The following is a 72089-nucleotide window of genomic DNA, read 5'->3' as shown; positions in this document are numbered from 1 at the left end:
TAACATGTGAAATGAATCCAATTTTATGGTAGTTGAAATATTCTATTCCAATATTTCCAATAAAGAAATATTTTCTATTTCTTTGTGTTGTTCATTTAAGAAGGCCTTCTTACCTCTCCTTGCTATTCCCTGGAACTCTGCACTCAGTTGAGTATATTTTCCCTTTCTTTTGCTTTTTGCATCTCTTCTTTCCTCAGATATTTGTAAAGTCTCCTCAGCAACCACTTTGCCTTCTTGCATTTCTTTTTCTTGGGAATGATTTTGGTCACTGACTCCTGTACAATGTTACAAACCTCTGTCCATAGTTCTTCAGGCATTCTGTTTATCAGATCTAATCCCTTGAATCATCATCTCCACTGTATAATCATAGGGATTTGATTTAGGTCATACCTGAATGGCCTATTGGTTTCGTCTACTTTCTTCCATTTAAGCCTGAATTTTGCAATAAGGAGCTGATGAACTGAGCCACAGTCAACTTCAGGTCTTTTTTTCTATGACTGTATAGAGCTTCTCCATCTTTGACTGCAAAGAGTATAATCAATCTGATTTTGCTGCTGCTGCTGCTAAGTCACTTCAGTTGTGTCCGACTCTGTGCAACCCCATGGACTGCAGCCTACCAGGCTTCTCCGTCCATGGGATTCTCCAGGCAAGAACACTGGAGTGGGTTGCCATTTCCTTCTCCAATGCGTGTAAGTGGAAAGTGAAAGTGAAGTCGCTCATTCGTGTCCGACTCTTAGCGACCCCATGGACTGCAGCCTACCAGGCTCCTCCATCCATGGGATTTTCCAGGCAACAGTACTGGAGTATGGTGCCATTGCCTTCTCCCAATCTGATTTTAGTATTGACCATTTGGTGATAGATGGGGAAACAGTGGAAACAGTGGCTGACTTTATTTTTCTGGGCTCCAAAATCACTGCAAATTGTGATTGCAGCCATGAAATTAAAAGACGCTTACTCCTTGGAAGGAAAGTTATGATCAACCTAGACAGCATATTAAAAAGCAGACACATTACTTTGCCAACAAAGGTCTGTCTAGTCAAGGCTATGGTTTTTCCAGTGGTCATGTATGGATGTGAGAGTTGGACTGTGAAGAAAGCTGAGTGCCGAAGAATTGATGCTTTTGAACTGTGGTGTTGGAGAAGACTCTTCAGAGTCCCTTGGACTGCAAGGAGATCCAACCAGTCCATCCTAAAGGAGATCAGTCCTGGGTGTTCATTGGAAGGACTGATGTTGAAGCTGAAACTCCAATACTTTGGCCACCTGATGTGAAGAGCTGACTCATTTGAAAAGACCCTGATGCTGGGAAAGATTGAAGGTGGGAGGAGAAGGGGATGACAGAGGATGAGATGGTTGAATGGCATCACTGACACAATGGACATGGGTTTGAGTGGACTCCGGGAGTTGGTGATAGGCAGGGAGGCCTGGTGTGCTGTTGTTCATGGGGTTGCAAAGAGTTGGACATGACTGAGTGACTGAACTGAACTGATTTGGTGATATCCATGTGTAGAGTTTCCTCTTGTGTTTTTGGAAAATGGTGTTTGCTATGAACAGGTGTGTTCTCTTGACAAAACTGTTAGCTTTTGCCATGCCTGCTTCATTTTGTACTCCAAGGTCAAACTTGCCTGTTACTCCAGGTATCTCTTAACTTCCTACTCTTGCATTCCAGTCCACTATGATGAAAAGGACATCTTTCTTTGGTGTTAGTTATAGAACATCTTGTAAGTCATCATAGAGCTGTTCAACTTCAGTTTCTTCAGCATTAGTGTTTGGGGCAAAAACTGTGAATTACTGTGATGTTGAATGCTTTGCCTGGGAAATGAACCGAAATAATTCTGTCATTTTTGTGTGCTGCATTTCAGACTCTTCTGTTGACTATGAGGACTACTCCATTTCTTCTAAGGGATTCTTGCCCACCGTAGTATACATAACGATCATCTGAATTAAATTTGCCTATTCCCATCCACTTTAGTTCACTGATTCCTAAGATGTTGATGTTCCTGCCATCTCTTGCTTGACCATGTCCAGTTTACCTTGAATTATGGAAAGAGGAGAGTGAAAAAGTTGGCTTAAAGCTCAACATTCAGAAAACGAAGATCATGGCATCTGGTCCCATCACTTCATGGGAAATAGATGGGGAAACAGTAGAAACAGTGCCAGACTTTATTTTGGGGGGCTCCAAAATCACTGCAGATGGTGACTGCAGCCATGAACTTAAAAGATGATTACTCTTTGGAAGGAAAGTTATGACCAACCTAGATAGCATATTCAAAAGCAGAGACATTACTTTGCCAACAAAGGTCCGTCTAGTCAAGGCTATGGTTTTTCCTGTGGTCATGTATGGATATGAGAGTTGGGCTGTGAAAAAAGCTGAGTGCTGAAGAATTGATGCTTTTGAACTGTGGTGTTGGAGAAGACTGTTGAGAGTCCCTTGGACTGCAAGGAGATCCAACCAGTCCATTCTGAAGGAGATCAGTTCTGGGTGTTCTTTGGAAGGAATGATGCTAAAGCTGAAACTGCAGTACTTTGGCCACCTCATGCGAAGAGGAAGAGTTAACTCATTGGAAAAGACTCTGATGCTGGGAGGGATTGGGGGCAAGAGGAGAAGGGGACGACAGAGGATGAGATGGCTGGATGGCATCACCGACTCGATGGATGTGAGTTTGAGTGAACTCCAGGAATTGGTGATGGACAGGGAGGCCTGGCGTGCTGCAATTCGTGGGGTCGCAAAGAGTCGGACACGACTGAGCGACTGAACTGAACTGAACTGATGGACCTAACATTGCAGGTTCCTATGCAATATTGTTTTTTATAGCACCAGACTTTACTTTCACCACCAGACACAATCACAACTCAGCATTTTTTCTGCTTTGGACTTGCCACTTCTTTCTTTCTGGAGCTATTAGTAATTGCCTTCCACTATTCTCCAGTAGCATATCGGACACCTTCCAACCTGGGGAACTCTTCTTCTGGTGTCATATCTTTTTGCCTTTTTATACTGTTCATGGAGTTCTCAATGCAAGAATGCTGGAGTGGTTTGCCATTCCCTCCTTCAGTGAACCATGTTTTGTTCAGAACTCTCCACCATGACCCATTGATCTTGGGTGGTCTTTCATGGCATGGCTCATAGCTTCACTGAGTTATGCAAGCCCCTTCACCAGAACAAGGCTCTGATCCATGAAGGGGACCTCATTTAATACTCAAAATTTAAAACTCTGAAATTCTCTTAAACCACAAACTCTTATTCTTCTGTCTTTCTTATACCTATTAATATTTTCCTTACCCTCATCATGAACTCCAGACCTCTTGAATGCTCATACCCAAGTATTCAGCTCTGTCTTGGTTTTTCACTTGGCCTCTTTCCTAGCTTGGATCCCATGGACATCTGAAGTGACCAATGGCCACCAGGTGGCAGTAGAGTCTCAACTGTCCACCAAATTGGACACCAAGTAGGGTATGGTAACTGTTACTTATATTGGGACCCTCAAGTTTGATGGGGCAGTGGAATTAAACAAAGAATAGATCATGCCGAAGGTCAGTCAGCAGGGGACAAGAAGGACTTGAGCTTCATATAACTAAACCAGCGAAGTGCCCAGACCTGAGCTATGATGGAGATGGCAGGGTTCTCCCAGGTTCATTGTCTGTAATCATTTCATACCTGTATACATGGGTAGTCTCCTTCTGCTTTGAGACATCCCCTGCCCAATGGCTCTGAAGCTGCTTCTAGTTAAGAGTTAGTTACTTAATGCCAACAAGCCTCCGGAATTCTTTGTTCTTAACTGCCTTTCCAATTCCCATTGCTAGGTGGAATCAACCCTCTTGTCTCTCTCCTTTTGGACAGAAAGCAAACTTTCTGCTCCTGCAGAAATGTACAAAAGTCTACACATTGAATCAACACTAAATCCATGATATGTAACTTCGATGGCAACCTCAAGGCTGCTCAAGTTTGCTTCTTTCATCCTTTGTTAACTGCTTGGGGCATTGCTCATAGGAGCAATTGCAAGCCTTCGCCACTCCCGGAAATCCTGTTCTGCGTTTCGGCTCCTCAACCACAGCAGGTGATCTCACATCCTCCCTTGTCCGGAGAACTGGGACCATCCATCCCATCCTCTTGTGCAGGTCCTCTCCACAGCAGACTGAGCACAGGACCAACAGAGTTCTCTGTGTTACATTTCTTGAGTTGAATGGGAAAGATGTCAGAAATCCCATCTTCTCCAAGGCAAAGTAAGAAAACAGACCACCTACAACTCATCTCAGAATTAACTTACTCCTCTGAATGGTATGTTACTCTCTTAGTCAGCTCAGGCCGACAGAACAACACATCTGGGTGGCTGAATCAACAGAGTTATTCTCACAGTTTTGGAGGCTGGGAATTCCAAGATGTGGGCACGTTTGATTCTCAGTGAGCACTTTCTTCCTGGCTTGCAGAGCGCCACCTCCTCCCTACATCCTTATGTGGTCTTTCATTTATTTATTTTTGGTCTTTGTTACTGTGCTTGGGCTTCCTCTAGTTGCAGTGAGCTTGGGGCTACTCTTTGTCCACAGGCTTCTCATTGTGGTGGCTTCTCTTGTTGCAGAGCTCCGGCTCTAGAGCACCGGCTCAGTCGTTGCAGCTCAGGAGATTAGTTGCCCCACAGCATGTAGACTCTTCCCAGACCAGGGATCGAACCTGTGTCCCTCACATTGGCAGGCAGATTCTTAACCGCTGACTACCAGTGAAATCCCATGGTCTTTCCCTGAATGCATACAGAACACAAAAGGGATCCCTTTCTTCTTATAAAGCCACCAATCCCATTATTGCTTCAATGGCATGATCTAATCTGCTGGTGTGGTAGCTCTTTCAAATCTCATCTTCAAAGACAGTGTTTTTAAACTATTCGTTAAAAAATTCACAAACCAACATAAAATATATTCTATTCTCTCCAACTTTAATTTACTTTGTTCTTCTTATTCAATGATTTTTTTATTCATTTATTCAATCATTCAATTGACAAGTATTGACTTAGCCAAGACTCCTATCTGCTTCATACTGCCAAGTACAGACATGATGATGGAGCACATTTGAGGCAGATAAAGAATATTTAAAAGGAAGAGTCATCCAGAATTTGCCAGACTCTCCCTCCAGCATTATGGAAAGAGGATCCACCCAATGGCCAGCAGGCATAGGTCAGTATGCTCAGCTCGGGGCTCAGTCACTGACTAAGTAGCTGTGGCTCATGGGCTTAGCTGCCACGCAGCATGTGGGATCTTCCTGGATCAGGGATTGAACCTGTGTCCCCTGCATTGGCAAGTGGATTCTTAACCACTGGACCACCAGGGAAGCCCCTTACCCAGGTTTGGATACTAGTTTCTTTTATAGATTAAAGAGGGGAAGGTGAAGAAAGTAAAGTAAAAAAAAAAGGCAAAAACTATTTACAAATATTTCCTGGTTCTGGCCAGACTGCAGAGGCATTGCATTAATTTCTTTGTAGCCTGGGCCTGGTCAGGATGTTTCCCGTGAGCTAAACAATGGTATTTTAGCTTAATGCTCAGGCCTGGGAGGCAGGTGTCCCAGAGATGAGCCATTGTGTATACTATAAGCTATAGGCAACATTCCTCTGTGATTACCTTGCAGAAAAAGCAATAGAATACAAAGGTTAAAGTAAAAGAAACAGATTCAATATGGAGTCAGATTTGTTTTTCCCTATTACAAAAGGATCAGAATGTCATGTGATCACAATATGCCAAACTGAGACCTATAAGTAGAAGATATATACTGTTAGTCGTGTCGAGTCTTTGTGACCCCACGGACTGTAGCCCACTGACCGTGGAATTCTCCAGGCAAGAATCCTGGAGTGGGTAGCCATTCCCTTCTCCATGGTATCTTCTCGACCCAGGGATAGAACCTGGGTCTCCTGCGTTGCAGGCAGATTCTTTACCATCTGAATCACCAGGGAAGCCCTCAGAAGATATAGGAAGGCATATTACGCCTCAACATAAGAAAGACCTCTCTTAACACAAGATTTTCCTGAATACTAGTTGTCAGAAGTGAATTCCTGGCCACCAGAGGAGGCTGGGCATTAGCCAGACTGTGATGTTGAAGACCTGGAAAATGTCCAGTGCTTCTAAAGCCCCACCAGCCTCGATAGCCTGTGAGTCTAGTCTGGCTGGCACCAGGTGAATCTCTTAAATCAGTCCTATCATTTCCGCCACAGCCCAAAACACACAGATGCATGTTAGCCTTGGGGCTCCCTCGGCTGCTGTCTCTGGCCTACCTCATACAAAGAAGCAGAGCATAACTCCAGGGAGACAAACCTATTTGTTCAGCAGAACTTGTAGAGCGTACAGCTGTGAATAGACTGCTTAACGTCTGGTAGATTTGCAAACAGAGGAAGAGCAAAGAGCATTTGGGTCACCAGGTCACCAGCCAGTTCTACAAAGATTAACCCACTGCAGTGGCTGACCAACAGTGCATCCTATACTTCAGATAGAAGAGATCAACACAACAACAGGAGGACGCACTCTGTGCTCCAGACGGAGGAGACAAAGACCATAATAGGATGTCCTGTGCCTCCAACAAACGGGCCCCTTAGAGAGTTAGATGTATATCTCAGGAAGAACTTTGATGAATCCGGCTTCTTGCATGTTCCCGTACATAGTAAAGCACTAAAATCACTGACTTGAGATATCTGTTGTTTGGACTAGTGTTGCTGCCAAAATCTTGGCTTTCTCTGCCCACCGGAGCAGAATAAGAAAATATGGAGACAGAGTCTGAAGGAAGTAGGAAGATAGCCTTAATCCTCAAGCCAGCAGAGGAGAGAACACAGTAGCCTTCTGCCTCAAGAACTGTGTCTCCCCTCCTTGGGGAATCGAGGGGATCATGTAGTTAGGGCTCACAGTCAGGGGTTGGCAATAAAGAGCCAAGATGTAAGGATCCTGTATTCTTCTTTATTTTTGAATCGTATCAAAACGGTCAATAGGCTGGCATCAGTTAGCCTGGTAATTTGGCTCTGGCAGTTGGTCTGGTAGTAAGTCCATTGTCCTTTGTGGCTTGCACAGCAACTTTCTTTCTGTAATGCCAAAAGAGGGAAAAACAAACTACAAGCGGGGGCGTTGCAGGGAGAGTGCTGTAAAGTCGAGCATCGGGATGTGACTAGCATAAAGTTAGAAGATAATAGATGCAGAGTGCGGCTCATGCAGAGTTAGAGGGTGACAGGTGCATAAGTGCAGGATGTAGTTTACACAACAGATTAGTCTTCTGAAAAGAAGGGAACGTTGTTATCAATGCAGACAGTAGATCAGGAACAGTTAAAGTAGAGAAGGACTCAAAAGGCAAAAGAGAAAGAAAATTGTTTTCTTATTTCACTGCAACACTAGCAGCAATCTTTTACCAAGATGCGTACTTGACTGCATGGATTCCCCAGTCAAAAAAATATATATATATATGAACTATTATCCCTCCTACTTCTTAGAAGTAGTTTCTCAGACCTATGAAGAGGCCATAGTCTTCTGGGCTATAGCCCTCAGTAAGACACTGAATATAACTTAACTCACAACCCTCATGTTGCACAGTTATCTTTCAGTTGATAGATTTGCAAGGTTGATAATCAGAATGAAGCAAAGGTGGTTCAGTGGTAAAAGAATTTGCCTACCAATGCAGGAGTCCCAGGAGATACCAGTTGGACCCCTGGGTTGGGAAGATCCCTTGGAGAAGGAAATGACAACCCACTCTAGTATCTTTGCCTGGAGAATCACATGGACAGAGAAGCTTGGCTGGCTACAGTCCATGATGTCATAAAGAGCTAGACAAGTCTGAGTATGCACACAAAGCAAATATTTGGGCTTCCCAGGTGGCGCTAGTGGTAAAGAACCTGCCTACCAATGCAAGAGACATAAGGGACTTGAGTTTGATCCCTGGGTTGGAAAGATCCCCTAGAAAAGGGCATGGCAACCCACTCCAGTATTCTTGCCTGGAGAATCCCATGAACAGAGGAGCCTGGCGGGCTATAGTGCATAGGGTGGCAAAGAGCTGGACATGACTGAAGTGACTTGGCATACAGCACAGAAAGCAAATATTTAAGTTCCTGTCTGGGTGCTTGGCTTCTAGCTTATAGGCAGAAAAGCAATAAATTACAAAAAATTAGAAAACAGCAATTGCAGCAGTATTTTCCACTTTTGAATATCACCAGTTGGTTCAGAAATAAGTCAACCAAATCTGAAAGAAGAGGCACATTTAAAGTTCTGGAATCAAAGAAGAAAGGAGTAGAGACATGTATTTTCCTGACATAATGTTTTCCCTCTGCACTCTCAAGCAGAAATTAAGGAATTTGTTCAAGAGTTCAAGAGCCCTCAGGACTAGCTGGTTTTCAAATTGTTGCCAGGAAGTGGAAAGAGTGGGTCTAGGAAAAGCCATGTCTTCTGAGAGGCAGGCAGAAGGGAAGGAGCTTTATTTTGTCACTTGTGCAATTATTAATACTTTCAGAAGAGCTGTAGGTTCTAACTTCATTCTACTAACCTGTTTCTGGACTTACAAAAATACTTGGTGTTTGATTTATTCTGCAGAATATATTTAGGTGATGTGTGTGTCACTTTATTATGATAACTAACACCAGGAAAAAGAAAGGTTGTAAAGAGAAATAAATGAGCTGGGGTTTGTGGATAGTTTTGATTTTCAGAAGCCTGCCCCCTCTAACTCCACTGCCTTTGCCTTGGTGGGAGAGAAAGAGACAGTGATATGTCCTTTGTCAACAAAAGGCCAAAGCCCAGATCCAAAGACAGGATGAGGAGGATGCATATGCAAAGTCATGGTGCAGGGAACTTGGCCAACCATGTAACAATTGATAAGATTGTATTTGGACGTGGTAGTGCCAAGTGCAGAGAAACAAACACACAGAAGGCAGTGGGGCTGCTCAGAAAGTGGAAACTGCTGACCTTGTTTCTGGTTATGTCCAGAGACTGATGTTTGTAAGTTTGTTAAGACAACTGATTAAAAAAAAAAAAAAAAGTCCAGGGTGATTTTTTTTAAAAAAACAGAAACCAAAATGTAGGCCCTCTGTATTTACTGCTTGCTGAATTCTAGGAGAAATATGTAAAAATAATCAGCAAATATTAATTCTTTTTAAAATTAAAAGAAAACTATTAAAACCCCTGCTTATTGCTATATAAAGGAGTGGCCTGGGACCTTGACAAAAGCTTTGGCATTTCTGTGTGCTTTAAAAGACATTAATTACATTCTTAATACACTATCAAAAGGAACACTCTTTCTGTCCTTTTGAGCTTCAGCTTTACCATTTTGATACATGACCACTAATTTTGTCAAACAGCTCTTATGATGGGATTGTCTGATGTTTCCTCAAACAAACAACAAATAAATAAAATATGTAATATGTTAGATAAATAAATGCCATAGGGAAAAAAAGAAAACAGAGAAGAGAAAGAGGGAACACCAGAGAAGATGGATTAATTTTAAATAGTGTGGTGAAGGAAGGCCTTCAAAAAAGATGACAAACAAGCAAAGACCCCAAGAATCTGAGACAGACAATGGCTCGCACTGTCTGAGGGTAGATAGAACATCCGGGCAGTGAGAACCACCAGGACTGAGGCCCTGGAGCACACACTCAGTGGTAATCTCAAACCACCCCTCTTGTGTTATTTTTAAACAATGGTCAAAGTCTTCTTCTTGGTCCTTTCTGCCTATGTGGGCCCTGACCGTTTTGAACCAACAAAAGTGTTGAAAGCCAGCCCTAAAAGGTGAAAGGTGAAAAACTTCCCCAGAATTGCTGGGAAAACATTTACCCTGATGACGACAAAAGAGAAAATACAAACTGGATAGAATTTTAAACACGATGTAATCAAATTTATAAAGCATTTGCATTCATTATGTCAGCAAATCTGGAAGACCCAGCAGTGGCCTCAGGACTGGAAAAGGTCAATCCTCATCCCAATTCCCAAGAAGGGGAGTACCAAAGAATGCTAACCATTGGACAGTTGCACTCATTTCCCATGTTAGTAAGGGCATGCTTAAAATCTTGAATGCTAGGCTTCAGCATTATGAGAACCAAGAACTTCCAGATGTCCAAGCTGGGTTTAGCAAAGGAAGAGGAACTAGAGATCAAATTGCCAACACTTGCTGGATTATAGAGAAAGCAAGGGAATTCCAGAAAAACATCTCTCTGTTTCATCGACTACGACTGTGTGGATCATGACAAACTGGAAAACTCTTAGAGAGATGGGAATACCAGACCATCTCACCTGGCTCCTGAGAAACCTGTATGCGGGCCAAGAAGCAACACTTAGAACCCTGTATGGAACAACCGGTTGATTCAAGGATCGAGAAAGGAGTATGACAGGGCTATCTTCTGTCACCCTGTTTAACCAATACGTTGGGCACGTCATGAGAAATGCTGGGCTAGATGAGTTACAAGCTGGAATCAAGATAGGCAGGAGAAACATCAACAACCTCAGACATGGGGATGATACCACTCTAACAGCAGAAAGTGAAGAGGATTAAAGAGCCTCTTAATGAGAGTGAAGAGTTGAGTGAAAGAGTTGGCTTAAGACTAAATATTAAAAAAATTAAGATCATGGCCCAATTACTGCATGGCAAATAGAAGGGGAAAACGTGGAAGTAGTGACAGATTTCCTCTTCCTGGGCTCCAAAATCAATTCGGATGGTGATTGCAGCCATGAAATCAGAAGATGATTGCTTCTTGGCAGGAAAGCGATGACAAACCCAGACTGTGTGTTGAAAACCAGAGACATTGCTCTGCTGACAAAGGTCCGTATAGTCAAGGCTGTGGTCTTCCTAGTGGTCACTACAGTTGTGAGAGCTGGACCACAAAGAAAGCAGAACACCAAAGCATTGATGCCTTTGGACTGTGGTGCTGGAGAAGGCTCCTGAAAGTCCCTTGGACAGCAAGGACCTCAAACCAGTCAGTCTTAAGGGTGATCAGCCCTGAATACTCAGCTGAAGCTCCAGTATTTTGGCCATCTGATGTGCACAGATGACTGATTGGAAAAGTCCCTGATGTTGGAAAGATTGAGGGCAGAAGGAGAAGGGGACAACAGAGGATGAGATGGTTGGATGGCATCACCAATGCAATGAACATGAACTTGGGCAAACTTCGGGAGATGGTGAGGGACAGGGAGGCCTGGCCTGCTGCAGTCTATGGCATCGCAAAGAGTTGGACAAGACTGAGTGAATGAACGACAACAACAATCAAACTCCACCTGTAGTACATTAACTGTGTTTGTTTTCTGAAGTTGAAAGGCCAATTGAATGAAAATAATTTAAAGTATAAGTGTTTCTTTGATTTGACTTTCCCAATAAGTGTGTGAAATAACTGAGTTGGATGGTTGTTATTTTTTTAATACTTAATACATTTCTGATTATAAACATGAATTTTTTACTTTAGAAAATGTGAAAATTATGTAAGAGAATAACAAAAATGAAATTCACTGGTTACCACCTAGGAAAAAATCTTATATATATGTTTTTCTAGATAGACTTTACTTTGAAAGTGAGGTGAAAGTGTTAGTCTCTGAGTTATGTTCAACTCCTCGCGACCCCATGGACTGTAGACCACCAGACTCCTGTGTCAGAACACAGGAGTGGGTTGCCATCCCCCTCTCCAGGGGATCTTCCTGACCCACGGATTGAACCCACATCTTCTGCAGTTCCTGCATTGGCTGGCAAATTCTTTACCACTGAGCCACCTGGGAAGCCCTTATCAGACCCTGCTTAAATACTAATGGGTCCAGTCTGGTCCTGAGAGTCCCTGGGACTTGTTTGCAGATCTCCATATTGGCTGGTACCCATCTTCCCAGCTCAATGCCAAAAATATGGCTGGAGAGACATACTTGGGACATGAGGACCACTTCTTGTTCACCTACTTCCTGTGACAAGCTTCCTTCCTTTTCCATATCCTGCCTCAGCATCCTCCCCTTCCATTACTCCTCATCCTCTCTCCCCGTAAGAAAAGGAAAATTCACTACATAATGACATAATCATAGAGTAGACCGAGTTAACACACCTGTAGTGTATACATTGGACTGGATGCCGCATGCTCAGTCGTGTCTGACTCTTTGCAACCCCATGGACTGTAGCCCTCCATGGAATTTTCCAGGCAAGAATACTGAAGTGAGTTGCCATTTCCTCCTCTGGGCAATCTTCCCGACCCAAGGATCAAACATGAGTCTCCTGCCTTGGTAGGCAGACTCTTTACCACTGAGCCACCTAGTTGATGGCTGCTGCTGCTGCTGCTGCTGCTAAGTCGCTTCAGTCGTGTCCGACTCTTCGAGACCCCATGGACTGCAGCCCACCAGGCCCCTCTGTCCATGGGATTCTCCAGGCAAGAGTACTGGAGTGGGTTGCCATTGCCTAGTGTGGCTTTATTCCCAGCAATCCAAAATCAATGAAAAAATATTAAGATGGAATCATTGTATTGGTTAGAATTGTGAAATTGAAGAATCTAAGATGTGAAAAGTTCTCATTATTTGAGATATAAATGTGAAAAATAAAATCAGAAAAAACTAGGAAGTTGCTTTTTTAAAATATTTCTCCATATCCACATTTTAATTCACCTCTGGTTAAAATCAAATGAAACAAAAAATGTCATATAACTTGCTAATAGGAATATAATCTTTTTATCCTATACCTAAGATTTTAAATTAAGGAAATCATAATCACATGAAGGAAAAAATTTTTAATTTTTAAAAGCGCTCAAAACAATCTCATAGATTATGAATGTATAATAGCAAGAATGTAAAAATATGGATGGGACGTGTGATACCATACTCTGTAACTTACAAGCTTCATGAGGTAAAAACAGACCCCCAAGCTCTCTAGCAGAGTGCCAGGGAAACCACAGATACAGAAACAGTAGGCTCATTCCTCCTTCCACGGATGCCCCAGACTGTGGCCAAGAATGACAGGGCCTAGGGGGCTCCCCTAGGAACCACTGGCTCCTCTGATATTTTCCACCTGGAGCCCTGGGTAAAAATTACTGGGGGAAATAAGCTTGTTGATATTTTGATTGATATCAGAGCTAACTTCTCTGTGTTAAGTCTAAACTGGCCACACCTCCTCAGTGTTAATGACTGCCTCCTTCAGTTCAGTTCAGTTGCTCAGTCATGTCCGACTCTTTGCAACCCCATGAACCACAGCACACCAGGCCTCCCTGTCCATCACCAACTCCCGGAGTCCACCCAAACCCATGTCCATTGAGTCAGTGATGCCATCCAGCCATCTCATCCTCTGTCGTCCCCTTCTCCTCCTGCCCTCAATCTTTCCCAGCATCAGGGTCTTTTCAAATGAGTCAGCTCTTCATATCAGGTGGCCAAAGTATTGGAGTTTCAGCTTCAACATCAGTCCTTCCAATGAACACCCAGGACTGATATCCTTTAGAATGGACTGGTTGTATCTCCTTGCAGTCCAAGGGACTCTCAAGAGTCTTCTCCAACACCACACTTCAAAAGCATCAATTCTTCGGCACTCAGTCTTCTTCACAGTCCAACTCTCACATCCATACATGATCACTGGAAAAACCATAGCCTTGACTAGACAGACCTTTGTTGACAAAGTAATGTGTCTGCTTTTTAATATGCTGCCTAGGTTGGTCATAACTTTCCTTCCAAGGAATAAGCGTCTTTTCATTTCATGGCTGCAGTCACCATCTGCAGTGATTTTGGAGCCCAGAAAAATAAAGTCAGCCATTGTTTCCACTGTTTTCCCATCTATTTGCCATGAAGTGATGGGACCGGATGTGGTGGCTGCAAAAGCACAGCACCGCCCGAGAGGAGCTACCCCATGTCCAAGGTCAGGGGCAATGGCCGAGAGGAGCTACCCCACATCCAAGGTAAGGAGCAAGCGGCTGCACTTTGCTGGAGCAGCCGTGAAGAGATATCCCACATCCAAGGTAAGAGAAGCCCAAGTAAGACTGTCTCCTAAACCTCTCCAAAAGCCCTTTTGGAAACCACAGGAATGTCAGATGAGAGAGACTTATCTGAAGCAGTTTCCTGTACATGCCAGAGTGTCCAGTACGTCTGCTGGGACGAGAGACCTTTTGAGTAAACTAAATGCAAGAGGAACTTTTTCCCAAGAAAGGATAGACATGAAGGTGCTGCCAGGATAATCTTACTTGCTTCAAGCAGCATTACTATAGCTAGGAAATGCTGAGTGCCTGAAATTACCTGAAGAGATCCTGCAGAAGGTAAGATGGGATGTTTGGGCAGATGGGAACCCACAAAAAGAAAAGTTAGCAACACCCTGCATAGGCAGAACTCCATCCAAGGTCTAACATTCTGAACTTAAAACAATAGACCTTAAGGGAACATGTCAAAGAGGGAATCCAGCCAGTAATATGTGCCTTCATGGATATAACCTCATCTGTCCTTGCCAGTCACCACACAGCACTCCCATATTACCAGTCCAAAAGCCGGAGACCCAAGAATATCACTTTATACAGGACCTGAGAGCAATAAATCAGGTAGCTGAGGACATTCATCTGGTGGCACCCAACCCCTATACCTTACTTTCTTTGGAGATTTCTACTGGCTTACAGTTTGGGGCCTACATAGCTTCCCTGGTGGCTCCGATTGTAGAATCCACCTGCAAGGGAGGAGACCTGGGTTCCATCCCTAGGTCAGAAAGATCCCCTGGAGAAGTGAGTGGCTACGCACTCCAGTATTCTTGCCTGGAGAATCCCATGGAAGAGGAGCCTGGCGGGCTACAGTCCATGGGGTCACAAAGAGACCTTTTATTGCACATCCTAAAGTCCTGAATCACAGGGATTTTTTGCTTTTGAATAAGATGACCCAGAGACCAAATTGAAACAGCAGTTCTGCTGGATTGTGCCTCCCCAGAGATTCAAGAATGCTTCTCCCAGTTTTAGGGAAGCCCTAGCCAAAGATCTAAAGGACCTACAGTTATATGAGGGAGCCTTTCTTCAATACGTAGATGACATTTTGATTGCCAGTGAAACCGAAGATCTCCCAGAGCCTTTGAAACCTGGTTCTTCCACTTATAACCTGAGTAGCCCTGATCAAGTGCCTTGGCCTCCCCATTCCTGCATTTCATCTTCTGAGAAATGTAAGCATATCTCCCTCTAAGGGGCAGTTGCAGGATTCAGTGAATCACACACACAAAAAGCACCCAAATAGTGCTGGCACATAGTAAACTCTCAATACCTGTTGGTTATTATTATTCTTTATTATTTTCAGTCATCGTATCCTCAAGTTTAGTGGAGTCCCCGTGATCAGATCTAAGAAGCAGAAAAAAAATGTAAGTGGCTTATCTAAGTCTAATCTCCCTGTTGTAATCTATTCCTTTGGTTGAACAAACCAGTCCAGATACAGCAACTGCCTAACCCCTGGACTTCAGCAGGGCAGGCTCGGTGTGATTTCAGACAAGCTTGGCTACAACAGGACACTGGTGGAGAGAATTACACTTCAGTAAGATGAAGAAGGAGAATGTGCATCAGGAGATTCAGCTTCAATATTCTGCATAGAAGGGATACTCCTCCAGACTTTTCAGCCTGCAGAGAAAACAGTCGTAAAGAATATGCCAATGTTAAACTCTGGGTTAAACGGCATTCTTCCTCATGGATCCTATGAGCTTTGTGCCCTCTCAGCCTCTCCCCTTCCCCCAAGATTTTATAAGAACCCAAGTCTTCCTCCACCTTCCATCAAACAGATCTGAAGGGTGTACTAGGAGGGAGGGTGGGGGGACAGTGACCAGGATACCAGAAAGCTTCATGCTGCTGCTGCTAAGTCTCTTCAGTCGTGTCCGACTCTGTGCGACCCCATAGATGACAGCCCACCAGGCTTCCCCCGTCCCTGGGATTCTCCAGGCAAGAACCCTGGAGTGGGTTGCCATTTCCTTCTCCAATGCAGAAAAGTGAAAAGTGAAAGTGCAGTCGCTCAGTGGTGTCCGACTCTTAGCGACCCCATGGACTGCAGCCCACCAGGCTCCTCTGTCCATGGGGTTTTCCAAGCAAAAGTGTACTGGAGTGGGGTGCCATTGCCTTCTCCGAGAAAGCTTCATAATGGTAGCTAATAATAACCCTGGAAGGAACAACAATAGAATAACTTGGGCTTGTTATGATCATTGAATGAGTTAATGATACATGCACTGGGCTTAGGGTGCCTGGCACATTCTAAGCTAACACTCAAGAGATGTTAGCTGTATTTAATCCTATCATTCCAATTTTGTAAATAAAGAAACCAGCCTGGGAAATTTAACCAAGGTCACAAGTCTAATAACATTAAGTGTTAGAGCTGGGATTTGAACTGGGTGGATTCATTCCTTTTCCTATTTAAAAGGAATAGGAAAAGGAGTTCGTCAAGGCTGTATATTGTCACCCTGCTTATTTAACTTCTATGCAGAGTACATCACGAGAAACACTGGACTGGAAGAAACACAAGCTGGAATCAAGATTGCAGGGAGAAATATCAATAACCTCAGATATGCAGATGATACCACCCTTATGGCAGAAAGTGAAGAGGAACTCAAAAGCCTCTTGATGAAAGTGAAAGTGGAGAGTGAAAAAGTTGGCTTAAAGCTCAACATGCAGAAAACGAAGATCATGGCATCCGGTCCCATCACTTCATGGCAAATAGATGGGGAAACAGTGAAAACAGTGTCAGACTTTATTTTTGGGGGCTCCAAAATCACTGCAGATGGTGACTGCAGCCACGAAATTAAAAGACACTTACTCCTTGGAAGGAAAGTTATGACCAACCTAGATAGCATATTCAAAAGCAGAGACATTACTTTGCCAACAAAGGTCCGTCTAGTCAAGGCTATGGTTTTTCCTGTGGTCATGTATGGATGTGAGAGTTGGACTGTGAAGAAGGCTGAGCGCCAAAGAATTGATGCTTTTGAAGTGTGGTGTTGGAGAAGACTCTTGAGAGTCCCTTGGACTGCAAGGAGATCCAACCAGTCCATTCTGAAGGAGATCAGCCCTGGCTGTTCTTTGGAAGGAATGATGCTAAAGCTGAAACTGCAGTACTTTGGCCACCTCATGCGAAGAGCTGTCTCATTGGAAAAGACTCTGATGCTGGGAGGGATTGGGGGCAGGAGGAGAAGGGGATGACTGAGGATGAGATGGCTGGATGGCATCACTGACTCGATGGACGTGAGTTTGGGTGAACTCCGGGAGTTGGTGATGGACAGGGAGGCCTGGCGTGCTTCGATTCATGGGGTCGCAAAGAGTCAGACATGACTGAGTGACTGATCTGATCTGATCTGATCTGGATTCATTCCTGAGTCCTACCCTTCTAATGCCTCCGGGGGAGAAGCAGTTTCCTCTCCAGGAAGGTATTAATTTACTTTTAAAATTTTATTTTATTTAGTTGTTCTGGTCTTAGTTGCAACACATAGGATCTTCAAACTTCATTTTGGGATGTGGAATCTTTAATTGTGGCATGTGGGATTAACTAATAGTTGCCCAACCATGGATAGAACCCAGGCTTTCTGCATTGGGAACATGGAGTCCTAGCCACTGAACTACCAGGGAAGTCCCTCATTTTACTTTTTTTTGGCTGTTTTTACTTTTTTTTTTTTTTAATTGGAGGATGATTGCTTTACAATGTTGTGTTGGTTTCTGCCATACAACAAGGTGAATCAGTCATAAGTGTACATATATCCCCTTCCTCTTGAGCCTCCCTCCCACCTCCCTCATTTTACTTTCGACACTCCTTTTCATTCCAAGTAGCTGCTGCTTGTTGTTCTCCAACAAAAGTAAGGGCTTCCCAGGTGGCGCAGTGGTAAAAAACCCACCGGCCAATGCAGGAGACTCAAGAGACTCAGGTCCAATGCTTGGGTCAAGAAGATCCCCTGGAGTAGGAAACGGCGACCCACTCCAGTATTCTTGCCTGGAGAATTCCATGGACAAAGGAGCCTGGCAGGCCACAGTCCATGGGGTTGCAAAGAGTCAGACATGACTGAGTGACTAACACTTTCACTTTTCACACACTTAGAACTTTACTGGGTATTGTAAACATTTCCCAAGGCAAATTCCTGATTTCTTTCCCCCAAATGGCAATTCCATCTTGTGTGTGATTCAGGCAACACCAGAACCAAAGATCTGGAGCCTCCTTTGAATCCTAATGGCTCAGATCCGATTGGCTCTGCTTTCCCAATGTATTTAGAATAAGATGGTTCTCTCTACTTACCATTATCCAGGTCCAGCCACTGTCGTCTTTTCCCCTGGGTTATCACAACAGTCTCCTTGTAGTCTCTCAATTCAGAAGCCAGACTGGGGCTTTTAAAGCACAAGCCCCATCATGCCACTCTTCAGCTCAGAATCCTCAACTGGCTTCTCAGCACCCTCAGAGTCCGAACCAAAGGCCCTCCTCACAGTGTCTACCTGGCTCTGCTTGTTCTGAGCCCCTAACACTGCTGACCTCGCCTCTTCTCCCTCTGCCACTCACTCACTCTGCTGCAGCCCCACTCGCCCTCTTACTTAAGTGCTCTAAACACAATTCCACCTCAGGGCCCTTGCACATGCCGTCCTCACTGCCTAGAATGCTCTTCCCCAGGTATCCACACGGCTCATCCCTCACTTCCTTCAGGTTTCTGCTCAACTGTCACCGATCAGCAAAGCTTCCTCTGACTCCCCCTATTGTAAGGGATCACTCCCCCACCACCCTCCACTCCCTATTCCCTTACTACCCTACTTGATTTTTCTGCATAGCCTTTATTGCAGTCTGATATATATATATATATGTGTGTGTGTGTGTGTATATATATATGTATATATATGTATGTATGTATATATACATATATATAAAGAGAGAGTTTCTTTCTGTATTCTCTCAATAGAAAATAGAGAAGTTAGATAGAATAGGGAATGGAATGGAGTAGAGAAGGTAGACAATGCCTTCCTACAATTCACTTTCTTTGTCAGTTGTAGGATTCACACTTACTTAATATATTCATTTATGAGTTTGTTTCTGTACTCCCTTACTAGAATGTAAGACTGTGAAGGCAGGAACTTTGTCTAGATGATATCCCTAGCACTAGAGAGTGCCTGGCACATAGTAGATGCTCAATAAATACTTAGTGGATGAAAGGGTGAATGACTGCCTCTGCCTTCTACCTATTGACATGTTCTCTCTTAAGATTCCACTTCGACATCCAGGAGTTCCAACAATATGCAGCAGTTAAGGATATGTCTACCCCGGTGCCTCAGATAGTAAAGAATCTGCCTGCAATGCAGGAGACCCAGGTTTAGTCCCAGGGTCAGAAAGATCCCCAGGAAGAGGGCATGGCAACCCACTCCAGTATTCTTGCCTGGAGGATCCCCATGGGCAGAGGAGCCTGGTGGGCTGCAGCCTGTGGGGTCGCAAAGGGTCAGACGCAACTGAGTGACTGAGCACACACGCCCGCTCTTTTCTCCTAATGAGACTAGGTATTCCAGTTTTGATTTTCAACACGGCCAGAAAATGGCATTTGAAATAAAAGTAGTTCCAGTTATCTTTCAATCCTTCTAGCTAAACTTCTACCAGTTTAGACAGACTCCTGAGGGCAATCCTCTTAATTAACTCAGCCCGGCGCCACTCACGAGTTAAAGGTGTAGTATCGCCAGTTTCTGTCGAGGCTGAGTAGGGTTGCCATCTCCTCGTCGCTCAGTTTAAAGTCAAAGACCTGGAAAAGTGAGAGTTCCAGAACATCATCAGCAAGCCAGTGCAATTTGAGATCTCCAGCCACACTAGCAGGGAGCAAGCTCACATCCACAGCAGTAACTAGCCAAGGGAGTTTGTCCCATTATGTCCACCAGACACAAATGGCTCTAAATTGGGTGCTACACAGAGACTGCCGTGTTTCTGAGGTTTTGTATTCCAAAGCCTGTAAGCCTCCTTGCCTTACAGGCTCTGAACTGCACAGTGCGCATGCCCCCGATGGACACGTGGATTTCTCCAGAAGGGCAGGTCTTCTAATACAATGTATACCTCTCCTGCTGCTGGGAGGCAGAGGCTTAGGCAGGACAGTCTGCTGTTGTGTGTGGCCCACAACATAACTGCTTAGGGACAGCCAAGACCTTCTCGGTCAGTGGTGAGAGGTACAGCTGTGCTCAGACCTGACAGGACATCAGCGGCTGCTCCCCCAGCCCACCCTTGCTCATGGGTCATTCATCTCAGCCCTGAGGTCAGCTCCCTGGCCTGTGAGATGGCAAGGTGGTGGGAAGGTGGTGGAAGCCCACAGAAAACACAGGGACAGCATGAGAGACCTGGTGACGGAGTCTCTCCCATCCCCTCCTCCACTGAGAAAACCAGTTTGCTCCTTGGAAGAAAAGCTATGACCAACATAGCATATTAAAAAGCAGAGACATTACTTTTCTGACAAAGGTCCATCTAGTCAAAGCTGTGGTTTTTCCAGTAGTCATGTATGGATGTGAGAGTTGGACTATAAACACAGCTGAGCACCGAAGAACTGATGCTTTTGATCTGTGGTGTTGGAGAGGACTCTTGAGAGTCTCTTGGACTGCAAGAAAATCAAACCAGTCAATCCTAAAGGAAATCAGTCCTGAATATTTACTGGAAGGACTGATGCTGAAGCTGAAACTCCAATACTTTGGCCACCTGATGCAAAGAACTGACCCTTTTGAAAAGACCCTGATGCTGGGAAAGATTGAAGGCAAGAGGAAAAGGGGACGACAGAGGATGAGACGGTTGGATGGCATCCACTGACTTGATGGACAGGAATCTGAGCAAGCTCCGGGAGTTGGTGAAGGACAGGGAAGCCTGGTGTGCTGCAGTCCACGGGGTTGCAAAGAGTCGGACACGACTGAGCCACTGAACTGAACTGAACCAGCCAGAACCTTACCTGAAAGTTCTCGGCGATGCGTGCAAGCGTCACAGACTTGGGAATTACAATCACGTGCCTCTGGATGTGGAACCGGATCAGAACCTGTGCAGAAGGGGACTTCTTGTTTACACTCAACTGCAACGACCACACCCTCTACTTTTTCAGAAAATGAAACATCTCTGCCATTCACTGTGTCTTTATTAAGTTACAATAGCTAATATACACTGAGCACTTTATAGCTATCAGATAACTTCTCAGTCCTCTGCTCAATTCTCTCCCTTAATCCTCACAACAACCCTATATTCTTCCTTTTTTAAAGATAAAGTGACCTGGGATAGTGTTTGGGATCGTGAGGCTGATAAGTAGTGGAGCTGGGATCTGAACCCAAGTGTTTTGGCTGAAAAACCATGTTCTTGTTCTTGGTCCTCCAGTCTCAACAGAACTTGTTAGAGGCCATCCCTATTTCAGTGATAACCATGCTATTTCCTGGAGGTCCAAACAAACAGACTTTCAAGGAAAGGCCTTAGAGGGCTTCCTCTCTTGTTCCCTTTCCCTTCAAGGAGTAAAATGGGTGCTTTCCCAATGGTCCAGTGGTTAAGAATCCTCCTTGCCATGCCAGGAATACTGGTTCGATCCCTCATCTGGGCAGATCCCACATGCCTCAGAGCAACTAAGCCCATGCACCACAACTACTGAAGCCTGCAGCAAGAGAAGCCACTGCAGTGAGAAACCCACGCATGGCAACAAAGAGTGGCCCCCACTCACCCCAACTAGAGAAATCCCTCTCGCACCAATGAAGACCCAGCACAGCCAAAAAAATAAAATAAATACAGGAGTTAAATGAAGACAATATTAAGAATAACACAAGACCAGTTTGTGGCAGGTAAAGAAACTACACATTATACCTGGGCTGTGGATTTTTTGTGCTTTGCAGCAATCTCATTAATCTTGGGATCCTCCAGTAGAGAAGGGTCCTCTGGTTTAGCCCTAGGGAGAGAAAGATGGTTGGTGTGCATAATCACCATGGCTACCATATATAGATGAATATTACTCCGGTGATGGGCCCAAGGCTGATCTCAGTCTTCCTCATGGGGTAGATAAGGCAAAAGGATTTGAAAGCTTCATGTCTTACCCATGGGTCCATCCATGGGTTCTGAAGCCTCAGGAATTTTTGCAAAGGCTGGTCCAGTGCTGGGTGGCTAAACTGGAGTATTCCCAAAGGGTTGCCGTTTTTTTTTTTTTTTTCTTTAAGTTCCCATATTTTCCCCACTGTTTGAGTATGCCAGGCACATTGCCTTACATGCATTTTTCTTTCTGATGGCTTTCTTAAAAGAATGTCTAGAGAAAGATCAGATGCCTCACCCAGATCTATTTGGACAGCCCAGCGGGCTGTAAGCCGTGACTGATGCCCTTGGACTGACAGTACTGGATCAATTTCTCCTGCGTGAGGTATGGGTGACACTCAATCTGTAAAAGCAAGCAATTCTCATCACCGGGAAAATCCACCTGCTCTTTGAGCTGCTCATAGGGAATTCTACACAGAGAAAAAGGTCTATCAGCAAAGGCCAAATCCTGCCCCCTGCTAGGCTGGCTAAACCAGACCCCAAAACCCTTCTCCCATGACCCACAAAGTATGTGATGCCTGACCTTCAAGATGAGACTTAGTGCAAATCATTGAACTTGCCTCCAGACATCTAAGAAATAATAGAGCAGAACCCTTACCCTTTACTAAACAATTTACCTGGTTAATCACTGGTTTGTATTTCAATCCAGGTTTGTTCAAGAGTCTCTCGATCTGAAAGTGGTTGAAGTTGGAGATCCCAATGTTTTTCACCAGCCCCTCGTCCACCAGCTCCTCCATGGCCTGTCATAGAAAGGGACAACTTTGGCCACTGCTAGAGGGACCCTAGTTTGGCTTAGTCCTCTCTGGGACAGGAATATGTGTGTGGATTAGCAGAACTAATAAAAAGAATTTGACTTCTAACATAAACCCACAGAGATAAGAGAACAGACTCTGCATGATTACAAAAGGCCATGAAATTTTTGTACCTAGTTTTATGTCCCTGGATATGTTCCAGTGTCTCCTGGTTTATAGTCCGTGGGAACTTGAATAGAATCTGTATCCTGCTGTTGTGTGAAAATTGTATAAATCTTAATTACGTCGAATTGGTTGATAGTGCTTTTCAGGTCTACTATAGCCTTCTACTTTTCTGTCTATTCATTCTATTAATTTTTGAGAGCTTGTTATTGACATTCCAACTAAAAATCTTAATTTATCTACTAAAAAGATAACTGTAATATGTAGTGGAACTATATGTAACCTTGTTCTGTATTTTCCAACTCTCCTGTAAATGTGTTATCATACGTCCATAATTTAAAAAATAAGAAAGAAGGGGAAAAAAGGAATTTTCCATCCAGCCCATGAGTAGAGAGGAAAGTAGGAGCAAAGCCTCTGAGGTGAGGACAAGCATGAGGTGCTCGGGGGACAGTCGAGCCAGTGGTTCTCAAACGTGGCTGCAATTCGGAATCACCTGACAGCTTTAAAACATACTGATGCCTAGAGGGAAAACCGCTAGACCATACAGGTATGACCAAATCAAATCCCTTATGATTATAAGTGGAAGTGAGAAATAGATTTAAGGGCCTAGATCTGATAGACAGAGTGCCTGATGAGCTATGGAATGAGGTTCGTGACATTGTACAGGAGACAGGGACCAAGACCATCCCCATGGAAAAGAAATGCAAAAAAGCAAAATGGCTGTCTGGGGAGGCCTTACAAATAGCTGTGAAAAGAAGAGAAGCGAAAAGCAAAGGAGCAAAGGAAACATATAAGCATCTGAATGCAGAGTTCCAAAGAATAGCAAGAAGAGATAAGAAAGCCTTCCTCAGCGATCAATGCAAAGAAATAGAGGAAAACAACAGAATGGGAAAGACTAGAGATCTCTTCAAGAAAATTAGAGATACCAAGGAAACATTTCATGCGAAGATGGGCTCGATAAAGGACAGAAATGGTATGGACCTAACAGAAGCAGAAGATATTAAGAAGAGGTGGCAAGAATACGCAGAAGAACTGTAAAAAAGATCTTCATGACCCAGATAATCACGATGGTGTAATCACTGACCTAGAGCCAGACATCCTGGAATGTGAAGTCAAGTGGGCCTTAGAAAGCATCACTGCGAACAAAGCTAGTGGAGGTGATAGAATTCCAGTTGAGCTATTTCAAATCCTGAAAGATGATGCTATGAAAGTGCTGCACTCAATATGCCAGCAAATTTGGAAAACTCAACAGTGGCCACAGGACTGGACAAGGTCAGTTTTCATTCCAATCCCAAAGAAAGGCAATGCCAAAGAATGCTCAAACTACAGCACAATTGCACTCATCTCACATGCTAGTGAAGTAATGCTCAAAATTCTCCAAGCCAGGCTTCAGCAATATGTGAACCGTGAACTTCCTGATGTTCAAGCTGGTTTTAGAAAAGGCAGAGGAACCAGAGATCAAATTGCCAACATCCGCTGGATCATGGAAAAAGCAAGAGAGTTCCAGAAAAACATCTATTTCTGCTTTATTGACTATGCCAAAGCCTTTGACTGTGTGGATCACAATAAACTGTGGAAAATTCTGAAAGAGATGGGAATACCAGACCACCTGACCTGCCTCCTGAGAAATCTATATGCAGGTCAGGAAGCAACAGTTAGAACTGAACATGGAACAACAGACTGGTTCCAAATAGGAAAAGGAGTACGTCAAGGCTGTATATTGTCACCCTGCTTATTTAACTTATATGCAAAGTACATCATGAGAAACGCTGGACTGGAAGAAACACAAGCTGGAATCAAGATTGCTGGGAGAAGTATCAATAACCTCAGATATGCAGATGACACCACCCTTATGGCAGAAAGTGAAGAGGAACTCAAAAGCCTCTTGATGAAAGTGAAAGTGGAGAGTGAAAAAGTTGGCTTAAAGCTCAACATTCAGAAAACGAAGATCATGGCATCTGGTCCCGTCACTTGATGGGAAATAGATGGGGAAACAGTGGAAACAGTGTCAGACTTTATTTTTGGGGGTTCCAAAATCACTGAAGATGGTGACTGCAGCCATGAAATTAAAAGACACTTACTCCTTGGAAGGAAAGTTATGACCAACCTAGATAGCATATTCAAAAGCAGAGACATTACTTTGCCAACAAGGGTTCGTCTAGTGGGGGCTATGGTTTTTCCAGTGGTCATGTATGGATGTGAGAGTTGGACTGTGAAGAAGGCTGAGCGCTGAAGAATTGATGCTTTTGAACTGTGGTGTTGGAGGAGACTCTTGAGAGTCCCTTGGACTGCAAGGAGATCCAACCAGTCCATTCTGAAGGAGATCAGCCCTGGCTGTTCTTTGGAAGGAATGATGCTGAAGCTGAAACTCCAGTACTTTGGCCACCTGATGCGAAGAGTTGACTCATTGGAAAAGACTCTGATGCTGGGAGGGATTGGGGGCAGGAGGAGAAGGGCATGACAGAGGATGAGATGGCTGGATGGCATCACTGACTCGATGGACGTGAGTCTGGGTGAACTCCAGGAGTTGGTGATGGACAGGGGGGCCTGGCGTGCTGTGATTCATGGGGTTGCAAGGAGTCGGACATGACTGAGTGACTGAACTGAACTGAATTGATGCCTAGAGACTTCTCTGGTGGTCCAATGGTTGAGAATCCGCCTCCCAGTGCAGGGAGCATGGGTTGGATCCCTGGTCCGCGAAGATATCACATGCTGCATGTGGAGCAACTAAGCCTGTGGACCACAACTACTGAGCCCATGCACCTAGAGCCCGTGTCCCACGAGAGAAGCCGCAGCATCGAGAAGCTGGTGCACTGCAACTAGAGAGTAGCCCGTGCTCTCCACAACTAGGGGAAGCCCAAGGGCAACTATGAAGGCCCAGGGCAGCCAAAAATAAATAGTTTAAAAAAAAAAAATATATATATATATATATATACTGATGCCCAGATTCTACCCTTAGAGTTTCTTACCAAAGTTGTGTAGCATGTGGCCTCAGCACTGGGATCGTTCAAACTCCCCAGGTGATTTTAATGCATAGAGAGAACCACTAGGGTAGTTGATGTAGTCTTTAAATTGGACAAATAAAATTTAGAACTGCTGAGATTGCAAAGTCCCCACACCGCCTGAGTTGGGCCATGAACCAGTGTTGCTGTTTCTGTGTACCGTGGAGCAGGTACAGGTGGGTGCATGATACATCTTGACATTGTTTCACTCTTTGTCTCCCATCTGCTTCAGGGTGTTCAAGAAGGTTTCTGTTGAACTGGTTATGGGTCCACATAAACGTTGATTGCTTCAGTCCTGCCTTTTCTTTCTAGATTCTTTGAACTTGATCATCAAAATCTTTCATTTAGTAATCATTCTCAAATCCATTCTAAGGATACAGCAATGTGAAAATCAGGGTACTTTTTGCAGAGAACAATGATATAGTTGTCACAATGAAAACTATTAAGTATTCATTAAGAATGAGGGCAACATCATTTAAAAGTGGACATTTAATTTCCAAATACATGGAGTTTTAAAAGTACCTTTGATACTATCTCATTTAAATGATTTCTTCCCTGCACTTGCCCTCTGTGTTCTTTCTGTCTTCTAACCTTATTGAGGCTTTCAATGGAGAAGTCAAAGAGCTCTCTCCTGGTAAATGTCACACTGCACTTGAAAATATGTGGGTTATATTCATATATCTTGATTTCTAACATAAATCCACAGTGATGAAGAGAACAGACTCTGTATGATTTCAATACATTTATACCACAAAACGTTTGCAACTTGTTTTATATCCCTGGATATGTTCCAGTGTCTCCCAATTGATAGTCTATGAGAACTTGAATTTGTATCATATTGTTGTGTGAAAATTCTGTAAATCTTAATTATGTTGAATTGGTTCATGGTACTTTTCAGGTCTACTATTTCCTTCTACTTTTCTGTCTATTCATTCTATTAATTTTTGAGAGTTTGATATTGAAACTCCAACTAAAAATCTCAATTTATCTACTTAAAAACATCATAACATTTAGTGGAACTATATGTAACTTTGTCTTGTGTTTTCCAAGTCTCATGTAAATCTGTTCTCATAATTTCATAACTTAAAAAATTAAAAAAGAAATAGAAAATAAGAATAAGGTCAAAACTTTTGTGGAAACAACACTAGAGGTGTCTCAGACTCCATATCTCACAAAGAATAATCCCTAAGATATTTCAGAGGTCTTGTTTTACCAAGGTAATGTATATGACAGAGCCCTCTTGTCAAATTTAATGCAAAAGCTTAGTCTATTGAAATCTTAGGCTCTGTGGTAGGTCTTATCATAACTTCCATTCTCAGGAATAAAACATTCACTGAGTTGAGTCCATGCACATAAAACATTCAATTCAGTTCAGTCGCTCAGTCATGTCCAACTCTTTGCAACCCAATGAACTGTAGCACACCAGGCTTCCCTGTCCATAACCAACTCCCGAGCTTGCTCAAACTTATGTACATCAAGTTCGTGATGCCATCCAACCATCTCATCCTCTGTTGTCCCCTTCTCCTCCTGCCTTCAATCTTTCCCAGCATCAGGGTCTTTTCTAATGAGTCAGTTCTTTGCAATAGGTGGCCAAAGTATTGGAGCATCAGCTTCAGCATCAGTCCTTCCAATGAATATTCAGGATTGATTTCCCACCATTAGATGGTTCATTAAATCTTCATCCTGAAATATTTCTCTCACAGGAGGTTGTTTGTGGTAGGAAAATAAACATGTTGACTTTTTAAAAAACTAGCTAAGTACCAGAATTCATCTTTCTCTTTATGGCTACTCTTTTGGCACTCGCAGAAAGAAAGTAGTATATTTTCTTGAAAATTCAGGCTTCATAAATTTGTTTTATTGAGTATATCAAACAAGTGTTTAAGATTATGTAGTTGGATAAAGACTTGTGTGGTCGTTAGGTTAAACAGAATATGTAAATCTAAGAAAAACAGCATTTTTAAACTTGAAGTTTGAACCCACCTTCATGTATGTGGGCTCAACCAGCTTTTGGCTTGTACAGCAGTGATGTTCTGTCACATTTACTATGTGTTTATATTTAATTATATGCTCAAGATAGCAGAACGTTTGACAGAATGATGCCTTCATAAGATTTTCCCAAGAGAACTTGATTTATATATATATATATATACACACACACACACACATATACATATATACACACACATATATCCCTGGAGGAGGGCATGGCAACCCACTTCAGTATCCTTGCCTGGAGAATCTCATAGACAGAGGAGCCTGGTGGGCTGCAGACCATAGGGTCGAAAAGAGTCGGACACAACTGAAGCAACTGTGTGTGTGTGTGTGTGTGTGTGTGTGTGTGCGTATATGCTCTTACTCATGAGATATTGCCAATGGCTTATTATTTAGAATGGCTTTTAATCACATAATCACTGCTCTTTTATTATTGCTAACTTTTAAATGTCTTTCTGTTGTTTTTTGATGAATTTATTTTTATTTTTGGTCGCACTGGGTCTTCATTGCTGCATGAGGGCTTGCTCCAGTTGTGGTGAGCAGGGGCTGCTCTTTTTTGCAGAGCACGGGCTCTAGGGCACATGGCCTTCAGTAGTTGCTGCAGAGTACAGTCTAGAGTACAGTCTAGAGTACAGTCTAGAGTACAGTCTCAGTAGTTGCGGTGCACCAGCTTAGGTCCTCCCAGGCATGGGGGATCTTCCTCGATCAGGGATGAAATCCATGTCCCCTGCATTGGCAGGCAGATTCTTTACCACTGAGTCACCCAGGAAGCTTTATATTATTAGTATCTATTGGAAGATCTTTTTTTTAAGAAGCAGAAGAAACTGAGGTTTGGAGGAGTTAAATAACCTGCACTAAATTTGAAAAACTCAGCAGTGGCCACAGGACTGGAAAAGGTCAGTTTTCATTCCAATCCCAAAGAAAGGCAATGCCAAAGAATGCTCAAACTACCACACAATTGCACTCATCTCACATGCTAGGAAAGCAATGCTCAAAATTCTCCAAGCCAGGCTTCAGCAATACGTGAACCGTGAACTTCCTGATGTTCAAGCTGGTTTTGGAAAAGGCAGAGGAACCAGAGATCAAATTGCCAACATCTGCTGGATCATGGAAAAAGCAAGAGAGTTCCAGAAAAACATCTATTTCTGCTTTACTGACTATGCCAAAGCCTTTGACTGTGTGGATCACAATAAACTGTGGAAAATTCTGAAAGAGATGGGAATACCAGACCACCTGATCTGCCTCTTGAGAAATCTGTATGCAGGTCAGGAAGCAACAGTTAGAACTGGACATGGAACAACAGACTGGTTCCAAATAGGAAAAGGAGTACGTCAAGGCTGTATATTGTCACCCTGTTTATTTAACTTATATGCAGAGTACATCATGAGAAACGGTGGGCTGGAAGAAGCACAAGCTGGAATCAAGATTGCTGGGAAAAATATCAATAACCTCAGATATGCAGATGATACCACCCTTATGGCAGAAAGTGAAGAGGAACTAAAAAGCCTCTTGATGAAAGTGAAAGAAGAGGAGAGTGAAAAAGTTGGCTTAAAGCTCAACATTCAGAAAACTAAGCTCATGGCATCTGGTCCCATCACTTCATGGCAAATAGATGGGGAAACAGTGTCAGACTTTATTTTTGGGGGCTCCAAAATCATTGAAGATGGTGATTGCAGCCATGAAATTAAAAGATGCTTACTCCTTGGAAGGAAAGTTATGACCAACCTAGATAGCATATTCAAAAGCAGAGACATTACTTTGCCAACAAAGGTTCGTCTAGTCAAGGCTATGGTTTTTCCAGTGGTCATGTATGGATGTGAGAGTTGGACTGTGAAGAAAGCTGAGCCCCAAAGAATGGATGCTTTTCAACTGTGGTGTTGGAGAAGACTCTTGAGAGTCCCTTGGACTGCAAGGAGATCCAACCAGTCCATCCTAAAGGAAATCAGTCCTGGGTATTAATTGGAAGGACTGATGCTGAAACTGAAACTCCAATACTTTGGCCACCTCATGTGAAGAGTTGACTCATTGGAAAAGACTGTGATGCTGGGAAAGATTGGGGGCAGGAGGAGAAGGGCATGACAGAGGATGAGATGGCTAGATGGCATCACCAACTTGATGGACATGAGTTTGAGTGAACTCCAGGAGTTGGTGATGGACAGGGAGGCCTGGCATGCTGCGATTCATGGGGTCGCAAAGAGTTGGACATGACTGAGCGACTGAGCTGAACTGAACTGACTGAAGTTATTTTAATCAATACCTGCAATCCCAGGGCAACACTGTTTCAAACCCTGGTTTAAGAATAAACTGGGTATCCTCTGAAGTCAGGCATGTTGTATTCCCAGTCTCCTTTGAGGATTCGGTCTTAGTTTTCAAAAATATAAGAAGTGTCAGGTGTACCCCAAAAGTCTAAGGTGATTAGGAAGGAGTTCAAAGAATTAGAAAAGGATGATGAGGTAAAACCTCATTGAGCACCTGGGCTCCCTCACACTGGTGTAGACCCTTGTAGATGACTGAAGGCAAGTTTTCACTCCCAGCCCACTGAGAACAAGAGGGAACCTACCTCCCAAGTGTCCAAGAATGTTGCTTTACTGATGATGGTATTGCCTTTATCGTCTTTGGGAACAAGGTCCTCCCCAGGCTGTAAATGCAAAACAAGAAGCTTAGCGCAGTGTGCATCTCAATACTTGATTCTGTCAAGTGAGGTTTCAAGATCCTGACTCATCCTAAACACCCACATCTGCATACCACTTTTTTTCCAAGCTCCACAGTATAAATTTCAAGAAGCTGAGTTGAAATAAAATCTCTAGATCAATCTGCTAGAGTATAAAACGTAAGTTCTTATGTTTTAGAAATTACTGGGCTTTTTTTTTGGCCATGCCACACAGCTTCTGAGATCTTAGTTTCCTAATCAGGGATTGAACCCATGCCCTTGGCAGTGAAAGCATGGAGTCCTGACCATTGGACCCTCAGGGAATTCCCAGAAATTGCTGGACTGATTTTAAAATCTATCATAAACTCATTCCAGAAGCCACCATTAGCCCCGTGGACATGGACTTCTCGCAAGCAGTTGGGGACAAAGTTCAATTTCATGAGGTGAGAGAGCTGGGAATTCATGTCCCTCAGGCTCTCTGGCAGGAGCAGAGTCCTATTTCCTCACTGAGCAATGGCTACCTTTCAGCACGATCATACTTGGGCTCTTCTCCAAAATGGCATTCCCAGTGCATCAGTTAAGGAGAGGATTGAGCCCTGAAACAGCATTATGTAAGAGCTGCCCTGGGAGGAGAGCCCTTGGCATGGAATCAGGACCAAAGCAGAGTGGCAGTTGCAGCTTGCCTGGGCTGCTAGAAATCATGGTTTTCTCAAACGTAACAGAGAAAGCCAAGGTGTGGGGTCACCTCCACATTGGTCCATGGACTTGGACTCCTTTTCAGACCAGTGTCTTTCTGCTCCACCGTCTCATCCTGAAAACTTTCCTGTGGAGTCCTGAAGTGCAAGGCCTCTTGCTTCAGCTCCCCTTGGTCCCCAGCCTCCAGCCCCCAACCCTCCCCTCCCCACTCCTGACACAGCTGCTATCTTCCAACACGTGCCCAGGAACCAGAGATTGGGACGGGGAGGAACTTCAACCTGTAAAGCCTGTGGAAAGTGAATGAGGTAGAGGTCCAGATAGTCCAGTCTCAGATCCTTAAGGGTCTTCTGACAGGATTCCCTCACTAGATGCTTCTCCATGAAGGTGGGCCAGAACTGCAGAGAGCAGAGCAGGGAGAAATCAGCAATGGACAGAGAAGGGGCTACCTTTCCCTGCTTTCCCTGCTTTTTGACCCTCAGCTTGCGCTAACCCCAGGGGCAGGCCATTTACAGCACAGGTAGTTAAGATGTATCATCCAGGGATGCAAGGTCACCAGGTCGCTCTGGAAGTCACTGACATCTCTTAAGTGTCAAGGGCAAGTTATCTTTTTGACTCACCTGGTATTCTATGTATTTGTTACATCAGGTACCATATTTGGGCACAGATTCAGTGTTTGTTTACATGCACCATTCTCTTCCTCAGCAGTAGGGTTTCTGAAGTCGTGGATTGTGGCCAGCATTTAAGTTCCTAAGCCTTTGGAAACAGGTGGTCCTCTACTGTTCTCCTATGTCTCCAAGCCCATGGGCCACCAATGATAACTCTACAAGGAATTTATCCAGATGCAACCAGTGGGGTCTATTTGCCCCACTATATACATGCACTTTCCAAGTACCTGTAACTAGTCCCTTTTAGTAAATTGGGTATAATGCATATTCAGTGATTCTCAACCCTCTCTCACCCCACCCCTCCCTCTTTTTATAACATTCTGTAACTTGCCTTTTACTAGCCTGAACTGAAGTGAAATTCATATATGACAATAAGTATGTCCCACCATTTTCCAAAGTACCTGCCAGCTGAGAACCTCTGGGCTACAACCACTGAGACCACAGTGCTGAAAAGTGGAGCTTCAGGATCCAATTGTAGCCTTAGCTCTCGGCTGCCAGGGGGAAGATGGAGTCCACCAATAGGGAACAGGGATGCTCAAGACACCACCCTGGCTCCATGGAGACTACTTCTCTAGGGGGGAACCCACTCGAGAAGGGTGGGTAGCACCAGCATCCGTGCACCGACACTGGATGATAATGTGGATGTTTGTGTCCAGGGATGTTATAAAGACAGTGATGAAGACAGCTGGGGAAAATGACCTGAATTGTTCTTGTTGTTCAGTCACTCAGTCATGTCCAACTCTTTGTGACCCCATGGACTACAGAATGCCAGGCTTCCCTGTCCTTCACTGTCTCCCTGAGTTTGCTCCATTGAGTCAGGGATGCCATTCAACCATCTCATCCTCTGTAACCCTTTCTCCTCCTGCCCTCAATCTTTCCCAGCATTAGGGTCTTTTCCAATGGGTCAGATCTTTGCATCATGGCCAAAGTATTGGAGCTTCAGCTTCAGCCTCAGTCCTTCCAACGAATATTCAGGGTTGAATTCCTTTAGCATCAAATAGTTCGATCTCCTTGAAGTCCAAGGGACACTAAAAAGTCTTCTCCAGCACCACAATTTAAAGCATCAATTCTTCAGTCCTCAACCTTCTTTATAGTCCAACTGTCACATCTGTACATGACTACTGAAAAAACCACAGCTTTGATTATATGAACCCTTGTTGGCAAAGTGATATCTCTGCTTTTTAATATTCTGCCTAGGTTTGTCATAGCTTTCCTTCCAAAGAGCAAGTGTCTTTTAATTTCATGGCTGCAGTCACTGTCCATAGTGATTTTGGAGCTCAAGAAAATAAAGTCTGCCACTGTTTCCATTTTTTTCTTCATCTACTTGTCATGAAGTGATGGGACTAGATGCCATGATCTTTGTTTTTTGAATGTTGAGTTTTAAGCAAGTTTTTTCACTCTCCTCTTTCACTTTCATCAAGAGGCTTTTTAGTTTCTCTTCTCTTTCTGCCATTAGGGCTGTATCATCTGCATATCTTAGGCTGTTGATATTTCTCTTGGCAATCTTGATTCCAGCTTGTGATTCATCCAGTCTGGCATTTCACATGATGTACTCTGCATATAAGTTAAACAAGCAGGGTGACAATATACAACCTTATCATACTCCTCTCCCAATTTTGAAACAGTACTTTGTTCTATGTCTGGTTTTAACTGTTGCTTCTTGACCTGCATACAGTTTTCTCAGGAGGCAGGTAAGGTGGTCTGGCATTCCCATCTCTTTAATAATTTTCCACTGTTTGTTGTGGTCCACACAGTCAAAGGCTTTAGTGTAGTCAATAAAGCAGAAGTATATATATATTTTGGAATCCCCTTGCTTTTTCTATGACCCAACAGTTGTTGGCAATTTGATCTCTGGTTCCTCTGCCTTTTCTAAATCTAGCTTGCACATCTAGAAGTTCTCAGGTCACATACTGTTGAAGACCAGCTTGAAGGATTTTGAGCATTGTCCTGCTAGCATGTGAAATGAGCACAATTATATGGTAGCTTGAGCAATCTTTGGCATTGCCTTTCTTTGCGATTGCAATGAAAACTGACCTTTGCCAGTTTTGTGGCCACTGCTGAGTTTTCCAATTGTGTTGGCATATTTAGTGCAGCACTTTAACAGTATCATCTTCTAGGATTTGAAATAGCTAAGCTGCAATTCCATCACCCCCACTAGCTTGTTTGTAGTAATGCTTCATAAGTTCCACTTGACTTTGCATTCCAGGATGCCTGCCTGGCTCTAGGTGAGTGATCACACCATCATGGTTATCTGGGTTATTAAAATCATTTTTGTATAGTTCTTCTGTGTATTCTTGCCATTTCTTCTTAATTGCTTCTGCTTCTGTTAGTTCCTTGCCATTTATGTCCTTTACTGTGCCCATCTTTGCTTGAAATGTTCCCTTGGTATCTCCTCCTTTTTGAAGGTCTCCAGTAACCCTACCTACAAAGGTTCATCTAGTCAAAGCTGTGGTTTTTCCAGTGGTCATGTATGGATGTGAGACTTGGACTGTGAAGAAAGCTGAGTGCCGAAGAATTTATGCTTTTGAACTGTGGTGTTGGAGAAGACTCTTGAGAGTCTCTTGGGCTGCAAGGAGATCCAACCAGTCCATCCTAAAGGATATCAGTCCTGAATATTCATTGGAAGGACTGATACTGAAGCTGAAACTTTGGCCACCTGATGCGAAGAACTGACTCCTTGGAAAAGACCCTGATGCTAGGAAAGATTGAAGGAGGGAGGAGAAGGGGATGACAGAGGATGAGATGGTTGGATGGCATCACTGACTCAATAGACAGAAGTCTGAGCAAGCTCCGGGAGTTGGTGAAGGACAGGGAAGCCTGGCGTGCTGTAGTCCCTGGGGTCGCAAAGAGTTGGACACAACTAAGCTAAGCTGAGCTGAGTAGCCCTACCATAGAGCATGTAAACTCCAGGACTCGGTTGCCCCAGGCCAAACAACTAATAGGAAGGGAGCACAGTCCACCCACAGCAGACAACTGGATTAAAGATTAACTGAGCATGTCCCTGCCCACCTGAACAAGACCCAGTTTTCCCCACAGCCAGTCCCTCCCATAAGGAAGCTTGCCTCTTAATCTCATCCCTCAGAGGGCAGACAGAAGCAAGAACTATAATCCCAAAGCCTCCAGAATGAAAACCACAATCACAGAAAACTAACCAAAATGATCACATGGATCACAGCCTTGTGTAACAAAGCCATGCTGTGCAGGGCCACCCAAGATGGATGAATCATAGTGGAGAGTTCTGAGCCAACAGGGATACGCCATATAGTGAGATGAATTATATGTATTTGTGCTAGGGTCACTGAGAATCTAGATAGTAAATGTGATCCACTAGAGCAGGGAATGGCAAACCACTTCAGTATTCTTGCCTCCAGAACCCCTTGAACACTACAGAAAGACAGAATTCTGGGTGCTGACTAGATCCAACACTTCTGCCTGCTTTGAAGTGTAGTCTTCCCACCAGGTGAGCCCTGGGTACCTTGCTCACTATGAAGAGTTCTTCCCGCTTCACAGCCTTCTCTTGGATCTTCTCTTGGATGGCTTCGCCCACCTCATGCTCATTCTCATAGGCATATGCACAGTCCAAGTGGCGATATCCTATGTCAATGGCCCCCTTCACAGCCTCTCTGACTTCTCCGAGGCCAGACTGGAAGGAAAAAGAAAAAACCATCTCCCCAGACCACCTTCAACAGGCTGTCTTACTCAGTCCAGCTTCTCCAAACCAAGATTTCCCTGAGATCCCTTTTTCTAGAGGATACCTGGGAAGAAAGTATGCTTTGGAAAACTTTTCAAAAGAGAAGGAAGAAAAGTGAATTAACTTTATGATTATAGCATCATGTCCCATCCTAGCTCAAGCCTATTCCCTTCTGATTCAGGTTCATGCACCATCCCAGAAGTGTCTCCAGGTATACAGAAGTGAAGTGAAGTGAAGTCACTCAGTCATGTCCGACTCTCTGCGACCCAATGGACTGTAGCCTACCACGCTCCTCCATCCATGGGAATTTTCCAGGCAAGAGTACTTGAGTGGGTTGCCATTTCCTTCTCCAGGGGATCTTCCCAACCCAGGGATCAAACCCACGTCTCCCGCATTGCAGTCAGACCCTTTACCATCTGAGCCACCAGGGAAGTCAAGGTATGTAGAAGAGACTGAAAACTCTTTCTAATGACCAGGCTACACACTGGATTTTGAAATAAACTAAAGGAATTTTCAGAGAGAAAGTAGTTATTACCTCATAAATTCAGGCTCATCTCATGCTAGGTGTGTGACCTGAGAAGATTGCTTAATTTCTCTAACCCTTGTCTGCAAAATGGGAATAATGACAACAGAATATGCCTCGTGAAGCTATTGCTGCTTCCCAGGTGAAGCTAATAGTAAAGAATCCGCTTGCCAATGCAGGGAATGTAAGAGATGAGAGTTCGATTCCTGGATCAAGAAGGTCCCCTGGAGAAGGGCATGGCAACCCACTCCAGTGTTCTTGCCTGGAGAACCCCATGGACAAAGGAGCCTGGTGGGCTACAGTCCATAGGGTCACAAAGAGTTGGACAAGACTGAAGTGATTTAGCACGCACTCGCACGAATGTGCATGAGGTGACTGTGGTAAGTGCCATAGTGAGTGTCAAATTTGAAGTACAGCACCAGGCATACACCTAAGAGTCAGTGGATAAAAGACATTATATAATTATTGTTTCAGAAAAGGAGAAATAGAAAACCTTGTAAAAATAGAATGTCTCCCCTCACTCGAAGGCAGAAAGGTTTTCTTTCTTCGAAGAAAGGAGAGAAGGAAAGAGAGAGAGGGAGGGGGGAAGGAAGGGAGGAAGAAAAAAGAGAAAAGGAAGGAAGGAAGGGCATTAAAAATACCACATTCTGTCTAATCTAGCCAAGCCAAACAATGAAAGAAAAAGAAACATTTACTACTGATCTACCTATCCTTTCTTCTGGTGGGCTACAGTCCATGGGATCACAAAGAGTCAGACACGACTGAGCGACTAACACTTTGACTTAAACTGCTTAAAACTTGATACTTGCTAGGAAAGCTCTCACCACTGCTGGAAAAAGTCAGTCTTGGAGCATTACCACTGAATCAGCCCTGAGAAAGCAACCTCAGTCCTGCCTCCAGCGCCCAATATTTACTTCCCCAAAACCCTTGCCTCTGGGCTTTCCCTCAGGACAGGAGGAAATGCCCAAAGGCCCTCGAGGGAAGAAGGTGTCCAAATATTTGCACACTTACTTTCCAGGTGCCCAGGCCCAAGATGGGCACCTGAGCCTTGGTACTGAGCTCCACAAAGGAGGCCATGGTGCATGCAGAAACAGCCCCGAGGGAGCAAGTTAGATGTCTTCTGCCCCACTGAAATGTGCTGACTGCAGAGGAAGCACCCTGCCCTGGCACGAGCAGGCAAGTCCTTTCAGTCTTTTGTAAGATTCAAGTTAATGAGCACCAAACACTGTTACCTCGAGAGAGTTCTCCCTGATAAAAAAAAATGCATGAATTATTTTATGAGTGAAATTTTATCAACAAATTAAAATACATGCACATGGAAAATTAAAATGTGCATCTATTTTAATTGTTCCTATCTTATTACTCGACTGTTGTAAATTTTTTTTTTCCCCTCAGAGCATGGAAACTATCGAAGTATAAGAATATGTTTGTCTGTTAACCACCTGGACAGGATCCTTGTATGCTAATATTCATCATATATTAGTGATTCTTGTCACTTTCTTAAAAAACAAACTTTGTGATTGAGTAAAAATGCTATGTACTCAAGTCCTAAGAGGCCCTAAACTTTTAGGCTTCTTTTCCCTGAAGACAATGTTCATGTGAGATTCTTTTTTTTTTTTTTAATTTCAATATTTTTATTCACATGAAAAAATTGGAAATAATGTAAGTGTGCTATATAGAAAACTGATCAAGAAATTAATTTGGGTGAGCAAAATTGTTAAAGTAATTTCTTATTAAGAAAAAATGATTTATACTCATTTTAGTAAAACTGAAAAATATAGATTATAAACAAGGAAATATTAATCACCTATATTCTCACCACTCATGATAACATTACAAGAGTACTGTTTCCTCCAGACTTTCGTATATGTGTAAATGTGTGTTCACGTGTGTGTATACACATTCAAAATATATAGTTAATACATTGCATATGTTACCGAACTCAGGTTTAACTGCTAGTCACCTAAGTAACCAATACTGAGTAGTATTGGTTTGGTGGAAAGGAAAGATAGCTTTACTGCAGAAGCCCACAGTTCTGGGGAGAAGGTGGACTCATGTCCCAAAAAACCAACTCCTGACTCCCCAGGTTTTGCTCTGAGATAACAGAGGGAAAAGAGGAAGAGACCACATGCTTAGGAGAGGGTTATGGGGTGTGTGAGCTCAGGTCATGCACAGTCTTCTGATTGGTTGGTGGTGAGGTAATCAGAAGTCAACATCATCAGGCTTCTGGTTCCAACTAATCTAAGGTCTCTGTGCTTTTCTCCAGAAAGGGGAGCATGTAGTCAAAGGAAATCTGTTTTTGTTTATCATGTGAAATGTGGTTCAAAATTGAATTTTTTTAATAGTGGTTTTTTAAATTAATTAATTAATTTTTGACTATGCTGGGTCTTCATTGCTGTGGGTCGGCTTAGTCTAGTTGCAGTGAGCAGGGACTCCTCTTGCTAGGGAGCATGAGCTCTAGGCACTCAGGCTTCAGTAGTGTGCCACATGGACTCTAGAGCACTCAGGCTTCAGTAGTTGTGGTGCAAGGGCTTAGTTGTTCTGCCGCATGCAGGATCTTCCTGGACCCGGGATCGAATTTGTGTCCCCCTGCACCGGCAGGCAGGTTCTTAACCACTGGACCACCAGGAAAGTCCCAAAATTGAGGAGTATTTTTGCAACACCATTTATACAATAACACACTCCACCGTTTGTGATGTTTCAGTAATTATTTTCAACTTTTGGGTTTTTTTTAATATTATATTCTTTATAAAATATAAAAGAAAAATCAGTAGAGAACACTGAATAGATTAAGAAAATAAAACCCACACATAGTCCCACATTTAGAAATGATCACTGTTAATATTTTGGAGCATATCTATGGATACCCAGTTGGGTTCGGATTCCCCAAAGTGGAGGAGAACTGTGCCTCATTTCCCGGGGTGAGGCTGTGGAGAAGGCATCAAGTCTAGGATGGGATCTCTTGGTTCCCAAAACTGTAGGGTCTTCATGACCACAGGAGGTGTCTGGATGAGTGGCTAAATGTAGTCTCAGAGTGTCCCATGAGCCCCAGGGGCTGGGAGAGCAGCCCGATTACTCATGTCCACTGGCAAAGCTGGCTGAAAGGAAGTGAAACCAAACAAGTGAGACCGTTGCCCTGCACAAGACCAAAAGAGGCCAAGGTCTTTTGCAGAAGGAGAAAGCCTTTACTACAGGGCAGCCAAGCAAGGAGACAGGAAGCAAAGCTCAGATCTGTCTCCCCGATGGGCTTTTGTGTTGGGTATTTATTGTGGAAGTAGGGAGCAAGATGGGGAGGCGGCTCTGAAATATTTGGTGGAAATGAAGGAGAAGTTTCAGGAATTCTGTGCACAGGGATGACTGTCCTTCATGTCTCTTTACAGGTGGCATGTTCAGTATCAGGATAGTTCCACATGTTATACATGGTAGATTTTTGGCGAACGATGTACAAAGTTCACGATGGAGCATTTTAGTCCCTCAATGTGCCAGTGGAAAGTGCTGTTAGTTAGTAAGTGTTTCTGTACCTAGTTTCCCTGGTGCTCTGCGAAACAAGCTTAGGGGGAGGTCTCTGTTAATTGTCTTGTTTCTACCTTATGATCCTTGAGTGTATACATTACAGGGTAAGGTTTCAGAAGGAATCAGTGAGCCCCTGAACGTCTCAAGTCAGAGACTGTGAAAGTTGTGATGAACACAAGTTCGTCATGCATATGATATTCAGGAGAGCTGGATGGAGGTTGTAGAGTGGGCTGTATAACTAAGGATTCGATGGGAATAAGGACATCTCAGATAACTATACAAAAGGATGCATGATCACACCTAAGGACCAGATATACGAATCCCATTTCAGGGAAAGTCAATGTATAGATGGTGATTCACACCAGGTACTTTTCCCACACTGCTGAATTTTGCAAGTGTCTTCTAAACCCTGCTGATACCTACAGAGAAGGAATCCTAATTTCGTGGATTTTAATCCTGAAATACTAGAAAGTCAAAGTAAAGACTTTGGCAAAAAAGAAAGGCCGTGTAAGCTGAAAGTGTAACACAGAACATTTTCAGAAGCGGATATCATCAGCCAGAAGCAGTTGCTTGCAGCCCATTTTTTCATTCATGCCATCAAAAATTAATTTCATTCTCACTTATAAATAAAAGCAAGCTTTAGTCCCATGATGAACTGAGGAATATCTGGTTCAGAATTTATCTCACAGGAAGAATGATCCAGCCACAAGTCTTACTCAGCTTAAAACAAACAAAAAGCCTTCATTGTCAGATGAGAAGAGAGGTAATTCTGATTCTGATTTACTATTATTATTATTATTACTAGTAGTAGCCATGTGCAATGCATAATAGTGCATGTGTTAACACATTTTCTCACTTATTCTTCAAGTAGCCTCATGAGGTAGATACTATTACTATCCCCATTTCATAACAGAGGAACTGACACATTGAGATGTTCAGTAGTTTGTTCAAGGTAAATGGTAGAGCTAGGATATGAATACTGGTTATTGGGCTCTAAAGCCAAAGCCAGTGTGACAGAGGAGCCTGGCAGGCTACAGTCCATGGGGTCTCAAAAGAGTCGGATATGACTTAGCAACTAAACATAAGCAAACACCAGAGCAGGAGAGAGGCTGTAGCATCTGGTAGGGGATGGCAGTGGGGATTCCTGGGGACATTGACAACTAGTAGAGGTGGCTGACATGTCCAGAAATGATGCCAGTATCTGTAGGTCTTACACACTCATCGGAAGGGGTGGTGGTGCCAGCACATGGCAGACAATGGCCAACAGGGTGCGTCCATGAGCATGAGAAGGCCGTTCTCTGGTGCAGTGGTTACCTACTGCGGCATGATAAATTATTCCCAAAATAACAGTTTAAAACAACAAACATTTATTTTCTCATAGTTTGTGTGGATTGATGAGTCACAGTGATCCATGACCAGCAAACCCAGACATCCAGACTGATCAAGCATGTATTCAGCTATGTAAATTAAGGAAATATGAGTCATCTAGAGCATAAAAGAAAACATATTTTGAGGTAAGATTGCCAAAACAGGCAAAAGCTCTCAAGTTTCATTTCTGCTGCCCATAAAACCATGTTCTCACGAGAAAGGGTCCTCAGGTTCAGGGGTCCCTGGAATGTAGAAGGAAGTCAGATGGGGTTTTATGTCTTTGTTTCCATAAAAATACATTTCTAGATATCAATGTGTATGTTTTTTCACTCATGTACTTGGGGAGTGGTCAGATGCATGAACTGACTCCAGCCATGGCATATGAACATCATTGCTTCACCCAATGTTTGAGTATTGAAAAAATGTCATGTGTTAGTCACTCAATTGTGTCTGACTCTTTGCAACCCCATGGACTGTAGCCCACCAGGCTCCTCTGTCCATGGGATTCTCCAGGCAAGAATACTGGAGTGGGTTGCTATTCGCTTCTTCAGGGGATCTTCCTGACCCAGGGATCGAACCCAGGTCTCCCACATTGCAGGCAGATACTTTATCATCTGAGCCACCTGGGAAGCCCATGGATTTGTGTTCACCCTATTTTATTTCTGTTCCTCATGCTGAGGCCATATGCTAACATTTTGGTGAATTGCTTTCATGATACCGATGTGAAATCTGCCGGCATTTGGAGTTTGTATGAACAGTGTTGTGTTATGAGCATTTAGTCCATAGGCTCCACACAGTGCTCTGCGCTGTGCATTCTGCTTACAATCTCCGTCTTTATCCAGGTAAAGAGACCCTTCCTTCTCAAGGAGAAGGACAGCTCAGGAGTATAGGATTCCCTGAGACAGTCTGTCAGGCAAGGGAGAGATCAGGTAGAGGAGGAAACACCCTGGAAAAGGAGAGAGGGAAAGGAAGGATGCTGTCGCCACGAGGCCAAGTGCTTGTGGGCTATTTTCCCATTTCTCATCCCAGGTAACTTTACTGAGTGGACATCATTATCATCCTCCTATGGTAGAGGAAGAGCTTCAGAGAGGTTAGGTAAACTATTCAGGTCAGTTTATCTGCGGGAACATTGGTCACCTTAATGGTCACACATAGACCCAGATGAGGCTTTTCCTTGAGCAGTGGTTCTCAGCCTTACCTGTACACTAGCATCACCTGGGGAACTTTTAACCACTGACACTCAGGACCACCCACCTATACACACCCACACTCACTCAAGTTCAGATTTAGCTGGGCTCCAGGAGAACCCAGACACCAACTGAACTTAATTTTTAGTCTTAAGTATGGGGCTTCCCAGGTGGCGCTAGTGGTAAAGACCCTGCCTGCCAATGCAGGAGATGTAAGAAAATGGGGTTCGATCACTGGGGTCAGGAAGATCCCCTGGAGGAGGAAATGACGACCCACTCCAGTATTCTCACCTGGAGAATCCGTGGACAGGGGAGCCTGGTGGGCTACGGTCCATAGGGTTGCCCAGAGTTGGACACGACTGAAACGACTTGGCACACAGTTTTTTGGTCGCAGTTTAACAAGCCCCTCAAGACAAGTACTCTGAACCTGAGCAGAGGCTGGTGAGTTTCACACAGTGAACACACCCATGTAAACACACCCAGAACAAGAAACAACATTAGAGACACAGAAACTCCCTCACACCTTCTCCCAGTCACTCTCCAGATCCTCAAGGATGACCTTTCTCCTGACTTCTGACACCACAGAGCAGTTGTGGCTGGTTCTGCGCTAATTGTGTGGGCTTCCCTGGTGGCTCAGATGGTAAAGAATCCGCCTGCAAAACAGGAGACCTGTGTTTCGTCCCTGGGTTAGGAAGATCCCCTGGATAAGAGAATGGCTACCCACTCCAGTATTCTTGCCTGGAGAATCCCACGGACAGAGGAGCCTGATGGGCTACAGTCCATGGGGTCACAAAGAGTCGGACACGACTGAAGCAACTTAGCATGCATGCATACATTGCAGGCTAAAAGCCCATGGGGTCACAAAGAGTCAGACACAACTGAGCGACTTTTCTTTTTTCATACATTGCATATTCTTTTGTGCCTCGTCCCTTTCACTGAAAAGTATGCTTGTAAAGTTCATCTGTGTTGCTGAATGAAGCTGTAGTCTGTTTATTCCTATTGTGGTCTATGACATTTTGTTCAACTATTGATAAACATTAGGATCTTTCCAGTTTGGGGATATTATGAGCTAATGATGATATAAACAGTCTTGTATGTATGTTTTGGTGATTATATGTTCACATTTCCGGTGGGTATTTACATGGGAGTAGAACTGCTAAGTCTGAGGGTAAAACAGTGGCATTGTAAAAAGCTCCCTAGGGAGGTCCTTAAGGTGTTCCCAAGGTGGAGACACTCTTCTTTCCACTAGAGAGTATACCTGGAGCACTATGAAGGTGTTTCTCATAATACCATCGACCAATCACTGGCACCTAAACCAACTTAGATTTCTTTGTTAAAAAATGCAGATAACAGCATCCAGTGAACTAAAATGGGGAGCGGGGATGTGGTCCTTGGGAGTCTACTGTTTAAACAACCACCATCCAAGCGGTTCTTATGTACACCTAAGTTGAAGAACCACTGCATTATGCCATGCTGCAAAGAAGTCAATCCAGACTCGGTAATATATTTCTCCATCCAAGATCTTTTGAAACTGATGAACATACAACAACTAAAGGGAATGATGACTTTAATTGCCTTCAGGGAGGATTTATAGATAAGTACTACTCCTCTCAGGCATCGTTAATTTTGAAAGCTTGCTACAAGAATGGGGATAGTTTAAAGACATTTATATACTTCTGTAACTCGTGAAAGCACTCTTTGGTTGGATTGCTTATCCCTGGGGGTGATAGAATATGTTTCCTTTATTCACATCAAATGGGACTCATGAGATGGATCTAAGTCAAGGCCATAGCATTCTTATCTGTGACAGATGAAGACACACCAGTTTTCTGCCAGGAGAACAGGAATGATTTCCTGTTTTGTCTAGTTTCTTTTCTTTTTTTTTTTTTTTGTTAAACACAAGTAACAGAAGTGTTTTCCAGGCCTGTTTAGTCTCTGCCCAGCCAGAGTGGGGTCCCCACTCTGGTGTCCCCACACCCTGAGAACAGGACTCTTCTGTCTCACCTGGGCCCTGTCTCCAGGAACACAGCATCCACAGGCAGTTCCCCATGTAATTGGTACCTAATGCCGTAGTTCCAACCCACTCCAGTATTCCTGCCTGGAGAATCCCATGGAGAGAGGAGCCTGACGAGCTACAGTCCATAGGGTCGCAAAGAGTCAGACATGACTGAAGTGACTTAGTACACACGTATGCCTTTGTTCCTCAGGGCCCAGTTTCTTATCCCAAACACAAAATACTCTAGCTTCCCACCCCATACCCCACCACCAGCCTCATTCTGCTCCTGTTCATGCTGCTTCTAACTTGCTTTTAACTTTTTTTCCAGTAGGCTGGTTGCCCAAGCTTCTTCTGAAACTAGGCCCTAGGCCCCTTCTTTTCTTAACATCCCAGCTCTGTTTAAAGCTCTTAGCTCATTTCCAACTGAGCCCCAGCCATGGAACAGGCTCACAGCCAAGTTCACTGGGTGCTATACTTCACCCCCACACAGCAAGGGCCTCGTTACTACACTTGTGAGCGCATAAACCCTGCTTTCATAAAAATATTTTAAAGTGTATTTTATGAGTAAGCTGGTATAAAGGATGAATTTATGATTATATATATTGCATTATATTATACATATTGTGCCTGGTTGTTAAGTCACGACAGTGATATCTGACTCTTTTTGAACCTATGGACTGTAGCCTGGCAGGTTCCTCTATCCATTGGATTCCCCAGACAATAATACTTGAATGGGTTACCATTTCCTCCCCCAGGGGATCTTCCCAACCCACGGATTAAACCTGCATCTCTTTCATCTCCTGCATTGGCAGATAGGTTCTTTACCACTAGTACCACCTGGGAAGTCCACAAGAATACACAGAAGAACTATAGAAAAAAGCTCTTCATGACCCAGATAATCACGATGGTGTGATCACTCACCTAGAGCCAGACATCCTGAAATTCGAAGTCAAGTGGGCCTTAGGAAGTATCACTACAAACAAAGCTAGTGGAGTTGATGGAATTCCAGTTGAGCTATTTCAAATCCTAAAAGATGATGCCGTGAAAGTGCTGCACTCCATACGACAGCAAATTTGGAAAACTCAGCAGTGGCCACAGGACTGGACAAGGTCAGTTTTCATTCCAATCCCCAAAAAAGGCAATGCCAAAGAAAGCTCAAACTGCCGCACAATTGCACTCATCTCACACGCTAGTAAAGTAATGCTCAAAATTCTCCAAGCCAGGCTTCAGCAATATGTGAACTGTGAACTTCCAGATGTTCAAGCTGGATTTAGAAAAGGCAGAGGAACCAGAGATCAAATTGCCAACACCCATAGGATCATCGAAAAACCAATAGAGTTCCAGAAAAACATCTACTTCTGCTTTATTGAATATGTCAAAAGCCTTTGACTGGGTGGATCACAACAAACTGGAAAATTCTTCAAGAGATGGGAAATACTGGACCACCTGACCTGCCTCCTGAGAAATCTGTATGCAGGTCGAGAAGCAATAGTTAGAACTGGACATGGAACAACAGACTGGTTCCAAATAGGAAAAGGAGTACACCAAGGCTGTATATTATCACCCTGCTTATTCAACTTATATGCAGAGTACATCATGTGAAATGGTGGGCTGGGTGAAGCAATAAGCTGGAATCAAGATTGCTGGGAGAAATATCAATAAATTCAGATATGCAGATGACACCACCTTTATGGCAGAAAGCAAAGAACTAAAGAGCCTCTTGATGAAAGTGAAAGAGGAGAGTGAAAAAGTTGGCTTACAACTCAACATTCAGAAAACGAGGATCATGGCATCCAGTCCCATCACTTCATGGCAAATAGATGGGAAAACAGTGGAAACACTGACAGACTTTATTTGGGGGAGCTCCAAAATCACTGCAGATGGTGACTGCAGTCATGAAATTAAAAGATGCTTGCTCCTTGGAAGAAAAGTTATGACCAACTAGAGAGCATATTAAAAAGCAGAGACATTATTTTGTCAACGAAGGTCTGTCTAGTCAAAGCTATGTTTTTTTCTAGTAGTCATGTATGGATGTGAGAGTTGGACTATAAAGAAAGCTGAGCACCAAAGAATTGATGCTTTTGAACTGTGGTGTTGGAGAAGACTCTTGAGAGTCCCTTGGACTGCAAGGAGATCCAACCAGTCCATCCTAAAGGAAATCAGTCCTGGGTGTTCATTGGAAGGACTGATGTTGAAGCTGAAACTCCAATACTTTGGCCACCTGATGCGGAGAACTGACTCATTTGAAAAGACCCTGATGCTGGGAAAGATTGAGGGCAGGAGGAGAAGGGGACGGCTGATATAATTGGATGGCGTCACTGACTCAACGGATATGAGTTTGAGTAAACTCCAGGAGTTGGTGATGGACAGGGAGGACTGGCATGCTGTAGTCCATGGAATCACAAAGAGTCGGACACAACTAAGTGATTGAACTGAACTGAACTGATGTATTATTTTATGCAGTTTATTGTATTAGGGGCTTCCCAGAAAATCCCATGGGCGGAGGAGCCTGGTAGGCTGCAGTCCATGGGGTCGTGAAGAGTTCGACATGACTGAGCGACTTCACTTTCACTTTTCACTTTCATGCATTGGAGAAGGAAATGGCAGCCCATGCCAGTGCTCTTGCCTGGAGAATCCCAGGGATGGGGGGAGCCTGGTGGGCTGCCGTCTATGGGGTTGCACAGAGTCAGACACGACTGAAGCGACTTAGCAGCAGCAGCAGCAGGTGGCACAGTGGTAAAGAATCTGCCTGCCAATGCAGGAGATGCAGGTTCCATCCCTGTCAGGAAGAACCCCTGGAGGAGGAAATGGAAGTCCACTCCAGTATCCTTGCCTGGAAAATTCCATGGACAGAGGAGTCTTGTGGGCTACAGTCCGTGGCGTCGCTGAAGAGTCCAACAGGACTGAATGAGCACACATGCACATTATTATATTACATATTTTTCTTCTGAGTTTTAAAGATACGAAAATTAAAACATCTTTGCAGGTCCGTAAAAAATATCATAGACCCTAGACCCCATGCCTACTGGGTTTCATGGACCCATGGGCCCTGCACATAGCTCATTTTGAGATGGGACAGCCTCATCCTTTTTTGTGTGACTTTATTTTCATTAATAGGGTTCATTTTGAGGGTAGCTTTAGGTCTATTGGCAGAAACTAAACTATTTGATCAAGTGCCTGCTAATAGACCTGAATTAAGTTTCATAGCCCTAGATCACAAGTGCAATAGAAGTTTCTGTTTGTTCACAGTGAAGTAACAAAGTCAGCACCTGTGAAAGTTGGAAAAGTGCCCTTCTTTTGTGTAAAAGGATCTCAGCTAGAGGAGAGAGATGGGGGGGAAAGGCAAGGTGGGAGGGAGAGAGGAAAAGAAAGAAAGGAAGAGGATAAAGGGACTCTCTTACCTCGTAATTGTTTCCACTGTGAATGGGGTCTAGAAAAGGAGAGGGGAGCAGCAGTGACTCAGTGATGAGGGTTGCAATTCCAGGTTCAGTTGCAAGATGGCCAGATCCTGATCTTGTTCAAGTCAGTTGTGACTAGCTGGGTAGTCTGCAATACAGAGGACATGACAGAGTCGCGTGGCATGGCACAGCATAGATTTCAGCCTGCAGGTAGTGGGGTTTCTGTCTTTGTGGTCTCACTTGTTTGTGAGTTGGCTTTGATTGACCCTTTTTTAAAAAAAATTATTTATTTTTATTTGGCTGTGCCAGGTTGTAATTGCCGCATGAGGGATCTTTGATCCTCGTTGTGGCGTGCAGAATCTTCACTTGCAGCATGGGGGATCTAGTTCCCATTGAAGCTGAGCCTGCTGCATTGGGAGTACAAAGTCTTAGCCACTCCCAGTGGACCACCAGAGAAATCCTCTGATTGACTCTTGAAGTGAACATTAACCTCTAGACTGTGGATTATGATATAACTCATTGAGGCCAACTGACACGGCGTTTGCACCTATGAATAGAAAATCTTCAGACTCCAATAATGTTTGTTAAATGATCTACTTCAGTAACAGGTAACATACGCCTGTCTCATAACTGTGGCCACTAGGTCATAGTAGAAAGTCTCGTGAATCGCACGGGGCCATCTTATTGTCCCAGCACATACTGATGCCATGGCAGTGCAAGTATTGTTGAATTAGTAAGTTCTTTGTGACTCACAGAATACCGAAAGGTGTCTCACCTAGCCTTCACAATATTTCCTCTAGAACCACTTAACCGATGATTGGTGAGAAGGAAAAAGATCTTTATTGGATAACTGGGATTAGGAAGGTGTATCAGCTGTTTCTGTGTGAATGAGCTTGTCATAACAACTACCATTTATTTACTCATGAGTCTATGGGTTGGCAATTCGGGATGCAATTCCTCAGTGAACTTGTTTCTGCTCCACATGGTGTCAGCTGGGCTCACTCACACCTCCAGCTTCATTTGACTGAGGTGGCTGCCAGCCATGACAGCCAAGACCCCTCTCCACATGCCTATGCGTCATCCTCGCCAGGTTTCCAGAGGCATTTTACGACCTATTCTTAGAACGTCTGCAGTATTAATTCCACCACATTCTATTAGTCAAAGCAAGTCACAGGGCCAACACTGAGTCAAGATGTGGGAAAACAAACTCTACTTCTTGATGAGAGTTTTTACGAAGAATTTGTGGCTGCGTTTAATCAACCCCAGGAGGTTTAGTAAGAGCTTTGATTAGGTACCTTCCCGCTTCTTGGCTTTATACTTTAAGAAGCTGAATTTCTCTTTCATTTGGTCTGAGGAATATGTATGTACAATGTTTTACTTTGTGTAAAATAAAAGTTAAGAGAAAATGATCGGGTTAGCCAAAAAATTTCATTTGAGTTTTCGGTAAGAATAAGTGACAGGCAGCGATCATTTTTCACCTGTCCAATATTCCCACGTCAATATATCCAAGAGGGAGAGGAAGCAGCAACTCATGTATCTGATGGGAACAAGGAGGAAAAGAACAATTCCCAAAATGGTGAGACACAGAACAGAGTGGATGATCCAAGAACAGAGCTAAGGATGAAGCCAGAGAAGTATATGGAAACCAGATGGTGCAGAGCTACAAAGCCATGCCCACAAAGGTAGCTTTGTCATGAAACTTAAGTTTCAGTTGCCCTAATCTTTTTTCTCAGTAGAAGGCTTCCCTGGTGGCTCAGACGGTAAAGAATCTGCCTGCAATGCAGGAGACCTGGGTTCGATCCCTGGGTTGGAAGATCCCCTGGAGGAGGGCACAGCGGTGCTCTCCAGCTTTCTTGCCTGGAGAATCTCCATGGACAGAGGAGCCTGATGGTACAGTCCATGGGGTTACAAAGAGTTGGACAAGACTGAGCTACTAAACACAACACAGCCCAATAGGGTTTTACTTATTATATTTCAGCTTTATTGAGGTATAATGGACAAACACAATTATAAGATATTTAAAGTGCACAACATGATTTGATATATGTACACATTGTGAAAGTGGTCCCCCCCACTTTGACTTAGTGAACACATTCCTCATTTCACATATTTGCCCTTTGTATGTGTACATGTGTGTGTGTATGAGAAAGAAAGAACATTTAGGTTCTATTATCTTGGAAAATTTTAAGCATACAATACAGTTAACTATAGTTGCCATATTATACAATGATCTTCAGACTTATGCACCTTATAACTGAAGTTTTGTACCCTTTTAATAACTTCTCCCTATTTCCCTGGCAACCACCATTCTATTCTGTTTCTATGAGTCTGACTTTTCTTGTAGATTCCATGTGTAAGTGATGCCATGAAGTATTTGTCTTTCTCTGTCTTTTCACTTAGCCTAATGCCCTAAAGATCCACCCACGTTGTCACAAATGGCAGGATTTCCTTCTTTTAAAAGCTGAAAAGTACTCCATTGCATGTACATAGCACATCTTTATCCATCTGTTGACATATATTTCAGTTATTTACATATGTTGGCTATTATGAATACTGCTGCAATAAACATGCAAGTACAGATATATTCTTGAGATCCTGTTTCCATTTTCTTTGGCTATATGCCTAGAAGTGAGATTCCTGAATCATATGATAGTTCTGTTTTTAATTTTTGAGACACCTTCAGACCATTTTCTATTTGGATAACCAATTTACATTCCCATCAACAATGTGTCAGAGTTCTCTTTCTTCCACATCCTTGCCTTGTGTCCTGTCTTCCTGATGGCAGCCATGGTGTCTTTATCTTTTATTTTTGATAGGTTCATTATAATATATCTTGAGTGAGTGAGTGCTCAGTTGCTCAATCACGTCCAACTCTCTGCAACCTCATGAACTGCAGCCCACGAGGCTCCTTTGTCCATGGGATTTTTCCCTGCACAAATATTGGAGTGGGTTGCCATTTCCTTCTCCAGGTGATCTTCCCGACCCAGGAATTGAACTTGAGTCTTCTGTGTCTCCTGCATTGCAGGCAGATTCTTTACTGCTGACCACTAGGGTATGTCTGAGAGAAGGTCATTTTGCATTGAGATAAGGGGTAATAGCATTATGAACACAGATGTCCAAATCTCTCCTCAGGGTCAGGAAGTTCTCAGCTATTATTTCTTTTTTTCCTCCCTTTTAAAGTGTACATTGTTTAATCACTAAGTAATTGCAAACATCACCACTAATTCCAGAGCATTTTCATCATTTGAGTTCTTATTTCTTGATACAATCTTCCTGCCTCCTCTTTCTCTTCTTCTCCTGGAAACCTGTTTATTCTAATATTTGTATGTTTCATTGCATCCCATAGATCATGTATGATTTCTTTGCTCTTTTTCATTCACCCTTCTTTGTTCCCCTCTGATTGGGTTATTTCAAAGTTCCTGTCCTCTAGGTAACTTATTCTGTTTTCCCTTTGATCTACTCTGGTACAGATTTTCTCTATTGCATTTTTCATTTCACTCATTGAATTCTTCAGCTCCAGAAATTCTGTTTGGTTCTTTTTTGTGCTTTATATCTCTTAGTTAAATTTCTCACTTTGTTTACTTTTTTCCCTGATATCTTTGAATTGTCTGTCTGTTTCTTGTATCTCATTGACTTTGTCAGAACAGCCATTTTTAATTCTTCAGCAGCTAGATCAGAAGGGCTTATGCCTCTGAGCTCAGTTATTGGAGGATTATTGTTAATTTTTGGTGCCATTTCCTTGATTCTCTGTGTTCCTTATAGTTTTGCATTGATGCTTTTGCATTTGAAGTAGCAGTCTTCTCAAAAGATTACTAGTTGCCTTCAGATGGGGTATACTTTTTTATTGGTCCTATTATATCTGGGCTTTCCCCTCTGCCTTTGTATGGGTCTACCTGCTCCACACGTCTTTCTTTTATTGCCGGATTCTCAAGCTTTTAGGTTGTCTCTGGTTCTTTCAACTCCTTCGGCTGACTGCTGGAATCTCTTGTTTTCCAGAAGGTGGAGCTATAGCTCAAGTTTGTGGCTTCTCCCTCGTCCACAGATCCTGGTCTGTTTTTCTGATCGCACTGATTTTACCAGACTCTCTTGCCACTGCCCTCAGAGGCAAGCCAGCTAAAGAGTGCGGGGTGATGTGTCTTTAGTCCTGGGGCACTTGGGGTGCCTGCAGGCTGGTGGGGAGACCCTCAGGTGAGGTCCTCCCAGTGGCTTCTGGGCGAGCTTCCTGTTGGGAGTCCTGAGCTCAGTCCACAGGAACTGCATCCCTTTACTGTCCTTTGGTATTTTTAATCTGCCTCTTTCCTGATCTCCGCCCACCCACCCATCACGGAAGTCCTGTCTCAGTGCTAGGGACACTGCTGGAGAGAAATGGGTTTCTCCAGCTGTGTTCTGTACTCAGCCAGAGACTCACTTCCCTTTCCCCTTGGGCAGGGTGTCCGTGGAACAGCTCAGCCCCTCTTTGTCAGTGTGAAGAAGGGGCAGCACTGGCAGAGTTCCTCTTATTTTCTCCACTGTGTGCAAACTCATGTGTTTGTTTTCTAACAGCTTTCTGAATCTTTTTTTTCAGAAGGCCAGAATTCTCTTCCAACACTGGGTATTTGTCCAAGTTAGCACTTTCCACATCTTCCCTGGCCACAGCCAAGAGGGTCTGGGGCAGGTTTGCTGGCTCTTCTGGTCCCACAGCCTTTTCTGAAGTCTGTCTGCCTGTTAATAGATGCACAGGTAGGCAAGAGTCCTCTTGGGTCCCTTGGTGTATAGTCCTGGATCCCACAAGTTCCACAAGGCGTTTTTATTCATGGATGAAGGCCTAATTAGGTGTTTTTAAGAGGGACAAAAAGGAGGGACATCCTATGCTGCCATGATGCTGACATGAGGATTATCAGTTCAGTTCAGTTGCTCAGTCATATCTGACTCTTTGTGACCCCATGGACTATAGCACAACAGGCTTCCCTATCCATCACCAACTCCCAGAGTTTACTCAAACTCGTGTCCATTGAGCTGGTGATGCCATCCAACCATCTCATCCTCTGTTGTCCCCTTCTCCTCCCGCCTTCAATCTTTCCCAGCATCAAGGTCTTTTCCAATGAGTCAGTTCTTCACATCAGGTGGCCAAAGTATTGGAGTTTCAGCTTCAGCATCAGTCCTTCCAATGAATATTCAGGACTGATTTCCTTTAGGATGGACTGGTTGGATCTCCTTGCAGTCCAAGGGACTCTCAAGAGTCTTCTCCAACACCACAGTGGGACTGTACATTTTTCTAAATTTGCGTGTGTGTGTGTGTGTGTGTGTGTGTGTGTGTGCGTGCATGTGTGTGCTGTCACTTCAGTTGTCTGCAACTCTTTGCAACACTATGGACCATAGCCTGCCAAGCTCCTCTGCCCATGGGATTCTCCAAGCAAGAATACTGGAGTGGATTGCCATGCCATCCTCCAGGGGATCTTCTTGACCCAGGGATCAAACCTACCTTTCTTATGATTTATGCATTGGCAGGTAGGTTCTTTACCACCAGCACCACCTGGGAAGCCCTAATGATGCCCATACATGACCTAAGTCAGAGAAAACATTCAGTTCTCAGTTTCACCACTTTGTGTGGGTATGCTCAGTCACTCATTCATGTCTGACTCTCTGCTGAACATTTTTGTTTGTGACTTTAAAATACTTAAAAGAAAAATAGAATAATGTTGAAACAAGTTTGAGATAATTTCTTTGCAATCTTTACAAAAAATTTAGTGGAGAACTACATTAACTCTTCTTGCTTATATGATGGTAAATGCTTTTCACAGATGAGTTGACTGATTCCCTCTCACTTTCCTTTCCACTGAAGCTGTACCATGGTGTCCATGTTCACCCAGATCCCTGAAATAACTCCTAACTTGTTTCCATAGACCTATTCTTGTCTCTCTCTGAGCAGCAGTTCCCTGCCAAGTGACCCCAGCCCAGTATCAGCATCACCTAATATCTTAACTTGGCTGCCATAACAAAGTATCACAGCCTGGGTGGCTCAAACAACAGAAATTTACTTCTCATAATTCAAGAGGTTGGAAGGCCAAGATCAAGGTGCCAGCATGGTTGGGTTCTGATGAGAGCTTGCTTCCTGGATTGTAGACAGCTGCATCCTACCTGTGTCCTTACATAGCACAGAAAGTGAAGTCTCTCCTTCATATCAGATCAGATCACTTGCTCAGTCGTGTTTGACTCTTTGCGACCCCATGAATCACAGCACACCAGGCCTCCCTGTCCATCACCAACTCCCGGAGTTCACCCAGACTCACGTCCATCGAGTCAGTGATGCCATCCAGCCATCTCATCCTCTGTCGTCCCCTTCTCCTCCTGCCCCCAATCCCTCCCAGCATCAGAGTCTTTTCCAATGAGTCAATTCTTCGCATCAGGTGGCCAAAGTACTGGAGTTTCAGCTTTAGCATCATTCCTTCCAAAGAACACCCAGGGCTGATCTCCTTTAGGATGGACTGGTTGGATCTCCTTGCAGTCCAAGGGACTCTCAAGAGTCTTCTCCAACACCACACTTCAAAAGCATCAATTCTTCGGGGCTCAGCCTTCTTCACAGTCCAACTCTCACATCCATACATGACCACAGGAAAAACCATAGCCTTGACTAGACGAACCTTTGTTGGCAAAGTAATGTCTCTGCTTTTGAATATGCTATCTAGGTTGGTCATAACTTTCCTTCCAAGGAGTAAGCATCTTTTAATTTCATGGCTGCAGTCACCATCTGCAGTGATTTTGGAGCCCAGAAAAATAAAGGCTGACACTGTTTCCACTGGTTCCCCATCTATTTCCCATGAAGTGATGGGACCGGATGCCATGATCTTCGTTTTCTGAATTCTGGGCTTTAAGCCAACTTTTTCACTCTCCACTTTCACTTTCATCAAGAGGCTTTTGAGTTCCTCTTCACTTTCTGCCATAAGGGTGGTGTCATCTGCATATTTGAGGTTATTGATATTTCTCCCGGCAATCTTGATTCTAGCTTGTGCTTCTTCCAGCCCAGCGTTTCTCATGATGTACTCTGCATATAAGTTAAATAAACAGGATGACAATATACAGCCTTGACGTACTCCTTTTCCTATTTGGAACCAGACTGTTGTTCCATGTCCAGTTCTAACTGTTGCTTCCTGACCTGCATACAAATTTCTCAAGAGGCAGATCAGATGGTCTGGTATTCCCATCTCTTTCAGAATTTTCCAGTTTATTGTGATCCACACAGTCAAAGGCTTTGGCATAGTCAATAAAGCAGAAATAGGTTTTTTCTGGAACTCTCTTGCTTTTTTGATGATCCAGCAGATATTGGCAATTTGATCTCTGGTTCCTCTGCCTTTTCTAAAGCAAGCTTGAACATCAGGAAGTTCACGGTTCACATATTGCTGAAGCCTGGCTTGGAGAATTTTGAGCATTACTTTACTAGCATGTGAGATGAGTGCAATTGTGCGGTAGTTTGAAGACTAATCCCCTCATGGGGACCCCCAACTTCACGACCTCACTGAAACCTAATTACCTCCATAAAACTCCTCATCCAGATATCACCACATTGGGGGTTACGACTTCAACAGGTGAATTTGCCAGGGACACAATTCAGCCCATGGAGCTGCTACCAAAATTTTGGCTTTCTCTGCCTACCAGCATTGAATAAGAGAATACAGAGATAAGAGTCTGGAGGAAGTAGGAAGATAGCCTTAATCCTCAAGCCAGCAGAGGAGAGAGCGCAGTAGCCTCCTGCCTCAAGAATTGTATCTCCCCTCCTTGGGAAATCAAGGGGATCATATAGTTGGGGCTCACACTCAGGGGTTGGAGATAAAGAGCCAAGGTGTAAGGATCCTGTATTCTTCTTTCTTTTTGCATTGTTTCAAAACATTCAATAGACTGGCGTCAGTTAGCCCAGTAATTTGTGTCTGGCAGTCTGGTAGTTGGATCCATTGTCCTTTGTGGTTGCACTGCAACTTTCTTTCTGTAATGCAAAAAAAAGGAAAAACAAACTACAAATGGTGGTTTGAGGAAAGAGCTCTGTAAAGTTAAGCATCAGGATGTGACTTGCATACAGTTAGAAGATAATAGATGCAGAGTGTGGCTCATGCAGAGTTAGAGAGGACAGATGCATAGGTGCGGGATACAGTTTACATAACAAGTTCAGTTAGTCAGTTCAGTCACTCAATCATGTCCGTCGCTGTGCAACCTCATGGACTGCAGCACGCCAGGCTTCCCTGTCCATCACCAAACTCCCAGAGCTTGCTCAGACTCCTGTCCATTGAGTCAGTGATGCCATTCAACCATCTCATCCTCTGTCATCCCCCTTTCCTCCTGCCTTCAGTCTTCCCCAGCATCAGAGTCTTTCCCAATGAGTTAGTCCTTCACTTCAGGTGGCCAAAATATTGGAGTTTCAGCTTCAGCATCAGTCCTTCCAATGAATATTCAGGACTGATTTCCTTTAGGATGGACTGGTTGGATCTCCTTGCAGTCCAAGGGACTCTCAAGAGTCTTCTCCAACACCACAGTTCAAAAGCATCGATTCTTCAGTGCTCAGCTTTCATTATAGTCCAACGTTCACATCTATACATGACTACTAGAAAAAAACATAGCTTTGACTAGATGGACTTTTGTTGGCAAAGTAATGTTTCTGATTTTTAATATGCTGTCTAGATTGGTCATAACTTTTCTTCCAAGGAGCAAGCATCTTTTAATTTCATGGCTGCAATCACCATCTTCAGTGATTTTTGGAGCCCCCAAAAATAAAGTCTGTCACTGTTTCCACTGTTTTCCATCTATTTGCCATGAAGTGATGGGACTGGATGCCATGATCCTAGTTTTATGAATGTTGAGTTTTAAGCCAACTTTTTCACTCTTCTCTTTCACTTTCATCAAGAGGCTCTTTAGTTCTTTGCTTTCTGCCATAAAGGTGGTGTCATCTGCATATCTGAATTTACTGATATTTCTCCCAGCAATCTTGATTCCAGCTTATTGCTTCACCCAGCCCACCATTTCACATGATGTACTCTGCATATAAGTTAAATAAGCAGGGTGATAATATACAGCCTTGGTGTACTCCTTTTCCTATTTGGAACCAGTCTGTTGTTCCATGTCCAGTTCTAACTATTGCTTCTTGACCTGCATACAGATTTCTCAGGAGGCAGGTCAGGTGGTATGGTATTCCCATCTCTTTAAGAATTTTCCACAGTTTGTTGTGATCCACACAAAGACTTTGGCATAGCCAATAAAGCAGAAGCAGTTGTTTTTCTGGAACTCCCTTTTTTGATGATCAAACAGATGTTGGCAATTTGGTCTCTGGTTCCTTTCCCTTTTCTAAAACTAGCTTGAACATCTGGAAGTTCTCTAGTCTTTCAGAAGACTAACAGAAAAGAAGAAAACTTAGTTACCAATGCAGACTACAGATCAGGAACAATTAAAGTACAGAAGGACTCAAAAGGCAAAAGAGAAAAATAAAATTTTTTCTTATTTCACTGCAATAATATCCCTGTTATCCAACCCACATCTGGATGCTCACCATTCAAAAGCCAATACAGAGGCCATGTTGGTGGAAAGAAAAGTTTGCTTTATTTTGAACGACAGCAACCGCAGTGGGGAGTGTGAGGGGGCCAGATGTCTGTCCAAAGGCTGACTCTCCCAGTGACAATCAGTGGGTAAGAGCTTTTATAGGCTGAAGGAGGAACTACATGCAGAAACAGCATAATCAGCTCTGACAATCATCTTGAAACTGGTCATCAGTGGTCTAACCAGCATCAGGTCATCTTAATTGCTTTAAGTACAGTTAATCTTCAGAAGGGGACAACAGAGGATGAGATGGTTGGATGGCATCACCGACTCAATGGACTTGAGTTTGAGCAAACTCTAGGAGATAGTGAAGGACAGGGAAGCCTAGCATGCTGCAGTCCATGGGGTTGCAAAGAGTTGGACACAACTGAGTGACTGAACAACAACAGTTAATCTTCAGTTCCAGGGTCGGTTTGTTTTCATTTCTTGAAGCCAGTTCTCAGAATTGTGGCAGCTTATGTCTTGGCTGCAGTCTGGTCATCATGTAATTAACTTCTCATCCTGGTAGGAGTTTCAGTCTCTATAACACAGCTCACAGGATATGGCTCAGAATATTATCTCTAGCCCTTGAAAAAGGAACAAAAGGTCCTTGATTATGCTTAATGACTGGACTGTTATTATTTAGTCTCCTTTGACTATTTTCCTTTGTTTCTTCACGTTCTCACTTCTCTGATTAAACTTATTCTTTGGCTGAAGTTTTCCATAGACAAACGGAATGCCGAGGATATGCGGGGGCAAGGACATACAGTCCTGCTCCATTTCAGCACCTAGAACTTGTTTTCAGGCACAGTCTCAAGCCTTACCCCAAACCTACTGATTCAGACACCCTGGAGGTGGGGCCCAGCGATTTATATTTTACCTAGGTGGTACTGATTCGTGCTCAAGTATGAGAACCGCTGCTGCAAACCACTCTCTTCACCGTACCTTTTTAACAATGAAAATGGATCATATCATGGAGTTCCCACTGCACTCACAGGGAAACACAGGCTTGCATTAGAACCTTCAAGGCCTCTGCACTTTGTCCTTTTTCTACCTTTTTTTCCCTTCATATTGTGACTCCCTTGGCTTATCATGTGTCACACATGATAAGGCTTCCTTGAAAGTGAAAGTGAAAGTGAAGTCGCTCAGTCGTCTCCGACTCTTTGCTATCCCGTGGACTGTAGCCCACCAGGCTCCTCTGTCCATGGGATTTTCCAGGCAAGAATACTGGAGTTCCTTGCCATTCCTCAAAGATTCTAAGTTCTTTCCTGTCCCAGGGGTAAAGAAAAAAATGTTGCCTGCCATTCCACTGCTTTAAAGATGAAACCATTAGCCCCTGTAGTCACCTTCGGGGAATTCAGGATGGCTCCTAGATAGTTAAGATACATATCTAAGGAGAAATGTCAAATAACCCCAGAGTCTTGCATTTCCCCATGCAGAGAAAGGCACTAAAATCATTAACTTGACATGTTTGTTCCTTATGATTAGCAGTAATCTCTTGATGCTTGACTACATTTTTTTCCAAGCAAAAAAAGTTCAGAGACATCCTGGCTCCTCTTTTACCTCTTGGAGCAGTTTCTCAGAGGTATCTGACATTGTTTCCCAGGCCAAAGTCTTCAGTAAGGTCTGTGGATCAAGTTTAACGCACTACTTATACATGCTGCATTTTGCTTTTAGTCAACACAGGACATAGGCACTTGATTTGTTTTTTTAATTTTTAAGATATTTAATTTAAAATTGTTATATATTAATACTATTAATATGAATTTTTATTTAGTTCATTATGGATGCTGAGTTTTGTGCTCAGCATTTTAAGAAAAACATTTTAAGGTGTCCATTCTCAGGGAAATTCAGTTCAGCTCAGTCGCTCAGTTGTGTCCGATTCTGCGACCCCATGAATTGCAGCACCCCAGGCCTCCCTGTTCATCACCAACTACCAGAGTTCACTCAAACTCACGTCCATCGAGGCGGTGATGCCATCCAGCCATCTCATCCTCTGTCGTCCCCTTCTCCTCCTGCCCCCAATCCCTCCCAGCATCAGAGTCTTTTCCAATGAGTCAACTCTTCGCATCAGATGGCCAAAGTATTGGAGTTTCAGCTTTAGCATCATTCCTTCCAAAGAACACCCAGGACTCATCTCCTTTAGAATGGACTAGTTGGATCTCTTTGCAGTCCAAGGGACTCTCAAGAGTTTTCTCCAACACCACAGTTCAAAAGCATCAATTCTTTGGCACTCAGCTTTCTTCACAGTCCAACTCTCACATCCACACATGACCACTGGAAAAACCATAGCCTTGACTAGATGGACCTTTGTTGGCAAAGTAATGTCTCTGCTTTTGAATATGCTATCTAGGGTGGTCTTGAGAAACCTATATGCAGGTCAGGAAGCAACAGTTAGAACTGGACATGGAACAACAGACTGGTTCCAAATTGGAAAAGGAGTACGTCAGGACTGTATATTGTCACCCTGCTTATTTAACTTCTATGCAGAGTACATCATGAGAAACGCTGGGCTGGAAGAAGCACAAGCTGGAATCAAGATTGTCGGGAGAAATATCAATAACCTCAGATATGCAGATGACACCACCCTTATGGCAGAAAGTGAAGAGGAACTAAAAAGCCTCTTGATGAAAGTGAAAGAGGAGAGTGAAAAAGTTGGCTTAAAGCTCAACGTTCAGAAAACTAAGCTCATGGCATCTAGTCCCATCACTTCATGGCAAATAGATGGGGAAACAGTGGAAACAGTGTCAGACTTTATTTTTGAGGGCTCCAAAATCACTGCAGATGGTGATTGCAGCCATGAAATTAAAAGATGCTTACTCCTTGGAAGGAAAGTTATGACTGAGATTAGAATATAGGATAATGGTTGTCCGTTTTTTTTTTTTTTTTAAACTGGCATAATTAGGTTTTAATTTTGTTAAAAATTAGCACACAGACTCTTTAGTTGTACAGGTTTCTGATTACTAACATATGCATAAATTCATGTGCCCTCTGCCTGAAATCTTCTTGTTTGGCTGTTCGCAGAGCTGACTTATCTCTGCATGTCTCAGCAAATTGTCTCCTCTGAAATCAAGCTTCCTTCCTTGACCAACTTGTGTAAAGTGGTATGATTACCCACTCTCCCCCCCCCCACAACTGCTCTCTACCATCCAATTGATTTCTCATGCCAACTCATTACAGCCTGAATTAGTGTTTGTTTACTTGTTGTTTCTTTCTCCCATCTCAAGAATTTGAACTCCACATGGAAGAAATCTTACCTGTCTTGTTCACCACCATCGCTGCCTGGAGAGTACCTGGTACATAGCAGGTATTCAGCACAACTTTGTGTATGAATGAATGAATGAATGATTGTGGCTGGTAAACGCCTTCATCTTTAAGGGAGTGGGCTACGCAGCCTGTTACATTCCTTCAAAGTTTGAGTCAGTGCAAATTTTAAAAAGTTAACCAACAGCTCTGTCTTCCTGCTGCTCTACTCTGTATCTGTCATTTATCATTTTCTCCACAATCAGAGGGAACTGTTTACCCCCGGAAACTGGTGCTCCCATTTCTTCTCTGAGTTCGTGGCTGATAGTGGAAAGATCCTAGAGGAAAATTGGGGATAAAAGGTAAAGGAAGGATTAGCCAAGAAAGAGCAAATAATTGAATGAATGAGTGGATTGTAGAACACCCAAACCAATGGAAAGAGAAACAGTCAGAATTAAAGGAAACCTCTCAATCTGGAAAAAGTCGGGAAAGCATTCCAAAAACAAAATAAGGTTAGATAATAGAAATCTGAAAAGACTTATTACAATAATATGAATTTGTTGAATTTACCTATTAAAAATCAAAGAAAACTGTGATGTTTCTATGGACAGGGACACTGTCTTATTCATAACCTATTACTACATTGAATAACCTTGGTTGAGCACCTATGATTCTTCTGCAATTGTGCTAATGTTCATGAAACAATCTTTACAACAATCCTCTGGTATCTTTTGAGGATTATGCATAATAAATAGTTATTGAATCAATATGATTAATTCAGTTCATGATCAAAATTTATCAAATTGGGTAAAAAAGCTGAATCTATATAACATGTTTTTAAGAGATAAATAAAGATGAGCTACAATAACAAAAGAACAACACCTCCCACTAGATTGATGAGGAAAACAACAAGGAAGTCGCAAATACTTATCCCCAAAAATAGAAAAGCAAAAATCATCACAGATATAGGAGAAATTTTAAATTTTTTGCAATTCTCTTATATAATTCCATACAATTGCATTTTGAATTGTGGAACATTTGTGTGTTTAAGTTGCTAAAATGTACTTCAAAAGTAGAAGTATCTACTTACTAAATCCATAAGTATCTGTGGAGAAAGAGGAGAAATTTGTCAAAGAACAGTATCTCTTTCACTCCCACTCCCTAAAAAATTAAAGATCCAAACAGGTTTATAGATCAAGTTTCTTCAAACCTTTAATGAACAAATAATTACTCTATGTTTTGATTTTCTTTGATTTCCTTCCAAGTAAGAAAAGCTTCACAATTTCTCTTATGAATTCACTGTGGCACTGTTACCAAAACATCAAGATACTTCACCAAAAGAAAACTATAGGCTCTGTGACAACATGGATGGACCTTGAGGGTATTATGCTTAGTGAAATAAGCAGAGAAAGACAAATACTATATGATCTCACTTATATGTGGAATCTTAAAAAAAAAAAAAGAACACCCACAGAAAAGGAGATCAGATTTGTGGTCACTAGAGGCAGAGAGTGGGGGTGGGGGAACTGGTAAAGGTGGTCAAAAGGTACAAACTTTCAGTTATAAGATAAATAAATCCTGGGACATAACGTACAACACCATAACTCTAACATTGCTCTATGATATATTTGATAGTCACTAAGAGAGTAGATCCTAGAAGCTCTCAACATGGAAAATATTTTTTTGTATTTCGGTAACTATGAGAGGTGATGGATGTTAACTAAAGTAATCATGCCACAAGATATACATTATATCTCAATAAAACTGTCAGGGGGAAAAAGCTACAAACCAATACACGCATGGGTATTGGAGTAAAAATCTTAATAGTATCAAAACATAGAATTTAACAACACTTATTCAAAGAGCTACCTTATGATACAAAGGAGGTCCCATTCTTAGATCATGCATTTACGGGCTAAAGCAGAGAAAGCCAGTCTGATCTGGTGGCTGGAAGTGAAGGGGCCAGGACGAGCAACAGGACAAAGTGTCCAGAGCTCTCAGAGGACACCGCAGCATGGAATAGGGAAGAGGCAAAACCCATTCAGGCTGGCTGCAACCTGAAGAAGCAGGGAGCAGTTCCAGCCTGGGAGAAGCAAGGCACCTCCATGCCATGGTGCTGGGGGCCCACGGCTTTTGGTATATTCCACAGAAACCCTGCCACCTTGATAGTGCTAACATGGAAGCTGGCCAAGATGGCCAGAGGTCAGAGGTGACTTGATAGCCATTAGTATGATGACTGGAGAAGACCCAAGTGGGAGAAATGGAGCAGGCTGAGAAATAAGATACTTCTAACAGACTGCCCTCCTCTCAGCACTCTCGGTAATGAGTAAACATTTCCTGTGCTGAGTATCTGAGTTCAGTGAAGGAAAGTTTCCACTTTAGGAAGAGCACTTAGCACAAAGACCACCTCAACCAAGATGTCGGCCCCCTTGCCACCTTACAAAGAATTATCGCCTTGTAATAGTGTAAAAGCTCAGATGTCTTGGGGCTTCTCAGGAGGCTTAGTGGTAAAGAATCCACCTGCCAGTCAAGAGACACAAGAGAACTAGGTTCGCTCCCTGGGTGGGGAAGATCCCCTGGAGATGGAAATGGCAATCCCCTCCAGTACTCTTGCCTGGAAAATCCCATGGACAGAGGAGCCTGGCAGGCCACAGTCCTGGTGGTCTACAGTCCATGGGGCCACAAAGAGTGGGCCACGACCGAGGGACTGAGCACTACTAAGCCACTACGTGTCCGGCATGGGTCAGCCACTGAGCTCAAAGCCGGGCTACAGTCCCAGCCCTCCAGAAGGCCACAGTTGCCTGCACAGGTGGCGGAGAAGGAGGAAGATGGTCTCAGGCCCAGGGCCCATCCCCCACCGCAGGCCACACTGTGGCTTTGGCACCTCAAGTGTTGGGGGCCACCAAGAGCAGAGCTGTGAGGACAGGACAACATTCACACTGAACAGGGCCGCCTGGACAGGCCAGGGAGGCCAGGCAGGAGCCCGAGGGCCCACAGGTGCCTGAGCAGGCCCCGGGCTCAGCTGCTGAGGCCTTGAAGTTTAGTCTACGTGACTCAGTGCAGTTGAACTGAAAGCGTGACTTTAACTAAGCTGTTATTTTGTTAAGAATCTCAAAAACAAGTATTCTCATTAAATGGTTCAGGGGCAACCTCAAAGGTCAGAAGAAAATAAATGAAAAGGCTGTGCCTAGGAAGATTAGATGGTTCCATGGGACAGGGATAGGCTCTGGGGTTTTGACAGTGATTGTCCTGAGGCCTGGACCCGAGGCTGATAAGGGTATTTCCCAGGGCTGTCCCCATGACCTCTTACCTCCTCTCCACTTCTCATTTGGCCAGGATCAAAACAGCCAGAAGCACTCTTTTCTTTGTTGTTGTGCTTTCTTTCTTCTCTCACCATTTTGTCCTTACTTCACTCCTGCCTGACTTTGCTCAGAGTTTCTGGCCCACTTGATATGTCAAGGCTAAAGCCCAACAAATGAAGAATCTGCCCTCCCTTCCACCATTCTGCTCAGAAACCAAGTACAAACAGCAGCTGATGCAAAGCCCTCTTACAACATTTTGCAAAAATACCAACACTGACCCTGGCTCAGGCCACAGTACATGAGCACATTGAAGGGAAACTCACAGGCTGCCCTGTTCTGAAATAACAGACAATAACTGAAACTGTTGTGAACCAAAGCAAAGGGTGCTTGCTGACAAGTTTCTTGAAGAACTTATCAACAGAGCCAATTAGCTTTGCCCTCCCTCCTGTGAGAAGAGAATGGAGGTGGTTTTATCCTGCAGTAATCTCACACTTTACTAGCATGTGAGATGAGTGCAATTGTGCGGTAGTTTGAGCATTCTTTGGCATTGCCTTTCTTTGGGATTGGAATGAAAACTGACCTTTTTCAGTCCTGTGGCCACTGCTGAGTTTTCCAAATTTGCTGGCATATTGAGTGCAGCACTTTCACAGCATCATCTTTCAGGATTTGAAAGAGCTCAACTAGAATTCCATCACCTCCACTAGCTTTGTTCGTAGTGATGCTTTCTAAGGCCCACTTGACTTCCCATTCCAGGATGTCTGGCTCTAGGTCAGTGATCACACCATTGTGATTATCTGGGTCGTGAAGATCTTTTTGTACAGTTCTTCTGTGTATTCTTGCCACCTCTTCTTAATATCTTCTGCTTCTGTTAGGTCCAGACCATTTCTGTCCTTTATCGAGCCCATCTTTACGTGAAATGTCCCCTTGGTATCTCTAATTTTCTTGAAGAGATCTCTAGTCTTTCCCATTCTGTTGTTCTCCTCTATTTCTTTGCATTGATCACTGAGGAAGACTTTCTTATCTCTCCTTACTATTCTTTGGAACTCTGCATTCAGATGGTTATATCTTTCCTTTTCTCCTTTGCTTTTCACTTCTCTTCTTTTCACAGTTATTTGTAAGGCCTCCCCAGACAGCCATTTTGCTTTTTTGCATTTCTTTTCCATGGGGATGGTCTTGATCCCTGTCTCCTGTACAATGTCACAAACCTCATTCCATAGTTCATCAGGCACTCTGTCTATCAGATCTAGGCCCTTAAATCTATTTCTCACTTCCCCTGTATAATCATAAGGGATTTGATTTAGGTCATACCTGAATGGTCTAGTGGTTTTCCCTACTTTCTTCAATTTCGGTCTGAATTTGGCAATAAGGAGTTCATGATCTGAGCCACTGTCAGCTCCCGGTCTTGTTTTTGCTAACTGTATAGAGCTTTTCCATCTTTGGCTGCAAATAATATAATCAATCTGATTTTGGTGTTGACCATCTGGTGATATCCATGTGTAGAGTCTTCTCTTGTGTTGTTGTTACATGCTAGTAAAGTAATGCTCAAAATTCTCCAAGCCAGGCTTCAGCAGTACATGAACCGTGAACTTCCAGATGTTCAAGCTGGTTTTAGAAAAGGCAGAGGAACCAGAGATCAAATTGCCAACATCTACTGGATCATGGAAAAAGCAAGAGAGTTCCAGAAAAACATCTATTTCTGCTTTATTGACTAGGCCAAAGCCTTTGACTGTGTGGATCACAATAAACTGTGGAAAATTCTGAAAGAGATGGGAATACCAGACCACCTGACCTGCCTCTTGAGAAATCTATATGCAGGTCAGAAAGCAACAGTTAGAACTGGACATAGAACAACAGACTGGTTCCAAATAGGAAAAGGAGTATGTCAAGGCTGTATATTATCACCCTGTTTATTTAACTTATATGCAGAGTACATCATGAGAAATTCTGGGCTGGAAGAAGCACAAGCTGGAATCAAGATTGCTGGGAGAAATATCAATAACCTCAGATATGCAGATGACACCACCCTTATGGCAGAAAGTGAAGAGGAACTAAAAAGCCTCTTGATGAAAGTGAAAGTGGAGAGTGAAAAAGTTGGCTTAAAGCTCAACATTCAGAAAACAAAGATCATGGCATCTGGTCCCATCACTTCATGGGAAATAGATGGGGAAACAGTGGAAACAGCGTCAGACTTTATTTTTTTGGGCTCCAAAATCACTGCAGATGGTGATTGCAGCCATGAAATCAAAAGATGCTTACTCCTTGGAAGGAAAGTTATGACCAACCTAGATAGCATATTCAAAAGCAGAGACATTATTTTGCCAACAAAGGTCCGTCTAGTCAAGGCTATGGTTTTTCCAGTGTTCATATATAGATGTGAGAGTTGGACTATGAAGAAAGTTGAGCACCAAAGAATTGATGCTTTTGAACTGTGGTGTTGGAGAAGACTCTTGAGAGTCCCTTGGACTGCAAGGAGATCCAACCAGTCCATCCTAAAGGAGATCAGTCCTGGGTATTCTTTGGAAGGACTGATGCTGAAGCTGAAACTCCAGTACTTTGGCCACCTGATGAGAAGAGTTGACTCATTGGAAAAGACTGTGATGCTGGGAGGGATTGGGGGCAGGAGGAGAAGGGGACGACAGAGGACGAGATGGCTGGATGGCATCACTGACTCGATGGACGTGAGTCTGAGTGAACTCTGGGAGTTGGTGATGGACAGGGAGTCCTGGCGTGCTGCGATTCATGGGGTCGCAAAGAGTTGGACATGACTAAGCGACTGAACTGAACTGAACTGTATCTCACACTGATCTACTGGAGTTCTTGTCCAGCTCCCTCTCTGCCTTTCCTTGACTGTCAGGAACACAGGCAGCAGCCTCATCAAATGCAGCAACAGGCATTTAGTCTGCCCCATGGACGCACTGGCCCAGCCTCTATCACCAATATCTTCTCCCCTTCAGGTGTTCCCAGCCACTCCGATATGAATGGGCTTCCCTAGTGGCTCAGACAATAAAGAATCTGTCTGCAATGCAGAATACCCGGGTTCAATCCCTGGGTTGGGAAGACCCCCTGGAGAAGGGAATGGCAACTCACTCCAGTATTCTTGCCTGGAGAATTCCATGGACAGAGGAGCATAGCAGACTATAGATCATGGGATTGCAAAGAGTCAGACACAACTGAGTGACTAACACACATCCCATTATGAAGATGTGTAGAATGGTCATGCTCTATCTCCCTGTCTTCTTCCTCATATTCAAATAGAGTTTTAGCATTACTGATTCTTTAAAGTGTTTTCTGTTTCAATCCATACTTTTCTGTTCCACAGTCCCAACTTTAGTTCAAAACCATATAGAATCACCCCCAAATCAATGTCATGGCCCTTTGCTTCCCTTTGGCCCCCTCCTCCTCCTCCCCACTGCCGGTAGATTGTTAGAAAGCTGCCAAAAGTGTGTTCCAGGGAATAGATATCATATGGGGTAGGGGGGGAATGGATGTATTCAAAACAGCTTGGAAAATTCTGGGTTAAGCAAACGTAAGCAGGCCACTTTCTGTGCAGGACTTGTCAGGGCCTTTAATACACTAACCATATGTATTGTGAATCTTAAAGTGGACGTATAGTTGTGATTTTTCTAAACTTTTTCAGTCCTGGAAGACCATCCTCCTACTCTGATGTACTTTTGTTAGTAGATCATCCTTGACACGAGTGAACTGCAGAGTATACAATGAGAAACAATACTAAAGAAAACTTATTCCTCAAAAACTATGCGTTAATAGTCTAGGGTGTTTTTCCTACCTACTTAGAATTTTGTGTTGCATGGAAATGAAAAATATTCTTAGATATTTTATATTAAATTAAAATTTATGCCATATTTCATACCTATAAAAGAATAAACATAATGTATGAATAACTTATAAAGAATGAAATAGATAACCAAAAAGGCCTATTGTACAGCACAGGGAACTATACTCAGTATTTTGTAAATAAATCCATACAAATCTGAAAAAGGGTATCTATATAATTGAACTGCTGTGCTGTACATCTGAAATGAACATGACATTGTAAATAAACTGCATTTCAATTTTGTACAGAATATTATAAAGGATAGTTGTGCTCCCCACCCTGCCCCCAGCCCCAGCTTGATGAACTAAACCAGTGGTCAGAAAACTTTTTCTGTAAAAAGCCAAAACTTCTCAAATGAGCAAATTAGCTTGGCCTTCTTTCCTGTGAGAAGAGAATGAAGGGTTGCCAACCATGTGGTGTCCAGATAGTCAACCCTGCTGTGCAGCATGAATTCACACGTTCCAATAAAGTGCTATTTACAAACCAGGTGACAGACTAAATCTGGTGCGGGGGCTGTAGTCCTCGGGCCGCTGCACTGGCCCAGTTCCACTGGAGCACCTGTGTATGCCTCCTCTCTGGCATATTCTGCTCATTTGTTGTTGCTGCTGTTCAGTCGCTAAGTCATGTCCTACTCTTTGCCACCCCACGAACTGCAGCATGCCAGGCTCTTCTGTCCTTCACTATCTCCCAGCATTTGCTCAAACTTAAGTCCTTTGAGTTGATGATGCCATCCAACCATTTCATCCTCTGCCACCCTCTTCTCCTGCCCTCAGTCTTTCCCAGCATCAGGATCTTTTCCATTAATGCTCTTCGTATCAGTTGGCCAAAATACTGGAGTTTCAGCTTCAGAGTCGATTTCCTTTCGTTCATGCCGAGGGTTAACCCTCTTAATGGACATTTGGTTTGTTACACAAATAAAAAATTTTTATTTGCTATTTTGAAAATGCTACTGTGAAAAATTTCGACAGTTCTTCTACTAGACCTAAATAAATTTCTTTAAGGCAATGTCTTCTAATTTTTTGCACTTTTCCTAAAAGGGTTTGAAAAAAAAATATGAACCTTCTTACATAAACCTTACTCTTTATGTTGAAATCTAATATTTTTGTCCAAATAAATTTTGCAAAATATTTACTTTTTGAAAGAGCTTCTTGATTATCAATATTGCCATTTAAAAATAAAACATCACTCCTGAGATTTTTCTTTGACATTTAAAAACTTTACATCTTGCCTTTTGCTCCTTTAACTCATAACTCCAGGCTCCACTCTCACAGAATTTTATCCTATAGTATCTTCTTATGCTCAAAATATTTTTCTTGTTCACTAGACCTTGTTTCTCTCCAACAAAAATTGAGTTTTAAACTTTAAATGTTTTATTGTCTGTGACCACTTCCCTGGAGGCTCAGTTGGTATAAAGAATCTTCCTGCAATGGAGGAGACCCAGGTTAGATCCCTGAGTAGGGAAGATCCCCTGGAGGAGGAAATGGAAACCCACTTCAGTATTCTTGCCTGGAAAATCCCATGGACAGAGGAACCTGGTGGGCTACAGTCCATGGGGTTGCAAAGAGTCGGACATGACTGAGTATCTGAGCATATTGTCTATGACCATAAGGTTGCCAAAGATGGAGAAGCTCTATACAGTCAGCAAAAACAAGACCAGGAGCTGACTGTGGCTCAGATCATGAACTCCTTATTGCCAAATTCAGACCGAAATTGAAGAAAGTAGGGAAAACCACTAGACCATTCAGGTATGACCTAAATCAAATCCCTTATGATTATACAGGGGAAGTGAGAAATAGATTTAAGGGCCTAGATCTGATAGACAGAGTGCCTGATGAACTATGGAATGAGGTTTGTGACATTGTACAGGAGACAGGGATCAAGACCATCCCCATGGAAAAGAAATGCAAAAAAGCAAAATGGCTGTCTGGGGAGGCCTTACAAATAGCTATGAAAAGAAGAGAAGCAAAAAGCAAAGGAGAAAAGGAAAGATATAAGCATCTGAATGCAGAGTTCCAAAGAATAGCAAGAAGAGATAAGAAAGCCTTCCTCAGTGATCAATGCAAAGAAACAGAGGAGAACAACAGAATGGGAAAGACTAGAGATCTCTTCAAGAAAATCAGAGATACCAAGGGGATATTTCACATAAAGATGGGCTCGATAAAGGACAGAAATGGTCTGGACCTAACAGAAGCAGAAGATATTAAGAAGAGGTGGCAAGAATACACAGAAGAACTGTACAAAAAAGATCTTCACGACCCAGATAATCACGATGGTATGATCACTGACCTAGAGCCAGACATCCTGGAATGGGAAGTCAAGTGGGCCTTAGAAAGCATCACTACGAACAAAGCTAGTGGAGGTGATGGAATTCTAGTTGAGCTCTTTCAAATCCTGAAAGATGATGCTGTGAAAGTGCTGCACTCAATATGCCAGCAAATTTGGAAAACTCAGCAGTGGCCACAGGACTGAAAAAGGTCAGTTTTCATTCCAATCCCAAAGAAAGGCAATGCCAAAGAATGCTCAAACTACAGCACAATTGCACTCATCTCACATGCTAGGAAAGCAATGCTCAAAATTCTCCAAGCCAGGCTTCAGCAATACGTGAACCGTGAACTTCCTGATGTTCAAGCTGGTTTTGGAAAAGGCAGAGGAACCAGAGATCAAATTGCCAACATCCGCTGGATCATGGAAAAAAGCAAGAGAGTTCCAGAAAAACATCTATTTCTGCTTTATTGACTATGCCAAAGCCTTTGACTGTGTGGATCACAATAAACTGTGGAAAATTCTGAAAGAGATGGGAATACCAGACCACCTGACCTGCCTCCTAAGAAATCTGTATGCAGGTCAGGAAGCAACAGTTAGAACTGGACATGGAACAACAGACTGGTTCCAAATAGGAAAAGGAGTACGTCAAGGCTGTATGTTGTCACCCTGCTTATTTAACTTACATGCAGAGAACATCACGAGAAACGCTGGACTGGAAGAAACACAAGCTGGAATCAAGATTGCTGGGAGAAATATCAATAATCTCAGATATGCAGATGACACCACCCTTATGGCAGAAAGTGAAGAGGAACTCAAAAGCCTCTTGATGAAAGTGAAAGTGGAGAGTGAAAAAAGTTGGCTTAAAGCTCAACATTCAGAAAACGAAGATCATGGCATCCAGTCCCATCAGTTCATGGGAAATAGATGGGGAAGCAGTGGAAACAGTGTCAGACTTTATTTTTTTGGGCTCCAAAATCACTGCAGATGGTGACTGCAGCCATGAAATGAAAAGACACTTACTCCTTGGAAGGAAAGTTATGACCAAACTAGATAGCATATTCAAAAGCAGAGACATTACTTTGCCAACAAAGGTCCTTCTAGTCAAGGCTATGGTTTTTCCTGTGGTCATGTATGGATGTGAGAGTTGGACTGTGAAGAAGGCTGAGTGCCGAAGAATTGATGCTTTTGAACTGTGGTGTTGGAGAAGACTCTTGAGAGTCCCTTGGACTGCAAGGAGATCCAACTAGTTAAAGGAGATGAGTCCTGGGTGTTCTTTGGAAGGAGTGATGCGAAAGCTGAAACTCCAGTACTTTGGCCACCTCATGTGAAGAGTTGACTCGTTGGAAAAGAGTATGATGCTGGGAGGGATTGGGGGCAGGAGGAGAAGGGGACGCCAGAGGATGAGATGGCTGGATGGCATCACTCACTGGATGGACGTGAGTCTGAGTGAACTCCGGGAGTTGGCGATGGACAGGGAGGCCTGGTGTGCTGCAATTCATGGGGTCGCGAAGAGTCAGACACGACTGAGGGACTGAACTGGACTGATAAGGTTTGAAAGATTAGGAAACTTTTCTTCTGAATGGCATTATTATTAGCATTAATATTAGTCCAAAACATTTTTTAAAACAGAGATATAATTTAAAATTTTTATAAATCCTTAAACATCTATAACATTTCACTGGAAGTGCATCTCTAAAAAAGACAAATGGAGGTATTTTAAAAAGCAGTTTATGTATCTGTGTATGCCATGAGAGTTGACTCCATCTGTCTGAACTACGCAAAATAGCCTGAACCACATAAAAATAATAAATGTATCTATGTGGCCATGGGGCTATGTGGCACTGAGCATGAAACAGTGATTTAATGGGTTGCTTTGTCACCTTGGGGCTTCCCTGATAGCTCAGTTGGTAAAGAATCTGCCTGCCATGCAGGAGACCTCGGTTCAATTCCTGGGTCAGGAAGATCTACTGGAGAAGGGATAGGCTACGCACTCCAATGTTTTGGGCTTTCCTTGTGGCTCAGCTGGTAAAGAATTCTCCTGCAATGAGGGGGACGTGGGTTCGATTCCTGAGTTGAGAAGATCCCCTGGAGAAGGGAAAGGCTACCCACTCCAGTATTCTAGCCTGGAGAATTCCACAGACTGTATAGTCCATGGGGTTGCAAAGAGTCAGACGTGACTGAGCGACTTTCACTTTCACTTTTTCACCTTGGCTCTGTGGATTTTCAAGAGAGCTTCTACCAGCTTGTCAGCTTTATTTGCTGACAAAAATAAATTCAGTGATTTGCATCTCAGTGTAAACTCTAATGTACTGCCAGTAACATCCGCTGGATCATGGAAAAAGCAAGAGAGTTCCAGAAAAACATCTATTTCTGCTTTATTGACTATGCCAAAGCCTTTGACTGTGT

At 43.3% G+C, this 72089-nt stretch overlaps 1 protein-coding gene across 1 annotated transcript; it reads right to left on the bottom strand.

Annotated features, from left to right (window-relative positions):
- Positions 1 to 13651: 13651 nt before the first annotated feature.
- On the bottom strand, positions 13652 to 37218 carry LOC102402798 (aldo-keto reductase family 1 member B10). The gene is given in 11 exon segments (XM_006079870.3): positions 13652 to 15509; positions 19542 to 19624; positions 20804 to 20887; positions 21691 to 21772; positions 22148 to 22189; positions 22191 to 22252; positions 22527 to 22649; positions 30378 to 30455; positions 31442 to 31558; positions 35304 to 35471; positions 37054 to 37218. Coding segments are annotated over 11 exon segments (948 nt in total). The 5' UTR covers positions 37120 to 37218; the 3' UTR covers positions 13652 to 15466.
- Positions 37219 to 72089: the final 34871 nt, after the last annotated feature.

The sequence above is a fragment of the Bubalus bubalis genome, chromosome 8 (genome assembly GCF_019923935.1).
Source record: "Bubalus bubalis isolate 160015118507 breed Murrah chromosome 8, NDDB_SH_1, whole genome shotgun sequence".
NCBI lineage: Eukaryota > Metazoa > Chordata > Mammalia > Artiodactyla > Bovidae > Bubalus > Bubalus bubalis.
Note: the sequence above shows the minus strand (reverse complement) of the source record. Positions and strands in the feature narration are given on the sequence as shown.